We start from the raw sequence: 72,089 nt of genomic DNA on the forward strand, positions 1-72,089 counted from the left end.
GTGGTGTTAACGATAGCGGTGATTTTGGTGGTTGTAATGGTGGTATTGATGGTGGTAATGGTGGTTGACTATTACCCCTCTCGTGTCCTTACTTCCACAACCAGGTTTAAGAATCTGCTGGTGTCTGTGCTGGAGGTGGACGTCGGATATCTGTGCGGTCTGGAGCGGTGGACAATAGACTCCTGCAGCTCAACCAGGTGGACGCACTGGACAGGGGGCAAGATGGTTGTGGCCTTAGAGACCCACTTACTCCCACAGAGAGCCATAGACTCACTCACAGAGTACACTCACACAGAGAGCCAAAGTCTCACTGACACAGAGCCATAGGCTCACTCACATGGAGACACATAGACTCACTCACACAGAGAACCATTGATTAACTCATTGGTTTTTTCGGTAAAGTCACGTATGTAGAAATACCATAAAATTATATTAAAATAAATCAATCACGACGTTTTGACCGCAACACAAGCGATCTTCATCAGGTGTAAAAACAAATAGCACATAGGGTGACATCAGCGCAACACATAGAGAGCGTTAAACTGCACGGAGGTAAATACAACAAGAAGATGAGAGACGAGAATTCAAAAAACCTAAGAAAAATTTACGTGATGCAAAACCAGTCGGCCAACGACACAGTTAGACACCTGCCTGGCAGACCACGAATTTCAGAAGAGTGCTAAATTTCGTGTTCATCCTCTGGGTTGAACATACCAGCATAGACAGAGTGAACAAATACGAGGTATAAGATAGCAGAAATACATATACAGGGACACAAGAGGTAAGAAGAGGAAAGACGGACAGAGAAGCAAGAAAAAAGGGGCCGGAGGGATGAACAGACAGAGGCTTAAAATAAGTAGTAGAGGTGGGGGGAGGGGCGGAAGAAAGCAAGGGGCACCCCACCCACCCCACCCACCCCACCCACCCATCCCCACCCCACCCACCCATCCCCACCCATCCCCACCCATCCCCACCCATCCCCACCTCACCCACCCACCCCACCCCACCCACCCCACCCCACCCACCCCACCCCTCCCACCGATCCTCCCCCCAACCCTCCCCTCAACGCTCCTTTCACTCCTCCCGTCACCCCTCCACCCCTCTCCTTTCTGCTGCGTCAGGGCCAGAGGCTGAGAGCACGGGAGAGGAGGCTACACGGGGAACTGGGCCGCGTCAGGGGCGAGAGACGCGGGGCGACTCGACACTTCACAGCGTGGGTGAGTGTGGGGAGTTCGTGGTGCATGGGGGACGGTGGGTGGTGTGGTCCAGAATATAAATCACCTGTGTAGGATACACGGGGGATTTTTGATTGGTGCTTAAATGTGTGTGTGTGGAAAACGGTGTAGTGTGTGAGTGTGTGTGCGGTGGGGGGTAGGGAGGTAAATGTGTGTGTAACGCAAATTAGTATCTGGGGCGGTGTGTAAACATCACACATTGGGGAGACAAAGGCGGTCCGGCGTGGTTCTGACCACTTACCATTTCGTGTACTATGCCAGCCTTCATAGGAGCTCAATAACAGCACTTGCCCCACTAGTCTGTGGAGCTCCATGGGGGATGTTTGTGTTGGAGCTCGTGCTGTAGGTGTAGACGACGCACGACCGTGGATCCTCTGTAGGGAGCGCGCGTCTGCTGTGGGTCGCATGGAGCTGCACAAGCGGACACCGCCGCAGCGATTCCCATACCGAGTCACGAGATAGGCGCTGGGAAACACCACCATGGTGTGCTTGCCTTGTATGGTCAGTCGTGTGACTGATTATTATAATATATTAATTCACACCTGTGCACCGTGTCATGGCAGTTTCTCTGTTTTCCTTCATTGCATTTTTATTTCAGAAATATTTCACCTGCAAAATAGATTGAGTTTGAATATCTCATGCGAAAGGGTGCCCAGGGCATGTGGGGTCGTCCAATTGCACAGTGTTTAGCGCACATCACTACACACCCATGGACTAAATCCAGAGGCGAGTGACAAATGAATCAGTTCTGCCCCCCTCGCTTCACCAACCCGCACTAGTCAGCATGGTGAAATATGGTAAAAAATCAACACGACCGACAGGGCATAGGGTGCCCATTATCCAGAAGTGCTTTACTTTATGATCACATCCACATCTAATGTGGATTTGGTTATTTTTCTTTAGTTTTCTTTGTTGCATAAATACAACTTGACAAGATGTGTACTGCTTCATTCTGGTACATTTACTGTTTTTCAGTGCATTTCAGCACTGGGTGTGTTTGTTGGATTTATTGTTTGTCACGTGAGGTTAAACACTAACAAAATATTTTATGAACCAGGCAAAGTTCACTAAGCTATTAGATTTTTCATTGAACTGACAGATGCTGTAACCTGGTCCCTTGGGTACCCAGGCCTTCCTATAGTATAACTCCAGGAATCGGCAGATTTTTATTTTATTGTACCAAGTAAGGTCCACTGAGCTATATAGCTGTTTTTCAAAAGCAACCTGGCCACAAATCGTAGCTCAACGAAGTGGCTTATCACGTGGAAATTTGTAGCAGCCAAATACTGTAAACGCATATTTCTAAATGTGGAGGGAAAAAAACTCGAGGATCCAGAGAAAAACCCACGCCACCACGGGGAGAATATGCAAACTCCAAATATCCAGGCGTCGGGGTTGGAATCGAACCCACGACCTCCTGCATTCCAGGCGAAGGGGATAACTTGTTGCCACCACTGAGCCCCTTGTTAATCTGATGTGGTATACTGGTACAGCCCCTGGTGGCCTCGGTCACTTTACTGACCTTTGCACCATTGTGTAGTCGGTTCAATTGAGTCGCAGACATACTCTTTGGAGGCAACAAATTTATTTATACCAACACGAAGGGGTAACTTCCCTTTTACCAGATAACAACCTATGGTGGTGGACCACCAGGCTATCTGCGCTAACACTCTGGGATAGCTACAATGAGCAGGACTCCAGCTTGAGTCCTGCCCATGTGTTGGTGACTCTTCACGGACGTTGAATGTAGATCTTTCAGAAGACAACAGCAAAGCTGAACCCCGGTCCCTCTGGGGACCCGGTTTATATGCTCACCAGTCGTGGCCGGCTCTGCTCTTGGCCACGACTACCTTCTCGATTCCTATTGCAAGATCTCGCCCTGATACGTGACTACCCACTAGCCCCAACTTGGGGCCCCTGTGTAGACTTTACCCGTCATGTACCTTCCAGGGTCAACCAGAGTGCAATGGCCCACATTAACCTCATTCATGGTTGACACTTTCACACCCCTCCTATAGAGAACAGCACTGCACGCCACACGTGGTGCCACTCAGCGCCATGACTCAGCGCTCACCAAGCCCCACTAGGGCTGGTACTACACCCACATATATGGGGTGTCGGTGATGTAATTACATCGCACGCCGTGCCTCTTCAGGCCGGCACTACACAGTGGCATTCCCGATGTCACTACATTACACCCCCCCCATTCGTAGCATTCAGCCGTCCTGGCTGTCAACTCCCCCTTAAAACTAACCAAGTGAATAAGTTCTAGATTTGAAGCTTTCGTGACTGCAAGGATCCATACTCTTTGGTTCTATTCGGTAAAGTCACGTAGGTAAAAAATAAAACAACAAAAATCATGACGTTTCTTCCACAACACAAGTGGCCTTCATCAGGTGAAGGGGACCGTACTGTCATGAGGACAGCGTTGGAGTGAAGACAGTCCATCCCAGGTCGCGTCCTTTTAAGCTGTGTGGGAGGAAACAAAATGCTTTGACAAAGGAATTAGCATAAAATGACCGTAACGCACAAGAGGACCGGCACGGAGGGGGGGAGGGGGTGTGAATTGGAACGTAGAGGACCGGCACGGGGCGGGGGGGGAGTTTACAAATGTAGGTGTGAAGTGAAATAAGCTTCTATGAAAGTTTGGTATATCACTATTTGGATAAATACCATTGAAAATTAGTTTAATGTTTGGTATGATTTAGAACATCTTTCCAATGGTTGCTTAAGTGAATAAGGTGAAAAAAGCGAGTAAAAGTGACTAAACGCTATGTGTGCCTCAATAACAATAACAAATAGCATATAAATAACCAAGCCCACCTATACAATATATACACTAGCTGCAAATGTACAGAACAACACGAGAAAATATAAAACGCGAATGCACGGAATCCCTTCCATCACCAACAACTCCCATCCTCACCGTGTAACAATACCCATAAGCACAACAAAGGCTAGGTTCAGCCAATAACCGATATGGCCTACTGAGTGTGACAAGCAACTGATGGTGTGGGAGTGTGTGTGCATGGGTGTCACAAAATCCGAAGAGTTTTTGAGCGAGTCCTCGTGGCTGGGCCTCCAGTGGAGGTGGGCTCACTCTCCCTGGAGGTCCCAGGGGGAATATGCAACTGTCCAGTCGAATCCGGCTCCTCACGAAGAGCAGTAGGCCGGGTCGACGGGTTCTCCTCTCTCGAATCAAGTGAAGACAGCGCAGGCGGCGGCTCGGGGGACATCAGGCGCGCGGCACCTGAGGGAGGAAGCACACGACTCCGCTGAGGACCAACCTCAACGTGCACACATGCCAGCTCGCCGGACACATCTGTCCCTCGGCGCCCACAGTGTGGAGATGGAACAAACTCACAGGGAGCAATAAAGGGCTTAGGGCAAGAGGAGTGTACAAATCAACTCCGCCGCCCCAAGCGGATCTGGACACACTGCGGTCGAATGACCCGAATCACATCAACCAGCCCTCTCCAGGGTTTGAGCAATTTGGGCGATGTACCCACCGGTACCTGTGGACAGTGCAACCAAGCTCTGTCCCCAGGTGCCCATTCATGTTTTTGAAGTACGGAAGCCCCTCAGCCATTCATTGGCCAATCGGCACGAATCAGAATTTACCCTGGAAGTCTCCCGCACTTCTGAAAGCTTTTGAAGGGTACAGCACACGGAGTCAGAGATTTAAGATTTAGCCTTGTTGGGTGCGGCTTGTAACTGAACATGAATCAGGGGGTCGTGTTCTCGCTGACCTGATGACTCAACATGGAGGTCAGAGTTCTGTGCAGCCACCTCAACCATACCATCCATCTGCGGATTGTGCGGTGACATGCGTACTTTCTTGGGTCACAACTAACGCACACCTCTTGCAATAATTTTGAAGAAAATGTTTTGCCCTGATTGTTCAGAAGACGTTCGGGAGCACTCTTGTCCATTATGTAGTGGGTAATAAACTGGAGGAAGCTTACTCTGAGGCAACACATTTATTATAACATTAACAGGTTATTACACAATGGGGTAATGGCCCCTTTCACCCGATACTCTATGGAGGTAGTCCCTCCAGACTAGCTTGCCTCTCACTGGCTATCACGACATCTATACTGCTGGGGCTTGAGTCTTCGCTTGAGTCTTCACTGGTTATCAGCTGGAGCTTTCACTGGTACAAGCTCGAGCCGACCCTAGCCAGGGGTTCGGCTCTGCCCATTGGGCTCTACTCTTCAGGGCTCCAGGATGCTCTTCAGTCTTTGGCCGGAGAACAACTGCTGGGACCGCTCAGGGACCTGACTTATATATAGGCTCCTGGCTCACTCCGCCCCTGGCCACGCCTTCCTTCTAGGACCGTCTCCGAGGGTCTGGAGAATGACATCATCTCCCCAGCCCCCTTCCCGGGATCTGGGGTCCCGACCGTTGGTCACGATGCTCCCCCAGGGATTGCCTTGGCCAACGGCCCGTCATCATTAATCCAGCAGGTTCAGCCTCCCCTCTGCTCCCTACTGACACAAGCTAGTACTGCCGGCTATGATTAGTAGCGATCATGTTCAACCATGCCACTACAATTACATAGCCATTGAGGAATGCCTCAGTGATCTTTGCCGCCAACTGTTTGGGAAGCGGCCAGGCCACAGGCCATCATGAGAAATACTCGACTCCCACCAGAAAATATTTATTCCCACGAGCGGCTTCTACCGCGTGTACTGCACACACCCCTTCAACAAATTAGCAGCATCCTCAGCCATGCCAGGCCAGAAGAAATCCGACTTACGTGTGGCCAATGCTAGTTTATGCACACCCAAGTGCAACAGACGCTCGTGCACCGCCCAAATGACCTTACCCCGCAGGGCGGTGGGCACAACAATGTTGGAACATCGCATCTCTCCGTCCCAATGCATGAGCAATCCACCTCTGAGAATGAAAGAGGCGACACCCCATCGATCCTCGCCCCCATCAGTCTCTCTGACTCCGCATCGCAATTTAAGCAGGGAAGCGTCCTCAACCTGGAGGCGCCCCCATTCTTCGTGGTCCAATCCAATGACAGCATCACGCGCCACTGGATCCCCAGCTCCCTCAGATGTTACAACCTCGGCCGATGCCGTAAGGGTAGGGGGCGAGTGTTCGTTGCGCGGCTTACAGCGACCGGAGCCCGAAAAACTTGCGCAACTCTCGTTCGTGGGTAATCGCGAGAGGGCGTCCGCGTTCGTGTGATGGGAGCCTTTGCGATAGGTAACCTGAAAAGAGTAGTCACGGAGGACCTCCAACCAGCGTGAAAGTTCGCCAGATGGCTGGTCAACCTGCAGCGCGTACTGCAGCGCCGCGTGGTCCGAGCGCACCTCAAAGTCTCTCCCATACAAATATGGAAGATACTGTTGCAAGAAAAACACGATAGCTAACAGTTATCAGCGTGTGACACAGTACCGCTGTTCAGCCGGAGACAGCACTCTGCTTCCTTATGCGATAACACTCTCGATGCCATTGACAACTAGAGACAGAACAGCTCCAATGCCAGTGTTACTAGCATCTGTATCAAGGACAAACGGCAAGGAAAAGTCGGGGTAGTGGAGGGGAGGGGCGTTCACCAAGCCATCTTGGAGTGCAACAAATGCGGCCTCCTCATGGGTGGTGCCGATGTCACAAGTCGAGGAGACTGAAGTGCTGTGACAAAAGGGCCATTGCCTGAATCGTCTCTTACTATAAACATTTCATTTCAAAGCGGTGTTATCGAAGAAGTTTTTTTGGAAGATAAATAACATCGCGATGGGGGGAGGGGGAGATAGCGGGATTGAGGGGGAGCGATTAGGGGGGTTATAGAGGTGGGTGTTGAGTAAAATAGTATCAGTGTCTTGTGCTTGAGCCTAGGGGCTATGCCAAGGGGCTAGGACATTGAGAACACGGATTCGAATGAACGTCTCATCTTGCCACATGCTTTTTTTACTATCTCCATCAGTAACAAAATCAATCTACAAAGCAACGCTGCTTCTAAAATGGGTATAGTACTCTGAAGCATGTAAAAATGGTAATGTACTGTCAATCGTACTTTAACAGGAGCATTGTCTCTTTAAAGGTCACGGTTTTTGTTGTTGACATGAACTCTATTGGCTTCCACCTCCCTGTTCACAGAGATCGTCAATAGAGGCTGAAGTCTGTTACTCGCGCACAGTCAGCCGAGGGAGTGATAGCCCTCACTGTGCCCTTCAGCCCGTGGCGTTGCCTATGGGACTCATTGTCCCGTAACATCCCGAGTTCACAATGTCGATTAAAGCGACACCTTTGTTTAATAACGATCTATGAAATTAGTGGGACTTTATATAGTGTGACAGTCTTGTCTTTGGTAATACTGTACTCATGTTTGTTTCTGTTGCCTGGTTTTTAATTGGTAAAGCTGTGATCGTGTTTGATCCCTCCACTGGTATTCGATTAATTTCTGCATCAAGCACAATATCCCCTTTGCTGTCTTCAAGTTCCACCATGGACACGCTCCTGCTTGCCTCTCCCATCATCTTATTCCCCTCCCAATGTTCTCCTATATCGTCCCTACCATCTCGCTTTACTCCCCTTCACTCATTCTCCGCCCAGCAACCAAGGCTTCCTGTTGGAACTTCTAATCAACCTTTACTCATTCGGAGGTCACTCATTCCCTTTTCTTTTGATGCAATTATTTGGGCCTGTCACTTACCATCCACAGATTTCTCCTGTGATCATCACTTTATGTTCTCTCTTTAGAAATGTAGGCTGAATGTACACCTCCTTGTTCCCAATGATGATTGTATCTCACTGATGTGCACATCACCTTGACAGAGGCTCTTTTTAAAGGCACTCTAATTGATTATTTCTCATTTCACAGCCTCCATTACACTACTCAGCAGATTATACCCCACTTTGTTCGTCAAGACTTGCTTGAGGCAAATATAAGTATGGTCCAACAACTTCTATGACTGACACGGCACGAGTAAGACTGCCTGCAGTCCAACCAAAAAGGCTGCATCATTGAAAGCTGGTTTCAAGCCTGCCCTCCACGTGTGTTAAAAGATCTTACTCACCCATGTGATGATAGTTGAGCCTCTGGGTGTCAGCATTTCTGCTCTGATATTGCAAGTGTTGGATACTAGTGATTTCTTTCATTTTTCTTAGGGTACCTCTCACTTTATACTCAAATGGCTCAATGCAGAAGGTGTAGGGTCTTTGGTTGCTGTGGCTTGCATGAGCTCTTCAAAGGGATATGACGAAGAGCGATTCTGCATTTGGGAGCATAATTACTTCTAGCATGCTAGTTTCCGCCTTCAACTGCTGAGGAGCTTGCCACTGGCATTTGTAATTGCGCAGGAAATATTAAAGTAGGCTCCCCTGAGCTGACTGAAGTTTGCAAAGTCATCCTTTATTTGACTGAGAGTTATTATTCAACTGCTGCAGTTTTTCCATCAGGCCCCCTCTGTTCATGCCAGATCTGAGTTTTGCATTGCCTTCTTAGGCCCTTGTAGCAGTTTTTACGTTCGTTTTTCAATTAAACACCACGTTTAATCACTAATCCATTCATTTCCAATATTGCAACAGGTTGTTGGGCTGGTCTTGGCGGCGTTGTTTACATAATCTTGAAATTGTCCTAAACTGTTGGTTCCTCATTAGACAGGAGCGTGCATTACCACTGCCCACCTCCACATTACAACCATCCCCACCATAAGAATTATATCCAGTATGAGCTGGAGAAGCTTTTGTTGAACTTCGAGAGTACTACTAAGAAATGGGGTTTACGTTCATCCCCACATAAAACAAAGCACCTGCCTGGGTATTCTGTCATCGTATTCTCCCATCCCTCCACTCCCCATGAGCAGTGGGGCAGTTTTGGACAGAGCAGAACAATTTTCCATACCTGGAAAGGGTGCATGTGACTAGCTCCAGTTTGGCAGCAGAGGTCATGCTCCGAATCGGTTGAACATAATTATCTCAGCTGCGTAACACACTGTGAATGCTACATTGCCTGTCGCTCCATGTAAAGCTCTGGGTCTTCTCAGCCAGATATCCCCTCCCTTCTCTACATTTGAGAAATTTGGATCCCTTTTAAAGGAACATCCACACTGGTTTTGCATATTCAAGTTGTCTACGATCCACCGTGGGCTTAACAAACTAGATTATGTGAGCAGCTTAGATCCTTGAATGATCTGGACAAATGCCCATCAGTGAGATACTAAGGCAGGTGAGGCAGCATTGGCTGGGTCATGTAGCCCAAATGCCCAGTCACTGTGTACCCAAACAGCTTCTGTTTGTCCAGATATAAGGGGCTTATCGCTATAGGCAAGAGTTTGACTGCAGTGTAACAGAAGGATGGTGGAGCTGTTTGGGCTTGCCAACAGCTCGACCAGTGGTTTCAAGATCAGCGTCTCTGGAGGAGTTTTGTGAAGGATGTCCGCCTCCAGCAATAACGGAGGGCGGAGGAGTGATGCTCACAACAACGAGCGGAGTGCAGAATGAGTAAAATGCAGCAAGGTGGAACAGTAGGGAGCACAGGTGGTAGATCTGCCAGTCATCCCTGTCACTCAACCCATGACACCTTTATCTATCCTGTAACCTACTGCCCATGAGCCTTCGACAGTCCACATGACCTCAATGTGCACTTAGCCTGGCACAAACACTTTTTTGACGTCACCAATTTTGAGTGGCGAATGGCTTTTATTGTTATTGTGTTTATGTATCCACCCCTTCATGTGTCGTACTGGCCTTCTTAGGTGCTCGCTAGCAGAACTAATCCCAATAATGTAAAAAACGATATGGGAGATTTTTCTCATTTGTATCTTGTATGTTTGTGTACATCGCCTATGTGTGTTTGTGGCGAGCCATGCTGCACAACAAACTCAGCCACAGTTATCAATAGCACGTGATATCTACACTGGTTTTGGGTCCTCTAGGTTGTGTCTGCATTAAATGAGTGCCTGGTACAATGGGTAATCAGTATAACCTATGAGACAAACGTGGCCAGGTGTGGTGCTGGCCATTTCTACCCCACTTTGCGTGCAGGTCTTCAAAGGGGCTCACTAACAGCACTTGACCCACCAGTCTGTGGAGCTATATGGGGGATGTTTGTGTTGAAGCTCGTTCTGTCGGCGTAGAAGACGCTCGACAGTTTATCCTCTGTAGGGAGCACGCGTCTGCTGTGTGTAGCGTGGAGCTGCACGATAGTGAAACCAATAGAGTTGTTGCGCCTTGGGCGTAAACATCAATGTATGTCCATTTGCCAGGTGTTATTTTTTTCATTTCCTGTGGAGATGTGTGCTGTATGAGAGAAAAAGCGACTAAGCCCACGCCCTCACCCCCTTCTCCCTATTGCATTATCTCCTCGTACTATTTGACTACTCATAAAATCATACGTATATAGTGACACCCCAGGGATAAATTAATATTGCTTGTTATAGCACCTTCTTGTAGAAAGAACGCTGGTTAAGTCAGACCGGCCTGTATATGTACAGTATAGATATTTAGTTTGCAGCAATGCAATACACACAGCTCAATACACAAAGAGTTAAATGTATAAATATCTCATACTAAAGAATGGATTACTTGGGTTTACAAACATGATGTACAAAACTCGTTATAGTCTCATGCTCTGCATGCTGTTGTAAATGCACGTGGTGCATACTCACTGACCAGATGCTTCGTTATTATTGATACTAATAAAAAATGTTAAATTAAGAATTTTCTTCATCAATTTCTCACGTTAAACAAATATAGGGAGGCGTTCATCCAGCGGTAGAGAGACAATGGCTGCTGATGATGATGTAACGTGCCGCTAATTTTGAAGAATTCCTAAGAGACAGTGCAAGTGGAGATTCAAAGGCATAGGAAGGTGGTTGCACAGACACCTGGACCACTGCTGTCCTGTATAAGTGATTTATTTAACATAATGAACATTACAGTAACATTGACGTTGCCTCATGTGTGTACTTTAAGTTTTGGCTTCCCCACACAAACACACTACCTCCACAAAAGGTCATGTTTACTCATTTCTGTGAAGCGTATTCAAGTTTAATTTATTAGGTATAGCCCTGTGAGCCATGCGGCTCTTAAGTCGGGTGCAAACGCAACAAACAAAATATGAATCTACATTGCAGAAAAGTATTGAACCACAACCAGACCAAAATAAAGCTACAAAAACAATGTAACAGCAGTAATCATAGGAACTGTGATTTTAAAATAAAAAAAACGATAAACATAACATGTACGACAAAACCTGCAGCCATAGCTGGCAGCACGACACTCCCAGTGTATGATGTGTGAGTGAGTCAGCAGCAGCGTGAGTGAGTGTATGATGTGCGAGTCAACGTATGATGTGCGAGTCAGCGTATGATGATCGAGTCAGTATTAGGTTGAGTGAGTACATGATGTGTGAGCCAGCGCATGATGAGTGAGTCAGTGTATGATGTGTGAGCGAGTCAGCGGCAGAGTGAGTGTATGATGTGCGAGTGAGCCAGCACACGATGAGTGAACCTGTGTATGATGAGTGAATGGGTCAGTGGTTGTTCGAGTGTATGATGTGTGAGTGAGTAAGCGCATGATGAGCGAGTCAGTGCATGATGTGTGAGCGAGTCAGTGCATGATGTGTGAGTGAGTCAGTGCATGATGTGTGAGTGAGTCAGTGCATGGTGTGAATGAGTCAGTGTATGATGTATGAGAAAGTCAGTGTCGGCTCCCTCTGCCCGCGCTGTCGCCCCCCCCTCCCCCCGGCTCCGTCGCCCCCCCCCCCCCGGCTCCCCCACCCCGTCGGCCTCCTGGCTCCATCAGCTCCCTCCGTCGGCTCCCCCGGCCCCCTCACAAATGGCCCCGCCAGCCGCTGCTGGGAGCGCGGTATGTGACGTCATACCACTGCTAGACAACCTCAGAGCACCCTCTACCCATACATTGAGAGCATGGGAGTGCCCACTACATAGGGACTACCCAAGATCAAACCTGGCTCCCACCCTCTAATCGTCACTCAACTAGAGGTGACGCTATCCCGATCATTGCACATTACAACGCAATTTGCCGTCTGCGTGGCATCACGATGGTCGAGGCAGTGAGCACGTGGTGTCACGCAGCTGCTTAATCTGCTAAACCTGTGTGGTGTTTTGAATTAGGTTTACATTTTACTTTTCTTTATCGTAGTGTTGTGTTCATGTGAATGTTCAAATGCTTGCACTGAAGAGTGTTTTGAGATGCCTAAAGTGTTTCGATGCAATTGTATGTATTTCTATATATTCCAATGACAATTTTTAAGCTTTCATTACAATTTAAATAACTCAATGTATTCACAATCAAATACCTAAAGTCACAATTGTACCTAACCGAGACCTCTCAGATTTTAGTAGCAACATTTTATTTTTATAATTATTATTCTTTCCCGTACCTGTCTAAAATTACACGACTATGCTTACAGGTGACACATGGTTTGTTTTCATTTTCTTCAGGTGACTCGATGCATTTGTCGTGATGGCATCAAAAGTTTCTGCATGTGAGAGCATTAAAACCAACAAAGTGAATCTGCAGAAATACCTCCAGGCGAAGTCTTCAGAAGTGCTTGACTATTCCTATCAAACAGGGATAGTCCTGGACAGTGTATATGCGTCCCTCAAAAGCGAGAATAACCCCATGGCACGAACACGGGACCTGGTTGACCTGGTGCTCAACAATGGAGAAGAAGTGTGCATGAGATTCCTTAAAGATGTGCTGGTGCCACTGAGATCCGAGATCCCTCTCTTGGGTCAGTGGATATCACAGCATGAGCAGCAGCTCAACGTGATGGGTGTCGATCTGAGCACGACTGCGGGTAAAGCCATCCCTGGAGCAGCTTCTCGTGAGTGATGCTAAACTTCACGTAACCATTCGCATGTCTCTGGCAAGTTTAAGCGAAGGAATTGCTTTGAACTGATATGAACTGTCATTTGATATTCGCAAACTGCACCACTCTTGCATAACAACATCCCTCTCAGGAGGAGGACATTCATATTCCATTCCATAGCAGGGTATGTACAAGGGATCAGAAATTTGGAGGAAAGGATGGATGGATAATGGAAATGTGTGTCAGTATCAAAACATTGCATCCACACTGTACCCCAACATTCCTGAATTTCTGTCCTATCCTACACCTCCCTTTCCTTGCAAATGACTTAAACATGGTGATTTTCTCTCACCTCTTCAGACACAGGCATTTTATTTGAGCTGGAAGAATATAATGAGCTATGAAGCTCTCTTTCAAGTGTCATGCCCAATATGTTTGGCCATGGCAGCAAACCCATCAGCTGCCTTGGTCTCCATGACTTGGTACAATCTGGATTCCACCAAGGCCATTTCGTTGAAACTGTTTCCCTATTGAGGGTGAATGACCACCTCTCTTAAATTATGGAAGCTGCTTCTAGTTCTTGACTTTTGGGCTGCTTTGGATACCACACACCACTCCATCCTATTGAATCGGCATGGCTACGCAGGCATCTCTCACACTTCCCCATTGCTTCTGCTTCCCCTCTAAAAGTGAGCCCTATTTTTGCAAGCAAGGACTGCCTTCTGTTCAGAAGTCCCAATTATATGGTGTTCCACGTGGCTCGGTCCTTGGCTATCTGCTCTTCTCAGTATAATGTCTCCTCCTTTGTGGACATTTTTTACTCCTAATTTTTTTATATTGACTAGCTATGACTGCTATTCTCTTTGGTTCTATTCAGTAAAGTCACGTAGGTAAAAAATAAAACAACAAAAATCACGACGTTTCGGCCACAACACAAGTGGCCTTCATCAGGTGAAGGGACCAGGCTGTCTCGAGGACAGCGCTGGAGTGAAACACAGCCACGCTCAGACCGCGACCTTTAAGCTGTGTGCGAGGAAACAAGGTGCCTTGACAAAGGAATTAGCATAAAAATTTGCATTTGATTGGCCGACTTAGCATGATGAACGGCGTAGAGGTGGTGTACATGCGGGTGCACATGCCGGTTGGCGCGGAGGGGGAGTTTACCTATTGATGGTGTGAAAAGGGAATTTTTAAGAGCTCATTGCATTTCGGACCAACACCACCTGACCCGTGAATTAAAACATGTACACCTGGCCCTCAAAAGGAATGGATACTCTGACCGTACCATCCGCCAAGCTGTTTCTCCCTCGATACAGAAACAACCACTTGATACTCCGGTGAAAACCATCACACTACCATATATAGCAGGCGTTACTAAAAAGATTTCCAAAATTCTAAACAAACACAAGATCCAGGTCCGGTTCAATACAGTACACAAAATTCGTGATCTGATCCCATCCGTGAAGGATGTCATTCCTGACTTACAGTACCCCGGGGTTTACAAATTGAGTTTTACCTGCGGTGCTTGCTATATCGGGGAGACAAAGCGACATGTCTCTGACCGAATTCGCGAGCACAAATCAGATTTGAAACACGGCAGAACGAATTATTCTGCCGTAGCTGAGCACTGTTACAACGCTGTGGGTGATCACGATATAATTTTCTCCGATACCAAGGTTCTTTGCAAACCCACGGGTTTTTATCAGAAATTTGTTTACGAGGCAATTCAGATCTACAAACACAGACACAATTTCAACCGAGAAGATGGTTTCAAATTAAGCAACCATTGGAAAGATGTTGTAAATCGAACCAAACATTAAACTAATTTTCAATGGTACAGTATATTTTTCAAGTAGTGGTACCCCAAACTTTCGCAGCTCTTAAAAATTCCTTTTTCACACCATCAATAGGTAAACTCCCCCTCCCCCCCCACGCCAACCGGAATGTGCACCCACATGTAAACCACCTCTACACCGTTCATCATGCTAAGTCGGCCAATCAAATGCTAATTTTTATGCTAATTCCTTTGTCAAGGCACCTTGTTCCCTTGCACACAGCTTAAAGGTCGCGGTCTGAGCGTGGCTGTGTTTCACTCCAGCGCTGTCCTCGAGACAGCCTGGTCCCTTCACCTGATGAAGGCCGCTTGTGTTGTGGCCGAAACGTCGTGATTTTTGTTGTTTTATTTTTTACTAACGTGACTTTACCGAATAGAACCAGAATATGGATCCTTGCAGTCACGAAAGCTTTAAATCTAGAAATGACTGCTATTTCTAATGACACCCCGCCTTTTAATGCCATTGACTCATGAAACGGAACCTACTCTCTCCTCTTAACTCTTGAAAAATGTTGATACTCCTACTGATACTCCTGCTGTTATGGAGTGACTCATGCAGCAAGCTATGGCTGCAAAGTTTGGTAGTACATGTTATGTGTATCTTTTATTGTAAAATTTAAATTAGTTCCTATGATCACTGTTACATTGCTTTTATAGCTTTATTTTAGTGATTTCTAAAACGTTTTGGTTTAGCCATATTTATTTGTTGTAGTACAGAGTTAGACTGATAACTTTAATCTAAATTGTCTTATGGTTGTAATTGTTTGGCTTGCATCCCACTGGGATGTTTGCACACAGCATTGATATACGGTGCTTTTTCCGGAAGACTTTGCTGTTTTTTCCTGGATTTTTCTGTTTGCGCGTAGTCACTTTAAGATGTTTCTTGTTCCTGGTTTTGTTTGTTGCAGTTGCACCCGATTCAAGAGCCGAATGGCTCACAGGGCTATACAAAATAAATGAAACTGAAACTGGATTGGTTATACTTCACTCCAGATTCAACGTCAAATTTGTAGACCTCGTCATTTGTAAAAAAAGTCCACGGGAGATAATGACTCCGAATATATGATTCCCGAGAAATTAAAATAAGATCAGATACAGAGGGATCAGGCTACTCATGGTCACCATTGCCCAAGTGGTGAGAGACTGGGTTCAATGTTTCCTTGGAAAGCTGATGGAAGTTGTTGAGCAAATTTGTCATTGGAAATCGACACTCTCCACAATGTAGTGGCTGCCACAGTGTTTGCTGATGATGCAGTAGCCAGATTAGTTGAAGTTCAAGTGAACCTACGATGTATCACGTGGGATGCTACGAGTGTTGTGATTCATGTGTCTGTTCTTGTGGAAGTGACAGCACTTCATCTTCTCTGCTGCTAGGACCGTGGCTGGTGTACTGCACTCCACCAGTGTAGCCCCCGTGCTACGTGATGTAGGCCAGCTTGAGATGGGAGAGGAAACACAGCCCCAATACCAGTGAAATATAAAAAAAAAAATCAACATCCTAGACAAAAAAAAAATCGATAATTGTAGGATAAGGCAAGCAGTGCATTTTACACACAGATTGATAGAATTAGGTTGTGATGATGCTGATGTACACGGTAATGCTAAATGTGGTACTATCTTTTTCACAGGCAAAACAAACAAGACACATGGTGGTAGCATTTTTGTTATGATAAAACATATTTTTTTACAAAAGGTACAGTGTTTATAAAAATTGCATTTGGAGAATACACATCGTGAAAACTTCCACACAATAATTCATGATGTACATGATGTTGCTGCATTATCCATGGTGAATGAATTCGCTACGCTTTTTTTACATAGTTTATTTTAAACATATTTGTCTGCTATAGGAATATGTTTTTTATTGTAAGTGAAACTGATCTGCTCGTTAAATTATTTGTGTCATTTAGATAAGCCTGGTGATGATTTCAGAGAATTATTGCTGAAGCTGACATCATTAACACGAAACTACGACGCACGACCTGGAGAACCTGCAGTGTTTTTGCTGGAGAGGATGGTGAAGCCAATTCTGGTTCCCTACTACCGCCATCAAGAAACCAAGGAGCACGAGTTACTAGCGAGAGGCAAGCAGCACGAGGAGCTGATGAAGAGAGCACAGAGAGAAGGGATTACTTACAAGAAGCTCTTTGATCACATTGGAAAAAAAACACACCCCCGACTGGTTATTGTAGTGGGGACTCCAGGCAGCGGTAAAACCATGTTGAGCAAATTCATTGTGCACAGCTTGCTGTCAGGTGAGAAAGTATTTGCACGACGCTTTGAGCACATCGTGCTCATAAGGTTCAGGGAGATAAATGATATTGGAGAGGTGTCACTGGCAGAGCTGTTTTCTAAGCTGCACTCATGTTTGGGAAACAAAGCGGATGAGGTTTTCGCAAACCAAGAGAGAACCCATTTTGTTATGGACGGGTTGGACGAGTTTGGAAAGCGCCTTGACTATGCCAATGCGTGCACCGATCCACATAAGACGGCAACAGTAGAAGCCATCATTGCTGCCCTAGTGAATGGAAATCTCTTGCCCAAGGCCTCGGTCTTGATAACGACCAGACCCATTGCCATGGAACAACTGAGTCAAGTGAATGTTGATCGAGCTGTTGAAATCACTGGGTTTTCCAACAAAGATAAAATAGCATTTTTTAACAAATTTTACCAAGATAGGAGTCTAGCAGAAAGGGCACTCAAGCTCCTGCAGGAAAATGAAACAGTGAATACATTGTCCCAGAACCCTTCATTCTGCCATATAGCAGCCATTACACTGAAGGAACATTTACAAAAGTCTGAACATTCTGAGATTATCCTCAAATCAATGACCGACCTCTTCACACAATACGTGTTTGGGCTCATAGTACACCATGGACGTGGCAGCTGCTGTGCCAAGGAAATTGTATCGTCTCTTGGCAATATGGCTCTGAAGGGGGTTCAGCAAAACATCCAGATGTTCAGCCAAAAAGATCTAGAAGAGTTTGTTGTTAGTTCTTCTGAACTAGGAAGTACATTCATCAACAAAGTGTTCACATGTGAGGGCATTAAACAAGGGAGTTGTTATTCATTTTCACACTTGACAATGCAGGAATTATTTGCAGCGATAGCTCTGCATCTGTCACATTCAACATGGCCAGTGAATGACGTCATCAAGGCTATTAAGGACAGCAAAGATGGGAGGTTTGATGTGTTTCAGAGGTTTTTTTGTGGACTGGCATCAAGCACTCCATGGAAGTTCTTTGAGGGTATCTTGGATCCTCCATCTGCAGATTATCAAAAGGAAATAATCGAGTGGCTCAATCGCAGCATGAAGAATCGGATGGTTGACAAACACAGGCTCAACAGTCTCCTGCACTGCGTGCACGAGCTGCACGACCGCAAGTCCCTGAGTGATGTCACTCGGTCCATGACTGAGATAGACCTGTCATTCACAAGGCTGTCCCTGCCAGACTGCGCTGCCATCTCCTGGATCCTGCTGCAGCGAGAAGAACCTGTGGAGACACTCAACCTGTTCGGCTGTGGCATCGGCACCGAGGAAATGAAGAGGCTTCAGCGTGGACTGCACAGATGTAAACATCTAGTGTAAGACTGGCACACCTTGCATTCACTACTTCACAAATTGTGTGTGCATAATTGTGCGTGATATCAACTCAGTTTCAATTGAGCACCAGGTGCAGTGTGTAAAACATCGCTACTCGGGAGACAAAAGCAGCCGGGCGTGATACTGGCCACCCACTCCATCATATGCCATGCCGGCTTTCATAGGTGCTCCCTAACGGCACTTTCCCCAGCAGTCTGTTAAGGCTATACGGCAGATCTTTGTCTATAAGAATCCTCACTTATTAACTGTGCATACAGTACAATGTAACTCCATTCTCACGTAAACACTCGGTCTTGCGTAGCCCAAGCATGAACACAAATTTTGACAAATTCTTCCCCTTGCCACTGCCATCATTGTCCTCACTCACTTCACTCCTCTCCCCGCACGCCACGCTCACCCCTCCCTTGATACCTCCCATTAACCCCCAATCTGCACCTGCCTTCACTTTTTCCATAACCCATCCCCCACCCTTGCCCATACCTTCACTCTCCAGCCGCATACCCACTCCCACTCATCCACTGAGGGATGAGGTTCGGTGAGTGAGTGCGTGCCTGCTTGAGTTGGTGGGTGACTTGGTGGGTGGATCGATGAGTGAATATGTGGAGTTAAGTGAGGATGTGAGTGGCGTGTAAGTGGGTTGGTGAATGAGTGAATTAGTGTGTGAGTGGGTTGGTGAATGAGTGAATTAGTGTGAGTGGGTAAGTAAATGTACAGTGAGTAGGTGGGTCCACAGTGAATGCTGCACTCACTGTACGTTAAAGTACAAAAGGAAAAAAAAGTTACGCATATTCATGGATGCTGTAAAGTTTTCCATCATCTTCAGCAACATTTAATTAGCGATAATGATAGCCCTCACACTATATGCAGGGAGTGAGGTGACCTTAGGCCATACTGAGAAAATGTAGCCCTGATTGCGACTGCGGTGGAGAGTGAGGGTAACGGTTTGATCCACGTGTCCGATTCAAGCCCCTGGTTCACAGTGGATCATGGTCAGTGATTGTGCTCACCACTACAGAGACAGCTAATTGGTAATGGGTGTTAATCTTAGTTGTAAAGCATTAAAGAGACAATGATCCCCCAAGTAGCCCATATAAACTGGTGGGGAAAGTGAAGCCAGTGACAGGGAACAAGCACACACTATTACACTGCACTTTAGAGCACAAAGACAATCTCCCCGTGGAGCCTGCATACACTTTTGAGGCAAGTGCTGATCGCACTTCCCTGACCAGCACCGTCCTTGGCTGTCTTTCTCTCCCCATTGCTGATGTTGACACACCACCAGGTACTCATTTAAGGCAGAGTCACCCTACGGGAGTTCCAGGACCAGAATTTTTTTCATCACTCACCACTGATGCTGTTTACGGATATTGAACCCAGGTCACTTCGTTTGTAATGTAATGTGCCAACGACTTTCCCACCATTCCCCTAAACGCATATAAATACACAATCAAAGACACTCGTATATACACACAGACATGTACACACACAAACGTACACATAGTGTACATATAAACTCACACACTCCTACACATGTACAAGTACAGCCTTTGGTCAGTCTACTGCTGGATAAGGCACTCCCACACCATGCAGGTCTTGGGGGTTATTTGACCAGACATCACCAATCTTGTCAGTGTGGGTTGGTGTAGAGCATAGAGATGAATGTTGTTCCATTGCCATAACGCAGCTCCGCAGGCTACAACAACTGTTGTTATACATGTTAGTCTTGGGTAGAAGCACCATCCAGCCTCGAGCCTATTTAGATTTTCAGATTTATTAGACCTTACATGTGTAGTGTTCGATTTCACTCGGACAACTTTTGTCTTTCTTTGAACACCGTTTTATTTACAACTCTCAGCATGTCCTCAATATTTTACAGTATCCATGTCGCCACGGCTCGCTCGTTGTGCTTCACTCGACTCGCTCGCCACCTTTGTCTCTCCACTCCCCCACGATTACTTCGCTTACTCAGCCGCTAACTTCTTCATCTCTGCTCTCCTATATCACGGTCACTATGCTCTCTCCACTGCTAACTGCTTCGTCTCTGTTCAGCTTCGCTATCGCTACGCTCTCTCCACTGCTGGCTGCTTCTCTTCTTCAGCTCCGCTATCGCTACGCTCTCTCCACTGCTGGCTGCTTCTCTTCTTCAGCTCCGCTATCGCTACGCTGTTTCCAAGCTCTGTCTCCAACTCTGTCTCCCAAACTCTGTCTCTCCAACTCTCTGTCTCCAAGCTCTCCACACTTCAATTCCCCGCTGTTCACTCCAAGCTCTCCAACTTCAACAACCTTGCTCCAATTGCCGACCCCCCAATTTATCCCCGCTCTCATTACTCCCCAATTAATTAGTCCGTGTCCCAACGACGCTCCGCATCGTTCGAACCTGTTTCTCCTCCAGACCTTTAGGTGCCACTCTAGCCTTGGCAACAGCTCCAGCCAATCACAGCCGTCCTTGGTTCACCCAGCTTAATTGCCCTAATATAACCTGCACTGTATTTGCCTTCGCTACAGGCTGACCCAACATAACCCGTAGTGTCTGTGTTATCATGTAATCACGCTGAACACATCTTTGAATTCAAAGGGAAACCCATGGAGACGCGACCGCTGCACAGGCGTTAGTTCAGGGTTTTGCATATATAGATCTCGCAACCAGTCCGGATCATCTCCATCACCCGGCAACATCTCACTCTGTCCCGTTGCCAAACACGCCTCCCCTTCCGGACCCGGCGCTGCCGTTGCATGCGCCAACGTTGTACCCTCCAGAATGACGACCGATTCGTGTCCCACGTTTACAATTTGTATTAAAGGGTCGCAATTTGCCGGTACAATAGTCAAAGCCCCTACCAAAGTGGGCATCCGTGATACAGCATTTGAGGGCGTCAGCAATATACCCTCCTGTTGCTCGCCGAAAGGCAACTGTTTTTTAAAGCGCAGCGGCACAAGCATCTGCGTGCCAGGCGGAACGCGAACGGTGCGGCTCACCACGGCCTGCACCACGGCATTCGCAACCGCAAGCTTAAAAGACGTTCCCAAAAATTTTAGACATTTTCCCGATGGCAATTCCAAACACCGCTTTCTCTATAGAAATTCTAAGTGGCATCCTTTGCAAATAATCCGTTCCCAACAAACACGGTACCGCCAAGGCCTTGGAAACCAAAATATTCCCCGTAACGCTCACTTCGCCAATTTGATTCGTCGCGACCATACAACCCATAATACCGAGACTGCCACCATTTGCTACTATGCACGGCCCATCAACCGGTTCTAGGGCCTGGGGCAAAGTTGGCAATAAGCAAAAAGTTTGTAACGAGATAAGGGTCGCAGAAGCCCCCGTGTCAACAATAACTCTGACCATCACCCCTTGAATAAGTGCCATCACATCCGACGACCCCGGCGCAGCTCCCAAAACACGATGCACCAACGCGCCCCACACGTCCTGACCGTGCGCAACATACGAATGAGATGTGAATGGGTGAGATGACGCAGATTGGTGATGTGGAAAGAGCGGCCGTGTATTGAATGTATCGCGACTCACCCGGAATCCTCGGTCCTGGGAGAATCCTCGGTTGTAGCTGGTCGGCGCCCTTGGAAGGCCGCCCCTGCGCCACCAGCAGTCGCGGGCAACATGTCCTCTCCGTCCGCACTCGTAGTACATCCATACACCGCGGGGCGACGCAGCATGCCCGCGGGTGGCACCCCGGCCGCCGCTGCAATCGGCGGTGCCTCGCCCACCGCCACCGCGCTCTCGGACGCGGCAGCGCTCAGCAACAGCAGCTGCGCACCCACCACCGCTGGCTCATCGCGGAGGTCCAGGTTGACTTTGATGTTCCTGGCGATCTGTAGAGACATGTCATCGTCGTTGTTGCTGTCAGGAAGCGAAAGGACGACTCGTAGCTCCTTGGCCAACTGCAAAAGCTTCTCCTGCAGCAAGGAATCCAGGGCCTCCTGGTCCATCGCCAGGTATGCTACTTGAGCGAGGGCCAACAGCGCGCTGCGGAATGCAAGAGGGGATTCCGTGTCCTCCCGCTTCCTTTGCTGGAATCTACGTTTGGCGACCGACCGCGGCTCGTACACCTTGCTCATTGCCGCGAATGCCCCATCCAGTGTTGACCTGATGGTGGCAGGGAATCCATTAAATGTCGCCAAGGTATCATCATCGAGGGCCGTCGGCAGTGCCCGCAGAGCGGCACCCTCAGTCCACTCCAGAGATTGATAAGCTGCTCGGAACCGTCTTGTAAATGCCGTCCAATCCCCAACTTTGGCCTCGAACCGCTGCACATGAAGTCGCCGTGCTGTTCCCGATGGTGGTGCTTCATCGTCGTCGGATTTCTCCAATCGCTCCGACCCCGCGGCAACATCTGCTGGTCGACTTGACACCGTCGGTTGCATCTGGTCCGATGTCACAAAGCGGTTAAACGCCTCCGTCAATGTCGCCATCCTGGCCTCCCACTGGGCCATGAGGACTCTCCAATCACTCGACGGTGCGGGGGTCTCGGCCTCGCTCGAACCGCTGTCTCATTCTCTAGACTCTCGTTCAACCAGGCCCTCCGGAGGAGTATCGGCCACTTGGCAGGACACGGGCAAGCACGTCCTCGTCGTTGCTGTCGTCGGATGAGTCCACCGGCACGTTCTTCTTCTTGGCCGCCTTCCTTGACATCTCGGCATGGTTCGTAGTCACTCTGACACGAAATGTAGTGTTCGATTTCACTCGGACAACTTTTGTCTTTCTTCGAACACCGCTTTATTTACAACTTTCAGCATGTCCTCAATATTTTACAGTATCCATGTCGTCACGGCTCGCTCACCGTGCTTCACTCGACTCGCTCGCCACCTTTGTCTCTCCACTCCCCATGATTACTTCGCTTACTCCGTCGCTAACTTCTTTGTCTCCGCTCTCCGCTATCACCGTCGCTATGCTCACTCCACTGCTAATTGCTTTGTCTCTGTTCACCGCTATCACCATCACTATGCTCTCTCCACTGCTAACTGCTTCGTCTCTGTTCAGCTTCGCTATCGCTATGCTCTCTCCACTGCTGGCTGCTTCTCTTCTTCAGCTCCGCCATCGCTACGCTCTCTCCACTGCTGGCTGCTTCTCTTCTTCAGCTCTGCTATCGCTATGCTGTTTCCATGCTCCATCTCCAACTCTGTCTCTCAAACTCTGTCTCTCCACTCTCTGTCTCCAAGCTCTCCACACTTCAATTCCCTGCTGTTGACTCCAACTTCAATTCCCCGCTGTTCACTCCAAGCTCTCCAACTTCAACAACCTCGCTCCAATTGCCGACCCCCCAATTTATCCCCGCTCTCATTACTCCCCAATTAATTAGTCCGCGTCCCAACCACGCTCCTCGTCGTTCGCACCTGCTTCTCCTCCAGACCTTTAGGCGCGACTCTAGACTTGGCAACAGCTCCAGCCAATCACAGCCGTCCTTGGCTCACCCAGCTTAATTGCCCTAATATAACCTGCACTGTATTTGCCTTCGCTACAGGCTGACCCAACATAACCCGTACTGTCTGTGTTATGTAATCACGCTGTTTCCACTATGCACCTTCCTACTCCACTACACATGTACACTAATATACACACTCTCATATATGAATATACAACAACAACAACAACCGCCATTCGCCACTAAGTGGCGGTGACGTCACCACGACGCTTGTGCCAGGCTATGTGCACCCTGAGGCCACGTGAAGTGTCGAACGCCCGCTGGCAGGTGGTCACGGGGCAGACCCAGGTGCCACGGGTCGACTGACTGAGATAACTGGCTGATGCACCACCTGTGCCCCCTACTGTGCCAACCTGCTGTGCTTTAGCCACCCGGCGCTCCGCTCGCTGTTGTGAGCGTCGCTCCTCCGCCCTCCGTTGTTGTTGGAGGGCGACTGCCTCCAACTGCCCAGTAGCATCCTTCACGAGCCTCCTCCACAGAGGCCGATCTTGACACCGCTGGTACCAGTCATCGGCAAGTCCACTCAGCTCCACGTCCTCCTGTACCACATCACTCCATCTCTTCTCTAGCCCGTGCCGCGCCCGCTTAGCCCCCTCAATCCGGCCAAACAAAAGCTGTTTCGGCATGCGTTGGCTGGGCATGCGGGCTACATGACCCAGCCATCGCAGCCTTGCCTGCCGGAGGAGCTCACCGATGGGACCCTGCCCAGATCTTTCAAGGATTTGTGAGCTCCTCACACAATCCAGTCTGGTTAAACCCAGGATGGATCGTAGGCAGGCCAGCCTAAATGTTTCTAACCGGCGAAGATGTTCCATTAGGGGGGTCCACGTTTCGCAAGCGTAGAGAAGGGAGGGAATGACCGTGGCCGAGAAGACCTGAAGCTTAGTGCGGAGCGACAGACCAGGTAGCTTCCACACAGCGTTACGCAACCGATGAAAAGATATTGCCGCTCGACTGATTCGGAGTGAGACCTCTGCTGTACACACTTTACACACCCCTGTTTGAGTCTGCAGTTTTAATGTGACAGTATTTTTTTACATGAAAATGAATGCAAGGAATCTTCATATAATAAGGATTCACATTCATGAGGCGCAATTCATCCAGTGATATGAGTGCGCCATGGACAAATTAGTGAATATACGCATGTATGTGCGTTATTTACTTTCGTTACTGTGTGTGTATGTAGGTGTGTAGACGAGGAGTAGTAGTGTCGTGATTAGCGCTACGCTACGCTATGAACCCGGCGTCCCGGGTTCGATTCCCGCTCACGACCAACACCGGTGACGATTATCTGAACCGGACCTGGGCCTCCCTCTAGGTCGACTCAGCCTCAAATGAGGACCTGGTGCAGTGTGTAAACATTGCCACTAAGGATACAAAGGCGGTCGGGGTGGTGTAGGTCACTGTTGTATATGTTGGTTGTGAAAATTTTGATGAAAATAATAAAAATTAAATGAAATTTGGAATTTGCGTAATTATCCGCAATTATGTTAGGTGATGCAATTATGCGCATAAATTATGCTAATTCGAGATATAATCATATTCATTAATGCTCGTGTGTGTGATTATGCTATTGCAATCCGTTATTATGATTAGGCCCCGCCTCGCTGACGAGGGTCGGATTATCAATCGGAATAATACAATTCTTCGTATGAAGTTATACAGGTGCTGTGAGCATGCCAGAGTCAGCTCAGCTTCCTTGTTTAACTTCGTATTATCGATCGGTATAATACAATTATTCTCGTTTTAACATTTACTGAGTGTATTAGTGTGTTTATGTCAGGTCTCCAAATTGAGATCTCAACGCAGAATACAGTTCTTATAAATAAGATTATTACGCACGAAATCAGGAAGGACACACGCAACCACTTCTGCGTTAATCAATTTTATTCTAAACAAAACTTTAACATAAGGATATGCGAACTCTCAAGCTCGGAATTTTCAACACAGCATCAACACAGTAAACATCAACGATTGCGTTGTTTCACTTTGACAACTGCACATATTATTAATTCCACTGCGTAACGCGAGCTTAATTGGTGATAGGGAGAGTCGTTAAAACATGCAGGCACGCTATTCTACACAAAAACCTTAACACTCTAATATGGAAATTTTTGTACTTGAAATTGTCAGCATAGTACTACAGGCAATGTTCATTTCATTGATCCATCTCTTCAACCCTCAATAATCACGTTGTTAATTGGGTAACGGAACAATTGATTGCTTCCTCTGGGTACCACGAGCATATGGAAAATACGAATAAAAAGTCCTTAGTAGTTCATCCGACGATATTCATGCGAAAAGGCAGTCAAAACAATTATTATTCTCAAAGGCAAAAGTATACGTCAATGGATTCATCGGCAAGATTATGCCATTAAAAGAAAACGAACGACTGAGATACTTCTAAATGACCGTATCCACGTAACTCAATAGGCAGCAATGTTCTTCACGATCAGCACCTTGGAATGTCACTCTTCTTGATTGTCCCGATATGCGTGTTGTGTGTCTTCGTGAAACAGACGCAGGGTGATGCGTCGTGAGGGTGAGAGTGTGGGGGGAGGGTTATACGAACTGCTTTGTTCTCTTGCTCGGGGCGTCGGCTTGGCTGCTCGTGCTGGCAGATACGGTCTCTTTCCACTGATGTAGTAGCTGATCCGCACGTGCTCTCTGTGGAGATGCTCGAACGCGCTCTTTGCTGGTTCGCTGACTCTTTTGCTCATGGGCGGCTGGTCAGGCTCTTTCCATTGCTGGATGAGCCAAGTCAGCACACGCTTGGCTGCTGGCAGCTGGCACTCAATGTAGAATAAAAGTCTTTTAGCGATATTTCTTTCAGCTCTGAACTCACACTCGGTGGCACATCGCTACTCTGCCAGCCTCGCATCCTCGGTTGATCGCGGGGCCCCCTTGGAGCCTGCCGCTCGCCACCCTCTTCTGGCGCTTGCTGAGCTGTTGTCTTGTTGAACTGTCGAGTGTGCTATTGTCGCTCACTCTCAAAACTTGAAAATTGTATTTGCACACCTCTTACACAACTCTGATAGCTTAGTATGATACAGCTTATCGCAATCCTCGATTCTGCAAGCGACTCAAAACATCAGGATGAATGTATAATAACTTTCAGCGATACTCTGTCTGCCCATGCCGAACTCAGCACCTAACGTCCCCTCGCCCCTCTTCTCTGCGGGACACAGCACCCATTGCTAATGTCTCGAGGCCATGCCTCGGAGCTGGCTTGATGTCTTCTTCCGAACGCTGTCTCGCTGTCCTTTGCGGAGCTTAAATGTGAAATTCCCTCTCCTCTCTCCGCGTCTCTTGCGAGAGAGAGAAAAAACAGATGCCCTCCCCGTCCGCTGTCTCACCGCGGTCGCGCGCGTGATTGCCCCCCTCCCCTCTTGGTGACCCCGGGCGGCTGTGTTACATCAAACAGGTTTGTTTGTGAATTGTCCTTTGGCAATCTGGAGATTTTGCAGATAGTCGCTAACCTCTCTTTGCCCCGGAGGGTATTATTTATTTATTTAAACGACCTTTTTTCGATCTCCCGTTGCTGTTTGCTGGTCCTTGTCGTAGCGGTGTTTATTTATTTATTTCAGTTACTATTTTAAAAATATCGGCAAATATTATTATTGATTTTAATTGTGGAAAAAGGGCCATATACAACACCACCCACCCCCTCGTGTGCCGTTCCGGCCTTCATAGGTGCTCGCTAACAGCACTTGCCCCTACAGTCTGTTAAGGCTACACGGGGGATCTTTGTCTTTTTTGTAAGATGAGGTCTTGCAAAACAACACCCTTATGAACACAAACACGTTTCAGATTATAAAGGTACAGTGCAGTATAAATGAATGGATGATTGTGAGTAAACTCCTTTTTGTGAATGCCACCTATGATATATAAAATGTCTAACACAGAAGCATTGAACAATGAGCAGCTTTGCTCATGAACGTGTGTGCTCTGGTCACGTGCACCGCCATTGTGAGTGTCCCTCACTCACCGCGTGTTTGACTCCGCGGTTCCCGTGGGCTCAGTGAGTCAGCGCTGTCCCTTCCCCTGTCCACCCGGGTTTAGGCTGAGTGAGAACGAGATCAGAGACAGGGGACTCCAACTTTTAGCCGACGGGATGTTGGAGAGAGAAGGGAGTTTGGAGACGTTAGTGTTGAGTAATTTCCTGATGCACACACACTAATATAGGTACACCTAAACAAATATATACACATATATGGACACAAAACACAAATATACTCACTATACCATAATAATGTATTTAAACGTCGATTATAACTTAATTTATATGCACTCATCAATTAAGTTATTAGCCACACTTATTACAGCACTGTTAACCACTTAAATAACAATACAATTACATATTGACTTAAAGCTTTCGTGACTGCAGGAATTCATACTCTTTAGGTCTTTCGGTAAAGTCATGTAGATAGAAAATAATATTTGATTATTTTTCTATCTACGTGACTTTACCGAAAGACCCAAAGAATAACAATGCAATTACCATTGTCACATTACCTACTATAACCAATGATATTGTTTCAACTATATTGTGTTAATACAGTAGATCATCGATTATCCAGCAGCATCGGAGGGGAGGGGTACTGGATTTTCAAAAAACACCAGATGATCACATCATTATTTAAAATAGCTTGTTTTTGCACATTCTTGAATAAGATTATGTTTTTAGGTGTTCTGCATATATATTGACTGTTTCAAATAGTTTACGATATAAAAATCGCTTAACTAAATATACAAAGACAAAATAAATATCTTGCTGTAAATAGTGACTATTTACTGTACCGCACTCAGCACTCCAATATCGAAGACTCTGCATGGGGTGATGTGCGTACAACGCTCTTGTTCAACAACTTGTGTTAGACATCGACTTGTGTTTGACAACTTGTGTTTGACAACTTGTGTTTGACAACAACAACAACAACAACATGTGTTTGACAACAACATGTTTTTGACAACAACAACTTGTGGTTGACAACAACAACTTGTGTTTGACAATCGCCGGACTGATGCAGCCTTCAGACCGGTGCTCTGGCGAACGCCGAACTGCACGCAATTTTCGCCGGATCAAGCTGTATATTTACTCTTTCTATTACTGTAGTTGTTAGTCATGAAAATGTATATAAGTGCAGTATTTTCATTGTTTAAGTTGTATGTAGTGTATAATGTACTGTATATATTTTTTGATGCGGAAATGGGAGGATGTTCTGAGGAAATTAGGAATGAGAGGCTACTGGAAGAGTTGTTGTGGAAATGCTGATATGCAGGCCAGGTGCTAAGTTACCTTGTGCCAGACAGTTGTCACTGGGGGTTTCCTTTAATTACATTGTGATGAGATGTTACATGAAACGCTTTCAGATGTGACCGCTTACAGAATGATGCAATATCGAAGATAAATCATGATTATTTGATCTATATATACATACACAGAGATTCTACAGATAACTTTTAGCAGACTTTTGGGTCATGTACTGTTCGGGAACACCTAATGAAGACCAGAACGGCACATGAGGGGTTGGGAGGCCAGCACCACACTCAGCCAACTGATGTTTACTTACTACACCAGGTAGTAATTTAAGGCTGAGTCGACCTAGGTGAGGTCCATGGCCGTTTTAGATATTCATCAATGAAGTTCGCCGTGAGCGGCAATCGAACCAGGTTTGTGGCTCACTGTGCTAACCACTGCACCACTACTTCCCACGTGCATGCACACAAATATGCATGCACTAAGATACACATGTACCAAACACGTATAGAGATGGACTTACACAAATGCACACATAGTAGACATTCACACACACATCACATTCAACCCAAAAATCTAAACAGCAGTTGCTATTTGCAAGCTCCTATTAAAGTTGACACGAGGTTCATTTGTGCACAGTAGCCACAAACACGACCCTCAACCACTGTCCCATCAACCACCACCACCCCTCACCATCCCCCACTCTGTGCCCAGACCCTCCACCCATCCCCTCTGCCCCGACTAACCACCTCTTCTCTTCCTGCAGTCTGTATCTTTGTTCACTGACGGACAAGTCGGGTTCCTCTCTCAGTGTCATCCTCAAGGCCAACACAGGTTTGAAGATTCTCAGGTAAGCTCTGCTGTTCGTTTCTCACTTGTGCTCTGTGCACTAACTGCTAATTATTGGTGCAACGCGTTGTCAAGTAAACATTTGAATGTGAACACATTTAATCTTGCTGTCCTGCTTAATCGAGTCCACTTTAAAAATGTTTTACTGTAATCTTAACACATTTGTTTAGTTTAACACATAGGTTAAAGCAATATTCACAACATTGTTAGCAGATACATTAATTGAAAACATCTCCCTGTGTTCTCGATGAAAATGTACTTCACTTGTGTGTGATCCTCTCTTGTAACTTTGTGTTTATATAAACACAAACACTTCATATTATAAAGGTACAGTGCAGTATAATTGAATGGATGATCGTGAGTAAACTGATATTTGTGAATGCCACCTATTATATATAAAATGTCTAACAGAAGCATTAAACAATGAGCAGCTTTGCTCATGACGGTGTGTGCTGTGATCACGTGCACCGCCATTGTGAGTGTCCCTCACTCACCGCGTGTTTCACTCTGCGGTTCCCGTGGGCTCAGTGAGTCAGCGCTGTCTCTTCTCCCGTCCACCCGGGTTTAGGCTGCGTCGCAACGAGATCGGAGACAGCGGCCTCCGACTTTTAGCAGACGGGATGTTGGAGAGAGAAGGGAGGTTGGAGACGTTAGTGTGAGTAATGTCCTGATGCACACACACTTATATAAGTACGCCTAAACAAATATATACACATATACAGACACAAAACACAAAGATATTCAGTAGCATAATAATGTTGTATTTTAACGTCGATTTTAACATAATTTTTATGCACTTATCAATTAAGTTATTTGCCACACTTATTACAGCACTGTTAACCACTATTAAATAACAATACAATTACAATTGTCACATAACCAACTCTAACCAATGATATTGTTTTAAATTATATTATGTTAATATATTAGATCATCGATTATCCGGCAGCCAGATTTTCAAACAACCAGATAATCGCATAATTATTTAAAATATCTTATTTTTGCATATTCTTAAATACGATTACATTTTGATTTAAAGCTTTCGTGACTGCAGTAATTCATATTTTTAGCTCTTTCAGTAAAGTCACGTTGAAGGGAAACAATAAAATAATAAAATATATAATGTATTTTTTATTGTTTATATATTTTATTATTTATTGTTTCCCTTCAACGTGACTTTACCGAAAGAGCTAAAAATACGATTATATTTTTAGGTGTTCTGTATATATATTTAGTGTTATTAAATAGTTTGCGATCTAAAAATCGCTAAAAGTAAATATACAAAGACAAAATGAATATTCTGCTGTAAAAAGTGACTATTTACTCTTATTGGTTCTTTCGGTAAAGTCACGTAGGATGGAAATAATAAAATAATAAAAATAAAACATTATAAAATTATCACGACGTTTCGGCCACAACATTTACTAACCGCACTCACCACTCCAATATCAAAGACTCTGCATGGGGTGATTTGTGTACTATGCTCTTGTTAAACAACTTGTGCTTGACAACAACAACTTGTGTTTGTCAATAGTTGGACTGATGCAGCCTTCAGACCGGTGCTCTGGTGAATGCCGAATTCCACTCAATTTTCGCCAGATCGCACTTTATATTTTCTGTTTCTATGACTAGTTATTAGTCATGAAACATGTATATACGTGGAGTATTTTCATTGTTTAAGTTGTTGTATGTAGTGTGTAATGAACTGTATATATTATTTGACACTGAAATAAAGCATAGCTGCTTGTTTTGTCACGCACTTTGTGCCGATCGCCGGACTGGTTCAGCCTTTGGAGCGGTTTTACCGGTTTCATCGGATGTTGGAAGCCAGATAGGCACGCTCTGGATATAATCAATGATCATCTGTATTTAATGTCATAGATTACAATTAAGAATTTTATATAATGAACGGCTGCAATCTTGACATTAATTGCCCACCCATACGTTTACATTAATAACACCACAACCTGACTCTTATTAAAGCCATAAATCACCAATGGCTCTTATTCGCCAACCCGATACATTTGAACATTATTTGATCCTTACCCAATATACAGTTTAAACTAGCCTTTGCCTCGTGATGGGTTACGTGGACATCTGTGAAAAAGAGCTTTTTAGCTTTTTAGATTCTCTAATATAAATAAATATTCAGATTTATATTCTGGCTCCTCTGCCTGTATCTAGTGGCCTTGCATGGACAAACGCGATTTTTAATACAAAATATTGCAGACCTCGCCAAATGCGGTGGGTTACGTTCCTGTAAAATGCCGTGTTGGACAAAGCCACATTAAACAATTAATAGACAAATAGGATTGCGTTCCTGGGTCCGAAATGATTACTCCCTCTGTTTAGCTGATTCTACGAGATTTCCACCCTTATTGTACTAAAAGGTGTTGAGTTGCTCTCCATTTCTTGTGAGTGTGTACACTTTTATTTTCCAGTTTCACCCCACTCAGTGCCTTTTCTCTCCCTGTAGTCTGATAGAGTGCTCACTGACGGACAAATCGATCCCAGCTCTCCATGACATCATGATCACCAACAAAGCATTGAGGAAGCTCGGGTAAGTTATGCAGCTTGTGTCTCATACGCGCTCTGATTGTTGCTACAAACAAAACAACTGAGATTCGTCAGTAACACTGTGGCCTTAGCAGGAGAAAATATGGAAAAGGCAACGTTTTGGAAATTGACCTTCACACCATGTTTGTGTGCTAAGAGAGCCATTGCCAGAAGTGGAGTGAGTAGTGGAGTGTATTCCAGTGCATTTAATATTCTCTTTGGTTCTTTCGGTAAAGTCACATAGAAAATCAAATCAAATAATAATAATAGAATAGACGTTCCGATTGCAACACAAGCAACCATCATCAGGTAAGAATGAAAAAAATGGCAAACTTAGAAACACAATGCAACACAACACAGAACCGAACAGCACAACAGCCAACACCCCACCTGGTTGACCCCGCTCCTCCAAATAATGACAATATTCATTATCAGACCAATGAACATGACCAAACGACTGGAAATGCGCCTGATCTTAAATCTGCAAGATAAGCAGGCTTTAGCCTGGAGTGCTGAGACGGGTGACCACCGCACATAACCACAGGAGTTATAGGCAGCAGAGCTAAGTTGCAGACAACAGACTGCAGTGTGCAGCACAATCCACCGTTGTACTTCACTACGATCCTAGATCTGCAGTCCTTGCCATCACAGGCCTGCACTGACCCGCGTGGTGAAGTATGGTGAAACAGCTCTCATGGCATGGGGAGACCTTCATCCAGCATGGTTGTTGTGGGGGCTGCGTGGGTCTTTGTGTGAACCCGCGTCAGCGTGAACCTCTCTCTTGCTGCAGGGTGGATGGCACTCGCTTCAGTGAGGAAGGGAAGCAGGAGTTGAGGAGCAGATGGACTCACCGAGGAGGCCTGGATATTTAGATATAAGCTGAGAGGCCGTGCTGGCCCTGCAGCAGATGGAGCTGGTCCACGCACGACTTGAACAGCAGCCCGGCTCATTTTACCTCCACCGCTCCGATCGTCGACCCTGACTCTGAGACGACAATGAGCTGGGAGCTTTCTCTGTGAGCTCCACATGGAGCCAAGGGTGAACGCGACTCCAAGATGCTGATGAGTGTGGTGATTCCAATAATGTGTAATAATGTGTAAGTGTATTTATGAATATGTGGTATAGGGAAGCGATGTTGGTGGCATGTGGAAGGGGTGTCGGTGGCTTTTAAATGGTCTGGCAGCTCACCATTGTTTCACTGAGTAGGAATGTTTGTCATGAATGTGCGTACATAGGGGTGTGTATCACACTCATGCAGATATCCTCGTCTATTTATGTATGACTTCAATATTCACCCTCTATCTTTTTTATATTCATGCATTTTAACTTTCAGTTGCGCTATGATCGGTCTAAAAATAATCTTCCAAGCCAACTTCAGATATAAGAAATGTACTAACGATTGTTATAAAGTTGTTTTACTCTGAATTCTCTTTCATTGCTCTAATTGATTAGTTTTCGATTTTGGTGCCTCGGATCACACTTGCAATTGAAACTATCCAGGTTAAAAACCTGGCTAAACAAATACACTTGATATTTCTTATCTTTGATTATACACATCTGTATACCAAATAACAGCACTTCAGCCTCGAAATGCTTAACAACGTATCAATAATTCAATTTTAATGTATACATTTATTGGCAGACTGTCATTGTCTGGATGTGGTCTGGGAATGTTTATTGCTGTTGTTTTACTGCCTTTCCCAAGCTTGGGAACTGATGCAATTTGAACTTGCATACTTTTAGGTATTTGTTTAAGTAACGCCATGGTGGTGTGATGTCATCTTCCTCGCCTGGTATGCAAGAGTTCAGGGGTTGGATTTCGACCCTGACACCTGCTGTATAGTTGGAGTCTGCATGTTCTCTCCGTGGTCACTTGTTTTTTTTTTCCTCTGGGTTCTCCAGTTTTTCTCTCCATATTTAGAAACATCCGTTTACATGTATTTGCTGCTATAAATTTTCACGTGATAATCCACTTCCTCGAGCTATTATTAGTGGCTTGCTTCTGAAAAATTAGATAATAGCTCTGGGCCTTTCCTGGTAAGATAAAAAAAAGAGTTTAGTTTCATTTGTATATTTTAAGTGATTTGTTCACCTTTACTTTACTGTGCACTCTTATCGTGTTGTATTGTATTGGTTGTTGTAACTTTTGTCCTGTCTCTACTGCACTCATTGCATTACTCCAGTATAAATGTTCAGATTCTGCTATTAAGTGTAGATTTATATTTATATACTCAGCCTTAACTGAGTATCCATCGCAGTGTGTAAACATCAGCACTGGGGAGACAAAGGTGGCCGAGCGTGGCACTGGCCACACCACACCCTCGTGTGCCATGTCAGCCTGAATAGGTGCTAACTAACTGGACTTTCCGATACAGCTTGTGGAGGCTACATGGGGAATCTGTGTATGTTTCCTCGTGTGTGTGTGTGTACTGTATATGGGGGATCTGTGTTGTACTTGTGTGTGGGGGTAGCCGTGGTTTAGATGGTGATGATGAAACACGGGAACAGAGAAGAGACTCCCAGCGACTCCACTCCTCCGCTCCCAGTGTCAGCGCGTTGAGCTTTTGATGCAGGAGGTTTAGGAAATGTCCATTTGTCTGACTCCACTTGCTTCTCTTGCTTGTCAAGCATTCTAACTTCTCGCATGGACTACGTGCTGGAGAATACAAACTCGGTGTAACTCACAAGAGGACTCTCCTGGTTACTCATGCGGCGTTGCCATTTAAAGTAAGTCTCTAGCTCACACTGAGCTAGAGACTTACAGGGATGCATAGACTCACACAAGGCACACAGTCTCGCTTCGACAAACACACTCACAAAGAGACTCATATCAACTCAAAGCTACAGACTCACGAAAACGTCCAGAGAATCATACAGAGAGCCCCCCCCCCCCCCCCAACTAGCACCGCCCACTCTACCACTAGGGATGCCCATTCCATCATGAGACCCGCACACTCCCCAACGAGGCCCGCCTACTCCCTCACTTAGCCCAACCCACTTCATCACTAACCCAGCCCACTACCATTAAGATCTGCCAATTTCACAGTTTGCCACGCCCACTATACCACTAATCCCTCCCACTATTATCCCACTCCTAGTTAATTTTCTGATCTTTAACCGTCTGGACCACTGTTATTCTCGTCGTCTTGGTCTCCCTGAATCAACCCTCACTCTCCTCCACAAATACAAAATTCTTCCACACAAGTTATTTTCAATCTACCATTTATTTTTTACATTTTACCTCTCCTACTTCAACTTCACTGGCTTCCCGTTCACTACCGCTGCCTTTTAAAATGCCTGATGCTCATCTTCAAATCTTTCTAGGGCCTTGCCCTACCTCATCTTGCCCCTCATCTCCTTCCATGTGCCCTCTCGTCGTCTCCGTTCCCAATCTTCCCTGTCCCTCCATCTCCCTACGCCCAATCCTTCTCTCTGGACACCTCCACTGGAATAACTTTCCCCAGCACATTAAGCAGTCCCCCTCCTTAACCTCATTCTGTTCCTCTCTTAAAGCCTCACCGCTTCTCCATTTCCCATTCTCTACCCCTCCCTCCCCTATCATTTTGTCTTCTGTTTTCAGATGGCTGATGTAGATGCAGAGTAACAACTAAAATTTCACATTCAGGTGGTCAAGCCAGATAACCACGTCAAGAGTAGCGCAGTGTGTCATTGTCATGTGGATCGGACATTGCTTCATTGTATGTTGATTGGTCTGTTCTGGATGACCACAGTTGAACACTGGAGAGTTTTTAATTTTCCATTTGTGCATCAGCTATCTGCATCTGCCATGGTTTGTGCAGTGGATGCGGTTTAGGGTGGACCATGAGCTTCTTGGAAGATCAAACCCAGGGATCTGCCTTGGGCCTTTCACAAGGTGTTCGTTAACATCTCGCCACCAGATGAAGTGAACACCACTACGGTGTGCTCGGGATGGGTGTTCAGTCGTGATCATTTTAATCCATTCTATCTCACACCTGCCCACCGTGTCGTGGCAGTTTTTCTGTTTTTCCTGCATTGCATTTTTTATTTTAGAAAATATTTAATCTGGAAAATCCATTGCGATAGAATATCTTACGTGCAACGGTGCAAAGGAATATCAGGTGGAGCAGTTGCAGTGCTTAGATGCACCACACGACAAACCCATGGCCTGAAAGCAGTCGAGTGAAGAAGAATCAGTCCTGCCCCCCCTCGCTTCACCAACCCATACAGGGCGTAATGGTGAAATATAGAAAAAAAGCATTTACTCGTTGGTTCTATTCGGTAAAGTCACGTAGGTAAAAAATAAAATAACAAAAATCACGACGTTTCGGCCACAACACAAGTGGCCTTTCAGGTGAAGGGACCGTGCTGTCATGAGGACAGCGTTGGAGTGAAGACAGCCAAGCCCAGGTCGCGTCCTTTAAGCTATGTGGGAGGAAGCAAAACGCTTGACAAAGGAATTCGCATAAAAATGAGCATGATGTACGTAGGAGGTGCATGGGCCATGATGGACCAGCAGCGACCGAATTCGCGAGCACAAATCAGATTTGAAACACGGCAGAACGAATTCTGCCGTAGCTGACCACTGTTACAACGCTGTGGGTGATCACGATATAGTTTTCTCCGATACCAAGGTTCTCTGCAAACCCACGGGTTTTTATCAGAGATTTGTCCACGAGGCAATTCAGATTTACAAACAGACACAATTTCAACCGAGAGGATGATTTCAAATTAAGCAATCATTGGAAAGATGTTCTAAATCAAACCACACATTAAACAAATTTTCAATGGTACAGTAATTTTTTCTTCAAGTAGTGGTATTCCAAACTTTCACAGCTGCATATTTCACTCCACACACTCACTCCACTCACTCACTCACTCCGCTCACTCACTCCACTCACTCACTCCACTCACTCCACTCACTCACTCCACTCACTCCACTCACTCACTCCACTCACTCCACTCACTCCACTCACTCACTCCACTCACTCACTCCACTCACTCACTCACTCCACTCACTAACTCCACTCACTCACTCTACTCCCCCCCCCCCCCCCCCCGCTGCTGGTCTGTCATGGTCCCCACCCGCTCCTGGTCCATCATGGCCCATGCACCTCCTACGTACATCATGCTAATTTTTATGCTAATTCCTTTGTCAAGCGTTTTGCTTCCTCCCACATAGCTTAAAGGACACGACCTGGGCTTGGCTGTTTTCACTCCAACGCTGTCCTCATGACAGCACGGTCCCTTCACCTGATGAAGGCCACTTGTGTTGTGGCCGAAACGTCGCGATTTTTGTTATTTTCTTTTTTACCTACGTGACTTTACCGAATAGAACCAAAGAGTATGGATCCTTGCAGTCACGAAAGCTTCAAATCTAGAATTGATAACCTCTACGGGGAGGGCTTTCACCTATCTGTTAGCGCTTTCAACAGACAACGGGACAATAAGTCAAAGCTCATCGAGACGCTGACCTTCCTCAAAAGATGCCGCGACAACAAGGTAATACCCATCGCTTTCACACTAACATCTGCTGCTGTATCCTCACCGAATTCTAAACAGATTCTGTTTAAGGCCAGCCTATCTTTTATCTCAGAGAGGATAAGACTACTCCGTTTTGACTCGATACTTTAGACAAGACTCTCCTACAAGCTCATTTAACGCTAACACAAAAATGTCACCTGCTGATTGGAACCACGTAGACAACATGACTGCTTCTTCTGCCGATTCACTTTCAGTCAAATACAAAGCTAACTTGATTTCTAAATTCAACCACCTATCGAAGAAGAACCCAGTCCCACATATAACAAAACTAGACGTTAACAAAATCGTCATTAATCAGAGTAGCACCCCGATTTCGGACAATCTGAAAACAGTACTGGCTAGAGGGCTAAATTTTACTGTCACCCCGAAACATTCCTGTAGATATCTTTCAGGTCGATGCGGCCCTTAAAGGCATAGGACACATCCAAGCAGACGTTGCGAGAGCTGAAATATCCACTATTCCTAAGAATTCTAAGAAATGTTGATTTAAAGCTTTTGTGACTGCAGTAATTCATATTCTTAGCTCTTTCGGTAAAGTCACATTGAAGGGAAACAATAAAATAATAAAATATATATAAAACAAGAAAAAAATTCTCACGACGTTTCGACCATAACACAAACCATCGTCATCAGGTGTGTCGGTTTGCATGCATTTATTTATTTTTAAACGGTGTATTTTAAACGGTGTTCTTTGTAAGCCATCTGGCTACCATGAGAGATTCGTTCATGAGGCTATCCACATATACAAGCACAGAGACAATTTCAACCGAGAAAATGGATTCTGGCTTAGCAATCATTGGAAAGATTTGATAAACCATTTCAGGTCTTAATTGATTGTTCACGCTTACAGTGGCTTTCAGACAGCATACATTAATTTTTCGTCTCCCCCCTCCTCTTTTCAGAACATAGATGGACTAGTCCTTCTAAATAAACTGCCAAATCGCTGCACGTGGCGCTGACGTTTTTTATAAATATATAAATGCACCGTTTAAAAATAAATAAATTTATGCAAACCGACACACCCTGATGACGACCGTTTGTGTTATGGTCGAAACGTGAGAATTTTTTTTATTGTTTTATATATATTTTATTACTTTATTGTTTCCCTTCAACGTGACTTTACCGAAAGAGCTAAGAATAATGCTAAGAAACCCATTAGCAACACAAGCAAAAATGAACGCTCTGAACTCGCGAATTTAAAAACCAGAAGTGATATAGTCATCCTCTCAGCCGACAAAGGCAACGCTACTGTAATTATGGATAAAGATTCGTACAACAACAAAATCCAGAACCTACTCAACGATGGAAGTTACTCAAACATTAAAAATGACCCTACTAATAGCCTAACTATAAAAACCAACAAGATCATCACAAGTTCGACCTCCCTAATCGAACCAACTAAACGTCCCTCCTTAAAACCTTCTGCTGCAAGACCCCCTAGATTCTATGGTCTCCCCAAGATTCATAAAGAAGGCACTCCACTACAACCCATCGTATCCATGATCAACTCCCCTACCTATAAGCTAGCATGTTTTCTGTCAGATACCTTGCTACCTTTCACTGGCAAGACCTCAGCAGTACTTAACTCAGCTCATTTGGTCTCTATGGTCAAAGACGTACTGTCCCCTGACGATATCCTTGTCAAGCTTCGATGTGGTCTCCCTGTTCACCAAGGTCCCGGTACCTGATACCATTGAAATAATTGAAAATTTGGTCCAACATGGACTAGACCCCGATACACCTGCGCTGATTAGACACTGCCTCACCAATACCTACCTACTTTACTTGGAATGGCAGCTTCTACAAACAAAATGAGGGTATCCCCATGGGTTCTCCATTATCACCAGTGATAGCCAATGTTTTCATGGAGAAATTTGAATCAGACGCCATCCAGACTTCCACCCTCAGACCTTCCCTGTGGAAGAGATATGTGGATGACACTTTCGTCATTTGGCCACATGGCCTCCCAGCTTTGAACCTTTTCCTACACCACATCAATTCTAGACATCCCGCCATCAAATTCACCATGGAAGTGGAGAAAGATGGCAAGCTACCATTCTTGGATGTTCTGTTTGAGAGGAGACCTGATGGCTCACTGGGGCATTCGGTCTACAGGAAACCCACCCACACAGATTCCTACTTGAAACCTGATTCCCACCACCACCCAGCTCAAAATAATTATCTCATCAAAACGTTATACCACAGGGCACATTGCATTTCGGACCAACACCACCTGACCAGTGAATTAAAACATGTACACCTGGCCCTCAAGAGAAACGGATACTCTGACCATACCATCCGCCAAGCTGTTTCTCCCTCCATACAGAAACAACCACTTGATACTCCAGTCAAAACCATCACTCTACCATATATAGCAGGCGTTACTAAAAAGATCTCCAAAATTCCAAACAAACACAAGATCCTGGTCCGGTTCAATACAGTGCACAAAATCCGTGACCTGATCCCATCCGTGAAGGATGTCATTCCTGACTTACAGTACCCCGCGGTTTACAAATTGAGCTGCACTTGTGGTGATTGCTATATCGGGGAGACGAAGCGACATGTCTGACAGAATTCGCGAGCACAAATCAGATTTGAAACACGGCAGAACGAATTATTCTGCCGTAGCTGACCACTGTTACAATGCTGTGGGTGATCACGATGTAGTTTTCTCCGATACCAAGGTTCTCTGCAAACCCACGGGTTTTTATCAGAGATTTGTCCACGAGGCAATTCAGATTTACAAACACAGACACAATTTCAACCAAGAGGATGGTTTCAAATTAAGCAATCATTGGAAAGATGTTCTAAAACACTCACTCCACTCACTCACTCCACTCACTCACTCCACTCACTCACTCCACTCACTCACTCCATCCACTCACTCACTCCATCCACTCACTCCACTCACTCACTCCACTCACTCACTCCACTCCACTCACTCACTCCACTCACTCACTCTACTCCCCCCCCCCCCCCCCCGCTGCTGGCCCATCATGGCCCATGCACCTCCTACGTACATCATGCTCATTTTTATGCTAATTCCTTGGCCAAGCGTTTTGCTTCCACACAGCTTAAATGACGCGACCTGGGCTTGGCTGTTTTCACTCCAACGCTGTCCTAATGACAGCTCGGTCCCTTCACCTGAAGGCAACTTGTGTTGTGGTCGAAACGTCGTGATTTTTGTTATTTTCTTTTTTACCTACGTGACTTTACCGAATTGAACCAAAGAGTATGGATCCTTGCAGTCACAAAAGCTTCAAATCTAGAAAAAAAGCATTACTACAGATAATACATAGGAAGGCCTTTATCTAGCAGTACAGCAAGTGGGTCTGTGAATTCCATCTGGTTGCAGAACTGTGAGTGTTATTCTCTCATGTGCAAGGTGGAGTTTCTCCCGGTACTCCGGTTCCCTCCCACACAAAGCCAAACACCTGTTTCATGGAAATAGTCAGCCGTCCCAGGGCAGGCTTAAAAAAATTAGTCTTGGGATGCCAGTGATGTTATCGCAGATAGATGGACAACATTGTTATTATCATATTTGAAATTCTCTCTCTCTGCTAAGAGCACTCTTTCCCTCTCCTCCACACAAAAAGCTGAGACAAAGAACCCCTAATAGCCATACAGGCTCTAGAGTCAAGTGCTCTTTGGGAAAATGGCTCAGCCTATTTCTTATCTCGTAACACCCATGTCCCCAAAATGCAGCTCTCCCTTGAGCGCCGTCTTTAGCAAATACACTCGGCTCGACATTCTCCTTTACTGCATCAATCCATCTCTTTTCCAGCCTGTGTGATGTCCGTTTATAACCCTCTATCTGCCCCAACATAAGCTACTTGAGCATGTGGAGGCTGGGTATGTTGGCTAGATGACCCAGTCAACTCAAGTATTGCCCGTTGGAAGAGCTCACGTGATGTGAGCTCACAATCCAGCCTGGTTAAACCCAGGATGGATGGGCATAAGTAGGAGAGGGGGACGATGCCAACCCCAACTGCAAGCGATGATGAAATTATTTATTACAACTTTCATCAGCTGGCTGAAACCAGGCCACTGTCGGTTTTAATGGGGTCCGAGATGGACACCCACCACCAGAGTGGAAGACTCTCAAGCGCATCTTCCTGTGACCAAGCCACCATTACCTGACTCCCGATAATGGGAGGTGAGCCCACCGTTACTTGAGATTCGCAGCTTCCCACACCGCATTCATTGTTTTATTCAAAAGAAGAGCCACTCCCTGTTTTGCAGTTTCCAATCCCATGTGTTAGGACTGTCCATGCCTCAGTGGTTGGTACTATGCAACCTACGACTAAAATGGACATCCAGAACGCAATGAGAAGAGGCACTCGAGAACAAGGAGACGAGGAAGTATGAAGAGGAAATCTTCAGCAGAATCAGGGGGGAAAAATTTAAAAACCTTAGTATAGCAGGGAGAGAGATCGCGGAGACACGGACTTTGGAGACAACTCGGTGTTTATTTACCAGCTTCACATTCCCTATTGCCATACTAAAACTGAAGGGCCTTTGCTATTGATGCCCGTAGGGTCTGGAATGCTATTGCCAATAAACTGCAACTTGAATCACTACCTATGAGATCTTCACTCAAAACTGCTCTAGAGGAGTTGTACAACCCTAGCTGCCACTGCTATTCAGTGGCCTAAAATATGGCTCTAGATTTTGGTGTTATAATTAATTTATGTAGTTTATTGTAAAAAATTCGGTCACAGTCCCTATGATCACTGTTACATTGGATTTATGGGTTTTATTTTGGTGATTTCGAAAAGGTTTTTTTTTGTTTTGGCCATGTTTTTGTTTATTGTAGTACGGAGTTGACTGATGGCCTTAATCTTAGTTGTCTTGTGGTTGTTGTTATTTTGACTTGCATCCCACTGGGATTTTTGCGCACAGCGTTGGTGTACGGTGCTATTTCAGGAATATTTTGATATTTTTTTCCTGTATTTTTTGTTTGCACAGTCACATAATCACTTTAAGACGTTTTCTTGTTCATGTTTTTTGTTTGTTGCGGTTGCACCCGATTCAAGAGCCGAATGGCTCACAGGGCTATACCAAATAAATGAACTATGAACTTATTATTGGTACTTACAACACACACGGCGTCGCTAGGCAACCGAGCGCGAGGAAAGGGGGGGGGTAGAGATGGTGTTTCTTCATTTGAGTTTAGAAAAAAGTTGATTTGCAACTTGCAGCAACAAAAACATCATCGTCAACATAATGACTCATTCCTATTGGATTCCAGTTATGGTGGTTGCTTTGGTGACGGTGGTTACTACGATGATTGCTGTGGTGATGGTGGTTTGCTGCTAGAGTGAATGTGGTTTCTATGCTGTGATTGCAACTATGTTGATGGTGATTGCTGTATTGTAGTTGCCATATTGGTGGCTGTGGTGATGGTGGTTGTTGCTAGACTGATTGTGGTTGCTACGCTATGGTTGCTGACAGTGATGGTGGTAACTACGGTGATTACTGTGGTGATGGTGGTTGCTGCTATGGCGATGGAAGTTGCTATAATCATGGCGGTCTCTATGGTGACCATCGCGGTGATGTTGGTTGCCGCGATTGCTACGGCAGTTGCCGTGGAGATGCACGCAGTGGTCCTGGCAGTGGGGCAGATCCAGGAGCTCTTGGGCGAAAGACTCCTGGGTGCGAGTCCAGGACAAGACGCGAGACTCTCCGCTGGAGAACTCCACCTTGAGAGATTCACAGTTACGCGATCAGAGCTGCCTCAACGCATCCAGGGGGTCCTGAGAGAGACACGGAGACTCGGGGACTCGCACAGAGACGCACGCAAAGACTCGCAAATAAACTCACCTCATGATTCACAGACTCGCACAGAGACACGGAGACACACGGAGGCTTACACAGAGACTCACAGAGACTCAGCTTCACGAGCAGCGCTGCCATTTGCTCACAACTCGCCCACCCGCTCACCCACTCACCCTCACACTCACCCACCAGCCAGTTACCCATTCACCACCCAGCCATTCACCTACCCCTTCACCACCCACCCACTCAACCGCCCGCTCACCCACTCGCTCACCCAGCCGCTCATCCACTCGCTCACCCAGCCACTCACTACCTAACCGCTCACCCCCTAACCCACCCACCACTCATCCACCTACCCGCTCACCCACTCACCACTGGCTCACCAACTCGCTCGCCGATTTGCTCACCACTCACTCGTCCACCCATTCACTCGCTCACCCACGCTCTCAACCACTCACCCACTCACCATCCACCCATTCCTTCATTCAGTCACACACTCACCACCCACCCACTCACCAACCCATCCGCTCACCTACCCAACTGCTCACCCACCCACCCGCTCACCCACCCACCCGCTCACTCGCCCACTCACCCGCTCACTCACCCACCCTCTCACACACCTGCCATCTGCTTATCCACCCACCTGCTCACCCACCCGCTCACTCGCTCACTCACCCACCTACTCACACACTCACCATCTGCTTACCCACCCGCTCACCCACTCACTCACACTCTCACCCACCCGCCTGCCCACCCGCCCACCAACCATACCCGCTTACCAACCCAAGTGCTCAACCACCCACCTGCTCACTCACCCACCCACTCACACACCTGCCACCCGCTCAACCACCCATTCGCTCACCCACTCACTCACACACCCACCCAACCACTCACCACCCACCCACTCACCACCCACCTGCTCACCCACCCATCCATACACATTCACCCGCTCACTCACCCGCTCTTGGGAGGATAGACTTTTAGTTAGTAAAACATCTGTAAACAAATCAGGATTACTTGTTTTACAGATGATAAAATAGATCAGTAGACAGGGGCTGTATGCGTTTCTACGTTGTAATTTATATTCTGCACAAAGGCGACTCCACAGCAGCTGTGGCGAGGCAAGGCCGGCGATCACGAGAGCCAGATGACAGCAGATAACTCGAGAGAAGCACGCGTTATCGTCTAGCTGTGGGTGTGCTCAACTGCGCGTGTTTGTGGCTAAATGCGAGAATGTGGATCAGTGTGTTATTAAATTACGAGGCTGCAATAAGATCCTTGTATGTATGTCGACCTTCTGTTGCACCGTGCTTAGCCAACCGTGATAATCGGACATTACTCAATTGTATTTTACATCGATCAATCAGCACCCCTACGTGCAGAGCAAAGCCGCTTGCAGGTGAAATGCTGAGTCGCCTTCTTATTGTGCAAAAAAAAAAGTTGCCACTGGGGGTGCCCTTTAGAAGTGCAAAGGGGATTGCATTCCTCGCAAACCACGTGGCCCAGCTTTGCCCTTGAGAGGCAGTCGCGCCATGCAGGCGTCCCAGTGTCAGCGCTGTCACCACCGTCACCACCATCACCATCGTCACCACCGTCACTATCATCACCACCCACACCATTGTTACCACCGTCACCACTTTCAGCATCGTTACCACCGTCACCAACGTCACCACCCACACCATCGTTACCACCATCACCCTCCAGGTGTAGGATTCACGGCATTTAAAGGGACAGGGAGTCATCTTAGATGAAAAACCATACATAGGTGTGCAGCATGCATGCACCCACCCTCTCCAACTTATCTAGACCAACAGCTCAGAAAAACTGAATTTGTGACCAAGTTGTCGTTTAGACCGGCGGTCCCCAACCTTTTTGGCACCAGGGACCAGTTTCGTGGAAGAAATTTTTTTCACGGACTGGGGGGGGGGGGGGGGTCATCATTGGGCCTTTCCCCCTTTTCAAAGAAGCTCTCCAACGACGTTTCTTTTTTGCTCATTTTGGCGAGGGTTAGCTTGTGGGCTTTACACCAAAACTGTGACTGAGACAAGTGCACAGTGCGGGAGAGAGGCGCGGACGGAAGTGGTAAATACAATAATAGGCAGGCCACGCGCAGACTATAATAAGTTACGGATTCCGACTTCTCATAAGGAGCGTGCAACCTAGATCCCTGGCATGCGCAGTTGACAGTAGGGTTCGCGCTCCTATGAGAATCTAATGCCGCCGCTGATCTGACAGGAGGCGGATCTCAGACGGTAATGCAAGCGATGGGGAGCGGCTGTAAATACAGATGAAGCTTCGCTCGCTCGCCCACCGCTCGCCTCCTGCTGTGCGGCCCGGTTCCTAACAGGCCACGGACCGGTACCGGTCCGCGGCCCGGGGGTTGGGGACCCCTGGTTTAGACCACAGACTCAAAGCGTTGAGAACACGTGGCCGTCCCAGCAACAGGCAGCAGTGAGACAAAGACAACTGTGGACCGGTTTCATCTAATTAGGACTCATTAGTGCAGGACGGTAATCGATAATTTCTCTTGTCATATGCCTCTGGCAGCCCCATATATGGAGATGACCTTTACACTATGGTGACCCCATACACAGTTGTCTAAAGGTAACAGTAATCAAATCTGTAAATGATGATAAAACCAATCACAACAAATATAAATTATGCAGGCTGGAAACAATAGATTTCACAATTGTATCAGTGAAAATAGTATACTTGTTTTTTTTACGGTAAAGTCACGTTTACACGTTCAGATACAAAAACACTCCGCATGTACCCTCCCCGAGCGAATCTAAGTAATTAAAATAAAACAAAAACAGCACCATGCATTACTTCTCTACTTTGTAGTCGCGAAAGTCTAGTGTGACAAGTCTTGATCAAATCGTGTTTATGCATATACACGTGCCTGAGTAAACATTTTAACGATGATAATCCTCTACAATTGAAAAAAACATCGCATTAAGAAGATCTGTGTGTGGGAATATTTACAAGGCCTAAAAGTTGCACAGCGCATACGACTTAGGGGTCTACAGCTGTACGCACTGCCGTGCAGTTGAAATCCTTTAAATTGTGAGAAAAAATCACACGCGGACCGAGTTATTTATGGTTGGCGCACTGCTTTATGAACCACATATGTATTAGACAGTCACCCACAGAAGTGGATATAACAGAGCTACCTCTAATTACAAATGTAATTTTCTTCTTGATTTCCCTGCATCTGCCCTCATTCCCCTCCACCAAATAAAAAATTATTCTGCACGAGTTATTTTCAATCTCCCCTTTAATTCTCACACTTTGCCTCTCCTCCAACTCCAATGGCTTCTCGTTCACTACCGCTGTCTTTTAAAATACCTGTCGCTGGTCTTTAAACCTCTCCATGGACTTGCCCTACATAATTTTGCCTCTTTCATCTCCTTCCATGTCCTCTCTCGTCCTCTTTGTTCCCAATCTTCTGTCTCTGTCCCTCCTCTTTGTGCCAAACCTCATTTATGGTCCATCTACTTAACCTTCTTCCATTCCTCCCATAAATCCCCACCTCTTCTCCATTGCCCATTCTCTACCTCTTCTCTCCCCTTAAGCCTCCACTCCTTCTCGTCCCTACTCTTCTCCGATCCCATTACTGTCTATCGCTGTCACTTATTCCTCAAACTTTGTACACCCCTGCCATCTAAATCATTCCATTCTGTCACCGTCTTGTGCTTGTTATGTCAAGAGAGAAGGCACTCTATAAATATACACCAAAGCCACCACCGCCACCACCGTCACCACCGCCACCAAGAAAAGGAACAGATTTATTTGTTGGGTCTGGAAGTGGCCAAAGTGCAAGTCGGCCATGAAAAAAATTTACATTTAAAATTACACCGCCACTAATTAAAACATTAAACACAAACACAAAGGTTGTCTGTATAATCTCAACGGACTCTTGAGGCAAGTGCTTTTATCGAGCAACTATGAAAGCTAGCATGGTACACAATGGGGAAGGTGGCCAGCACCATGCCTGGCCGCCTTTATCTCCCGAGTAGTGATGTTTACACACCGCACCAGGTACTCATTGGAGGCTGAGTCGATCTCGGGTTAGCCCAAAACCACTTTAGTTCATCGGTACTGGTGTTGCCAAGTTCATCGCGCAATACGCGAAACACTATACAATTACCGGATAATACGCATACCCACACAGGCGTATGCATGTGTGGGTGGGTTATTTATACAGCAGTATGCAGCATGGCAGTCAGTCGGCACCTTCCGCAATGCACGTTTGTTATTCATGAGGGTGCACATCCTGATGTATTCATTGGCTGATCACCCGAAGCCACCGTGTGAGCTGAGAGTTTCTCGATCTTACCGGGTACTCGATAGAGCTGAGAAATGCACTGCGGTCAATACTCAGTCATCATTTAGACGTAGAGACCCAGAGATGAAGAGAATCCCTAGCAGCCCGTACATATTAATGGATAGCAGTGATGGTCCCAGCTGCTGACTTGTACACCAGGGGTGAAGAATTGAGACAAGGCTGTGGTCCCAAGATAATTTCACTCCTTCCATTTGTTTTGTATTGAGTGGCATCCTGACGGGCACGACACGGTTCAGACGCGGCCACCAGCTCAAAAAACACGTACAGAACAAACCCTGCGCAGAGAAGCATGCAGAGACGCGTGCTCGAAATCACACCAAGACAGAGGAACGCGCAGATGAGAGAACATACACAGAGGTAAGATCCCTCCTCATGTTGACCATGATGAGAAGGAAAGAGCAACACGCAGATGAAAACGTTTCTGGAAGTGACGATGGCTGATGATCAAGAGTAACTTGGAGGGGAGGAGGTGGGAAGCTCATGCACAGGAGGCGCTGGGGCCGATTGTCACAGCGCAGGCGTCACGAGAAGTGACGTTGGTTTGGGGAGGCCTTCATCAAACAGTGGATTTACCACTGGCGATGATGCCCATAATGATGATGAATGCATGGGCAGTCCACTCACATTCGTGCATAATCAGGTGCACGTCCACTTCCCTAGTCACCCCTCCACTAATCTCACTCCCCGAGTCACCCCTCCACTCACCTCACCCCCATTCTCCGAGTCACTCTCACCTCGACTTCTCCACTCTATCGCCAGTCGCCCTGAAGAGGCCCAACTCCGGAGCCTCCCCCAGTGCCACGTTCACTCTCAGCACGAACATCGTGTGGTGCCACCCCCTCCTCTGCTGCATCCCTCCAACTCTTCCTCCGCCATTGCGAGAATCGGCTCCACGAAGGGTCCCACGCTGTCCCCGTCCCTCAATGGACTCGTGTCCTTTGTTGATGAAGGCCATTTAATAAAATAATGACAATTAATTATGCACACACACAGGTCACCAAAGTAGCCTCAATAGACATGTTAGGGCAAGTTGTGGAGCCTTGTGCTGTGGAACACACGAGGGGGTGGTATGTATTTTGTATGTTGAACTTCTTTTGCACGGTACGTAGCCAACCGTGCTAATCGGAGGTGCAGGGGAAGGGCAACAAAGAAAGCACAAAAAGTAGTTCTAAAGAAATTAGTTTTCAATCTAGATGTAAAAGTGCACAGCTCCAGTGGCTTCTAATATCAGAAGGAAGAGCGTTCGAGACGGCCGCAGAAGCGCTTCTGAAAGTGCGATGCAGCGACCGTCTTTGTTCGATGGTTCGCCAAAATCTGCTGTGGGGATGTGATGTGGCCAACACCATGCACGCGGCCACCTTTGTCTCTCCCAATTGCTGATGTTTATTATAGACACTGCACCAGGTACTCTTTAGAGGGTGAGTCGACCGAGGGAAGGTCGAGGACTGGGTCACACAGACACACACACAGAAAAAGATGCCCTATGTCAAATCCAGAGGCTTCTAAGAAAATGGAGGTGTAAGACGGACACAGCTATTACATGGATGAAGGTGTAATACAGATATTTGTGTTAAGGTGGTGCTGCTCACCTGAGAACAATAACAAAAATCCCAACACTCATTCATCTGTTTAATCTTTGATTGGAAAACGCTGGGCGAGACCTGCGACATTCGAGTGAGCTCACCTACTCGCTCACAAACACACAACACTCAACCCAGTCAATCAACATGTTACACACCCTAAATATGACCCGCCTTGTCCTGGGGAAGACCTGCAACATGCTACTGAGCTCACCTCTTCACTCACCTACTCACCCACTATTGCTATGTCATCCACACACACTCGCTTATCTTAACAGACCTCAATAATTGACATTTAGCTCCTGAAGATATTGCTACATGCAATAAAACGCGAGTGTGTGAGTGATTGAGTGATTGATTGAATGTGTAAGTGAGCGTCTGGTTGCGTGAATGAGTGAGCATGTGAGTGCGTGTGAGTGTGTAAGGTGAACGGTAGTGTATCGGCGAATGTGCTGTGCTACAAATCTGGTGATCCGAGTTCAAATCTCGCTCACCAGTCTTTGGGTCTCTGTGTAAGTTTTTACCTCTCTGTAAGTCTATGGGTCTCTGTGTAAGTCTATACCTCTCTGTAAGTCTATGCGTCTCTGTGAGTCTACGGTTCTGGTAAGTTTACTGGTCTCTGTGTGAGTCCATGGGTCTCAATGTGAGTTCATGGGTATCTGTTATCATCATCTGTGTTTGAATGAGTCGATGGCTCTGTGTGATTGACTCCAAGTCTCTCTGTTCGAGTGAGTTTATGGCTTTCTGTGCGAGTCTATGTCTGCGTGACTTTACCGAAATGACCAAAGAGTAATTCCTGCAGTCACGAAAGTGCCAAATCAAGTTTGAGTCTATATCTCTCTGTGTAAGTGAGTACAACATATCCTTGCTTAACGTGGGGGTTGCGTTGTCGAAAATTGCTGCTTAAAGCTATTTTACGTCAAGCAGAAAACTTTTCTAAAAGGAAAAACGGTAAAGGGGGAGGCTCCGTTTTAGCACAATGTAACTTTTATTATTATTTTTAATTGAGAGTACAGTACACTGTTTTCTATGTTTATTTTAAATGTGTTGTGTACATGTAGAAGATCTATCTTATAATCTTTATTTATACTGGAGGAATCTAAAAAGCCCTTTTTCACAGATTTCCAGTTGGGGTGATACAGAAAGTTACAAGAACAAACGATGCAAAAACACAATCGAAGTGAAAAGTATAGGAAAGGTTAGCAAATCACAAAAAATAAAAATAAACTATTTTTATCTTACCTAGTAAAGCCCTCTAAGCTATTAGCTTCTATTTCAGAAGCGAACTGGCCACAAATGATAGATGAATGAAGTAGCTTATGACGTGGAAATTTATAGCAGCCAAATAATAATAAAAAAATGTGTTACATTCATCAATATACATACAAAGGACATGAAAGAGAGATATGATGAGTGAAAACTATAAGGGAGTGAGTGAGATGACACTACACACAGATGCTGGAACAAAGGCTGAGGAAGAGGATGACACGCCACGTAACACAGTGCGCACCGGTACAGCATCAGCTCCCAGCAATACAGAACAACGCTGCCAACACCCACACCACTCATAAGAGCAGTCCGTCATGTGCTACTCGAGTTATAGTGGGTGTGGTGTGCGCTAAGCGAAACACATTACATAAAAGACGAGGATGTACTGCATATAGTCCTCTACGTGAGTGAGTCTATGTCTCTCTGTGTGAGTCTGTGCGAGTGACTCTGTGGTTCTCTGTGTGGGTTAATCAATGGTTCTCTGTTTGAGTGAGTCTATGTGTCTCCATGTGAGTGAGTCTATGGCTCTGTGTCAGTGAGACGTTGGCTCTCTGTGTGAGTGCTCTCTCTGAGTGAGTCTATGGCTCTCTGTGGGAGTAAGTGGGTCTCTAAGGCCACCACCATCTTGCTCCCTGCCCAGTGCGTCCACCTGGTTGAGCTGCAGGAGTCTATTGTCCACCGCTCCAGACTGCACAGATATCCGACGTCCACCTCCAGCACAGACACCGGCAGATTCTTAAACCTGGTAGTGGAAGTAAGAACACGAGAGGGGTAATAGTCAACCACCATTACCACCATCAATACCACCATTACAACCACCAAAATCACCGCTATCGTTAACACCACCATCAATATCACCACCTCCACCACAACGATCACTATCAAAATTACAATCACAATACTCTTTGGTTCTTTTGGTAAAGTCACGTAGGTAGAAAAAATTAATAGATCACGACGTTTCGATCGCAACACAAGCAACCATCATCAGGTGAAAAAATATAGCGAGAAAGCTGCTGAAACACGAAGTTATATTGGCTTGAGATAAGCTCAGCCCAAGGGTAAGTGGGCGGGGCTAGACGTAGAATTTGCATGTAAATACAACACCACATCGTGAAAAGGAAAGAGAGACACAGACACCGAGAGACATCCACACACAGAGAGAGGCACACACAAAGAGACACACGAGAGACACATATAGAGAAAAACACACCGGCAGAGAGAGACACCCACACAGACAGATGCAGAGAGAGATAGACACAGAGATAATTACATAATTGCCCATGAATTACTATGGTGTGACAATGCCAATTACCAATGTCAAAGGGAACATCAATTAATGGTAAATGTGGGGTAATATCCCCAGAAGAGCATGTAGACTACATTAAAAATTAAAATAATCAGGCAATATAATATCACATATGGGTTCAGTTTAAAGTTTACTTACGACAAATAATACTGAAATAATTGTGCTCCATAGATTATCTTAATGGTCAAGTTACATAACCATCACGGAATCACTTAAGCTGACCATTTAAAAAGACGTTAATTGCAAGATGTTGAGCAAAGGAAATTGTTTGGAAGTTCATCTCACACTAAGTACATGTTACTATGAATCTAAATCTGCATAGTTCTCGATCAGCAAAGTCGCAAACATGTTTTACCACAAGCAAGGAGTTCGGTGTAAAGCTGTTAAGCAAATTAACCACTGCACACGGTTGTAAAGCTCTCTGCCTCAAAGACAGCACTCTACCAAGTGTCACGACGCAGCTGCGCACGCCGCATGACAATAGGCGGAGTGAGTGAATCTAAGTAGACACTGACCCTGTCTAAGTATTTGTGGCTGGTGCTACACATTTCTAACGTGATTAGCCATATAGCTGATCTATCATTTGTGGAAAGGTCGCTTCTGGAAAACAGCCACATAGCTCAGTGGGTCTCACCTGGTAAAATAAAAAGTTTATAGAGTTCGTTCTGCCTCAATGCGTGTTTTCATAACGCCATTTGGATATGGCACGATGGATGTATTAGGGAACACGTTTTATAACGCGGATGCTAAGTGGTTGAGTCAACAGAACCACGTCGCGCGAGTAGGAATGTGCGGTTGTACGGCTGCCTGGGCACAGCGTCACACGAGGCATTGGGATGCTGCTGGATGCTTCCTGATGCTCCCCACGCGCCTCAGTCTTTGTTCAGCCGACACACGCATCTCATGCTGTTATCACGGACTGTGCTTTACCCTGTATTAGTCATTGTAACGAGGGAGTTTACACAAAGCGGTGTTATTCAGCAACGCAACTACCGCGTTATAGAACACTGCAGTAAATATTGTCGCGGTGTGGAAGGAGCAATGAACGTCATCTTGTGGCATGGAAAGGCATCGCAGCCCTAGCGAGCAGCCAGAGACAAAGCCTGCACGCACGGCAAAGTTGTGATTGACCCGGGGACTATTAGCAAGTGACACGTATGGACTAATGGTTACTCTAAATGACGATGTTGACGTTGGTTATAACGTGCTACAAATATGCTGAACGCACATCGCAATAGCTCTGACTAATAGAGTAGGTTTTTTAAAAGTTATCGTTTACAATGGTTAATTTGTATATCATGCCAAGTGAGTAATTTGCGTGTGGACCCTGACAGCGGCACTCAATGTCCAACTCTTGCGAATGCTCTCAGGGGATCTTTACCGTGCGCTTCGTTCACTCACTCAGCCCCAATCTCCCTGTCGTGAACTCACCACTCACCCACTCACTCACCTCACCCTTCAACTCACTCACCCTCCTCACCTATTAATTCTCCTCATTAACTCACTCACCCTGCAATCCACTCCCTCACCCCCCCTCCATCACCCGGCACTCACCGCCTGTCCGTGACCACCTCTCCCGTGCCTACAACCACAAACACCACCACCACCTCTCCCGTGCCTACAACCACAAACACCACCACCACCTCTCCCGTGCCTACAACCACAAACACCACCACCACCTCTCCCGTGCCTACAACCACAAACACCACCACCACCTCTCCCGTGCCTACAAACACAAACACCACCACCACCTCTCCCGTGCCTACAAACACAAACACCACCTCTCCCGTGCCTACAACCACAAACACCACCACCACCTCTCCCGTGCCTACAACCACAAACACCACCACCACCTCCTGCTGCTGCTGTCGCGGTCTCCGCGTGGCGCCGCGGGCCCAGGGGGAGGCCTCGCGGCCCAAGAGCGGCGCCACGGCTCCCCCCCTCCCGATCCTGGCCCCTCCCCCTCGTCCCTCCTGGCCCCTCCCCCTCGTCCCTCCTGGCCCCTCCCCCTCGTCTCTCCTGGCCCCTCCCCCTCGTTCCTCCTGGCCCCTCGTCCCTCCTGGCCCCTACCCCTCGTTCCACCTGGCCCCTCCCCCTCGTTCCTCCTGGCCCCTCCCCCTCGTCCCTGCTGGCCCCTCCCCCTAGTCCCTCCTCCTCCCGCTCGCGACGTGGAGTGATCTCGCCCCCCCACCGCCCATTGCAAGAATGGCGGGAAGCGGTCGCGGGGCCGACCGCGCGCCGCCTCTCGCGTGATTGGCTCGCTTCGCGTCACGTGGGGAAGGCGGAAGAGGAGTATGGGGGAGGAGCTGCGCGGTTAGGGGCGGGGCCGTGGAGTCACGTGGTTGGCAATGATTGACAATAAGTGGGCAGGGATGGCTGTTACGTCAAAGCGTACGTCACATCCGGTAATGAAGTTATATAAATAACGCCCCTTCGTGATGTGCCTCACACTTGCTTCTGTCCCGCGTGCCGTCAACAAGAGCTGAGCATGGCGCTGCTGATCGTTGGCGTTCTGCTCTTGGCCCTGCTTGGGATGGAGATCTTCATTTATCTTCGTTTTACGCTTTCCATCTCAGACTTTCACCGCGAGACCACGACGCTGCAAACGGAGAGGATGGGCCAGCAGAATGTGGAGCTCTATCAGAGGAACAAGACGCCCCATCTGAAGCTACAGTATCAGCAGGAGGAGTTGATGGATAACCGAGAGACTCTCCAGAGAGAGAACAGGGGCCTGGTTCAACAGCTTAAAGAGCGCCAGTTAGAGCTGGAGTCCACGAGAGTGCCTGGCTGCGAGCGTGCGTCTCTCCGTGCGGATTTTCTCCGAGACTGCAATGCAGCACAGCGGCAAATGTCGCTGCGCTGTAAAAAGGAAGGTCTCCGTAGGTCGCTGCGCATCCACCTGAGGGAGTTGAACTTCCTGAATCCACAGAGAGGGCAGGAGCAGTTTAGGCTGCGCGGGAAGCTGGCGCGTCACGAGGAAAAGTGGCACGGCGAAGTGCAGATACGCAAAGAGTGCCGGCATCTCAGTAGACAGCTGAAAGAGCTGAAATGCGCCATTTCTCAAATTTACAAAGATGCCACCACCACCAACGCCACTGCCACCGCCGCTGCCACAGCTGCCACCACCGCCACCAAGCCCAAGAAATGAAGAGATGTATTAATTGGGTCCGAAAATGGCTGAAACGCAAGTCGACCATTTAAAAACATTGGGGCGATTTAGAAAATGACACCGCCCCAATTAAAACATTATTCACAAAGACAAACGTTCCCCGTATAGATTCAAGAGACTATTGGGGCAAGTGCTATTAGCAAGGAGCAGCACCTAAGAAGGCCTCCACAATACAATCACAAGCACAAACACAAAGGTCCCCCATGTAGCCTCAACACACTGTTGGGGAAAGTGTTGTACAATATATATTTATCTATGTTTAACTTATTTTGCATCACATGTAGTCAACCATACCAATGGGAGATGTTGTTAATGAATAGTACAACTTTTGGATTCCATTACAGAGAATCGTTAGTGAGTCGAACAGTTCATAAGTCTGAATAAAATAGTGTACTGTATTTAAATTCACATACTGGAAGTGTTGTAAAATGTATTACGGTTTAACAAAAATTTTGAAGCATTGTTAAAGTCATAACACGGAATATTATACATTTGCAAATAATACTGTAATAAATACTGTATGGTAAACAAAAAATAAAGTTACGTAAATAGGACAAAAAATATGTTTTTTATGTCACTTACCTTGAGTCTGGATGTGGGACCGTTTGTCGGGAGGGGGCATAATGAGTCCCCATAACTGCACACGGGAGGGTTGGGGGTGAACGCCCGCAAGCACACACACACAACAGCGACAGTCATCCCCCGAATAGCCTAACCACAATGTTGGGGCAAGTGCTTGTTAGCCAGCAACGCCTATGAAGGCTGGAATGTCGCACGAGGGGGTGCGTGGACAGCACCACGCCCGGCTGCCTTTGTCTCGCCAGTGGTGATATTTACACACCACACCAGGCACTTATTTGAGGCTGAGTCGATCGACGGAAAGCCCAGCAACCATTAATATAATCGTTAAAGGTGTTGGTCGTGAGTGGGAATCGAACTGGGATCGGTGGGATGGTAGACAGTTTTCACCATTGCACTATCTCTCCCCACACACACACTCACAGGGGTATATCCGTCCGTGCACACACGCACAACAAGAAGACAATAATCGCCGTTTGCCCCTAAGTGGCAGTGACATCACCACAGCGCTTTTGTGCGGTGCTTGGTGCATTTTGAGGTCACTTGAAGTGTCGAAGGATGGCTGGCAGGAAGTCATGAAAAGACACAGGTACCATGGGTTGACTTAAGGTGATGACGGGCAGATGCAAAAGCCGTGCTCCCCACTGTGCCAAATTTCAGTGTTTCAGTCGTATAGCGCTCTGCTCATTGTTATGAGTGTCGCTCCGCTGCCCTACGCTATTGCTGGAGGGCAACTGCCTCCACCTCACCAGTAGAGTCTTTCATGAACCTCCTCCACATAGGCCTATCGCGACACTGCTGCTACCAATCATCAGCAAGTTCAATCAGCTCCACATCCTTCTGTACCACATCAGTCCATCTCTTCTGTAGCCCATGCCGCGCCTGTTTAGCATGATCTATCCGCCCAAATTGAAGCTGCTTGGGGATGCGGTGACAGTGCATATAGACTTCATGACCCAGCCAATGGAGCCTGACTTGCCGGAAGAGCCCACTGATGAGCCTTTGTCCAGATATTTCAGGAAATTTTGGCCTCCTCACAAAGTCCAGTCTGGTTAAACCCTGGATAGATCGTAGGCAGGCTAGACCAAATGTTTCAAACCATTGCAGATAATCCTATAGAGAGAAATAAGGGAAGGCATAACTGTGGTCCAGAAGACATGAAGGTTTGTATGGAGTAACAGATCAGGTAGCTTCCATACAATGTTACGCAGCTGATGAAAATATAATGCCACTCGAATGAATCGAAGTGAGACCTCGGCTCCCAAAACAGAGTTGGTCATGAGCACACTGCCCAAGTACGGAAATATCAACACTCTCTCCACAACTGCCTCAAAATACATGGGGAATTGAGGGAGGGGAGCATTTTGATGATGTAAAATACCCAGGGAGGTGATTTGATTTTGTGGGGCTGATGGTAACGGCCCATATTTTAGTAGCATGTTCCGTGTTTAGATGGAGTGTCTCCAACTCCTTAGAGTGGGCAGTAATCACCAGATCATCCGCATTCATAATATGGTTTAACTATAGAGAGCCATACCATGACCGGACTCGTGCATCGATCAGCCTCCCATTATATCTATACCAGATATAAATTCTACTGGTACATCCATGGAAATCGTCTCATTACTAAGAAAATGTTAAGTCGTGTAGGGGCCAGAGGACATCCATGTCGCACATTACTCACATATTCTATCATCCCTTAACTCCATTATATCGATTTCCCATGAGACACAGCAGTTGTTTTTCTATTGTTTATATATGGTTTTCATTACTGTAACTCTGTGTTTTTATTTAGCTTTTGTTATTTTGGTGATCCTGGTCTCTCTTGCAAATGAGAATCATCATAGTCTCTTTAGTTCTCGCCTGTTTTAACTAAATAAATTACTACTTACTCCATTATGAACTCACCCACTTCCCTTACTTCATGACTCACATAAATACGTCCTCTCCTTCCTCATGAGTCATATATTGACCTGATAACCCAGGCAACCACCTGATCATTCACTGTGCCAACATCACTCACGCACTATTTCACAATCTCACCAATGACCTACTCATCCCATCACTCACTACCTTACTCACCATCCGCTTCCCTCATTGACCCACTGGTAAAATGGAAATACGCAGTCTAACACTCACGTGTTTAAAGAAGCTCCTTCGCAGGTTAGATTGTCTAGATGATTTATTTCACGATAACGTATTTACAACGCAAAAGTACGACTCACATGAACCTTCCCTCGTACAGTACCCTGCATCTGTTTCCACCCATCAACACTGACATCACTATATCCTTTGCCATCTAAGAGAAAGGAAGTAGAAGACGGTTGAGTCTGCTGGAAGAATGTACCAAGGAAACTGCTGGAAGCTGCCAGGGCGAGGCTGAGTGGGTAGAAAAGGGAGAGCGAGGCCCGCAATTGGGGCGCTAGCTCGGAGACTGAAGGACGACTGCAGGTGGATGACATCGGGGCCGACTGTTGTACATGGTGGAAACCATTATGAAAGATTGTTCGAGATGAATGTAGTGGAAAACACTGGGGCTGCAGATAGTCATACCCTTGTGAAGCGTGTGAGTTGCACTCTCTTCTCAAAAATGGAACCTGCAAAGAAGCTTCTGGTGGCAGTGGTGGGATACAGTCTACAAGTTCAAGAAGGAAGACCCGCCGAAGAGCTCCTGCAGAGAACGAGTTATCAACCCTAAGCGCTCCAGGTTTTTCAGACTCGGCAAATGGCAGGAGTGAGAGCCGGACCCCGTTGGCAGCCAAGTTCCCGATGGAAGTGGATGCTCCGCCAAAGACCCAAGAACCAGCATCGCCGAACAAAGAAAATTGGCGGCAGCTGTTGGACAGGTTGGACCACCTTACCTCAGTGGTGGATCGACTGATAATTTCGATGGTGAAGAAAAGAGAAGAGGAAGGAACAGGTAGTGCGCGGCTGAAGCCAGATCCATCTCCACCATGGACTGCAATGGCGAGGAGAAAGCGCCATAGGGCAGCAGCCATCGCTTCCCCCCGTCGAGCAGCAGGCGGGAACCAATCAAATGACTCAACCACAACTAGAAGCTGTTCAAACAGACCTTGACCACCATGCATAAAAATACGGGAGGCGATTGTATTCCATTCATCAAAATATTTGAAGCAGCTGTCAGAGTCAGCCGATTGATTGACGATGAAGTGCTATGACTGCTGCCTACGGTGTTGGATGACAGAGCACTATTGGCCTTCTTTATGATCCCGGAAAATCAACCTGCCACAACCCAACAAGGTTGTCAAGGGATGGCCGATGTTTCCTGTCCTGCGTCCAGCGCAAGGCAGCAATTTTCATCCTGGAGAAGAGGAGATAGCGAGCCACTGATGGCTTATAGAAGTACCTTGCATGCGGTTGCAGATGTGGCATTTCCAAGGATGGACATGACAACCTGAGACGTGCTAGTGGCGGAGCGGCTACAAACTCTCCTCTATCAAAGTGGCATTACATTGCCGATTTTGCCAGAGAGTGAGCAAACTTCAATGTAGTTTGCTAAATGCCTCTGGGCACACACAGATCCCAGGGCACCATGTGAAGTAGCAGCCCATGTGACAAGGGTGATGGAGAATGGAGGAGCAGGAGGACCAATGGAGCCAACAGGGACAGCAACAACAGGGACCGCCGCAATGCCCAGCATGGAGGGTGATCTGCAGGCGACCTTGGAAGAGATGGCTGTGGCCATCCAGGGGTTCAACGATTCAAGGTGTCAACTACAGCATCAGCGACCATGGCACAACCACGGAGGAATTCAGGACCATGCGGTGATGTACTGCTACCACTGCGGGAGGTCGGGCCACATCGCGAGAGGTTGCCGAGGGGAAGTCATCCCGAGACAACCAAGAAACACCCAGGCGTGTCGCCTGTACACCCAGCCAGATCACACGTGCACCTCATTTCCAAAACCCTCATCACCAACATCACTAGCACACCACTCGATCACATCGACCTGGAGTGAAACAACAGGGAAAATTCGGCCAACATCTCGGGCTAAGTGGAAAAAGTTAGTGAGATCGGTCGTAGCAGCAGCGACAGGAGCAGCATGGTGTAAACCGACCCTCCCTGACTCGCCGAGACAGGTGATGTCAATAAACACAGCAACGATAGAAAATGATGTACCACCCACAGATCATGATCTTGGGCTGATAAGGACCGAATGAATCCGATGCAAAAACAGGATGAAATTATACAGTCATTGGCTGCACTGGCAGCTGAATGTGCTCAAACTGGTCAAAATGGGGAGCCATTCATCCCATGGCGAGGACTCCTGATGAGGTGGGACATGAAGATGCAGCGTTGTTGCCTAGTGGTGCAAAAACCCTTGCAAAAACAGTTGCTACTAGAAGTGCACGCCAAACAACAAATCCACTTGGGCCACCGAAACACATTGCTCACACTGCAGGCTCGATATTTTTGGCCAGTGATGTCAAAAGATGTACGCGAGCGGGTAATCATTGTCAGGAGTGTGCAAAAAGGAAACCTGCTCCCCATCCTATACAGCCTCCACTGCACTCGATCGCAGTGGTGAGGGTAAACGAACTAGTAGCGTTGGATATCCTGGGTGCATTTCCTAAAACAGCAAGGATAAAATAAATATTTGCTCGAGGGGATGGAGTATTGCACACACTGGCTCGTTGCATGGCCGATACATGACCAAACGGCTGCAATAATAGCAGAAGCCTTTCTCCATGGCTATGTATTGGACAAGGGCCCCACTGAGAAACGTCTAACAGGCCAGGATCAGAAGTTTTCTACTAACCTGTTGAGAGAGGTTTGTAATATCGTGGGCACTAAGAAAATTCGAACGCCACCGTACCACCTGCAGTGTGATGGACAAGTAAATAGACTTAACCGCACGCTGTCCGCAATGTTGTGCCATGTTGTAAATGGTGATCAGATGGACTGGGACTTGAACATCCCAGGGGTCCTAGGGGCATATTGTAGAGTGCCACATGCATCGGCCGGGCTCTTCCCCTTCTTATTGATGTATGGGAGAGACCCTGAGCCACCTATTGAGGACCAATTGGTGGCTTTCCCTGCTAAAGTTGTGTCGTCGCCAGCCTCCCTCAGACTGCCACTACAAAAGCTCTGTGAAGCTCGTGAATCCTCGATAGCGGAGTCAGGCATATCGCAAATAGCAAACAAACGGTTGAGGAAAAGAACGGAGACGCCTGTACCCTTTGAACAGGGTGATCGGGCCTGGTTACACTGTCCTGAGGTCCGGGTTAGCACATCCGCCAAACTACACCATCCTTGGCAAAGCCCAGTGGAATTGTTAAAATCCTCTGCCCGCAAAGTGTTCGCATCCAAATGGGACGCCAGAGATGGGTGGTTAATCCGAGTCGCCCTAAACCATATAGAGAACTGACGTCACAAGGGATCGTTCAGGCTCACAAAGCCGTGTCCAGGGGCGTCATGACAAATGCCAGGGAGGGGAGCATCCTCCTCACAAAAATTCTGCCCTCGCACTCTCCTCTCAGGATCGACCGGAATGAAGATGGCCATGATGAGGGAGGCCGACGGACTAATTTAGAGAGGTGCCGAGGAGTGTCACCGGGTCGAATGTGCTGCTCGACCACACCTACAGTACATATTGATGTCTTGGTGTAAATGTAGGGCTAATGATGTTGCGTATTGTTTGCCTAAGAATGTACACCTTCAATAGGGCAGCCCACGTAAGAGGTTGGTGATGATACTGAATGGTCAAGTTGGGTTGTAATGCCTTCCCCCCCTTGATTCAAGCGCCTATGTTAAGCATTAACCCAGAGGTTAAATGTTTTGTACTCCATGCCCACATCACTGAATCCCGTGTGCGATCCCATTGATTCCCACATAGTTCCCTATTACTGGTAGGAACGAAGTTGTAAACTGATTGTACCAGCCTGCAATAGATGAGTGTACCAGCTTGCAATAGATTAATGCGTCCGTCCGTCCCCTTTCAATACTTTAACGAAGTGAAATCTCGTGCTATTGGGGTGTAAAAATAAAATTGCGCAAAATTCCAATGTTCCTACCAGCCCACCCTGCAGGGACCTGTTAAATTAGAGTTTTAGCCGGGACAGATATTTTTATGGGCAGAAGAGGGTGATGTAGGGTACTGTACATGGCAAAAGTTATAGTGGTGTCAGTGGAGATGGGTGGAAACAGGTGCATGGTACCGTACGAGGGAAGGTTCGAGGTAGAAGACGGTAAAATCTGCTGGAATAATCTTAAATTAAAGCTTTCATGAATGCAGGGATTCATACTCTTTGGTGGAGACGATAGCACAGAGTGGTGTACCTTCTTTATGACTCTGATATTTCCATCCTACCTGCCTATGTCAGCTGTTATTTCCGACTCTTTGTGTCTCTCTCTATGCCTCTCTCTTAGATCTCTCATGCTTACATGTCCTTTGGATTGCACTCTCATGCCTTTGGATTCCACCACTCTTCGATATTACTTTAACATGCTAATCTCTCACATTAACATGGCCACTTTGATGCCCTCTACGAGGAGGCCGCTCTCCGTTCTTACATTTACATGCTAATTTCTCACATTAACATCACTGGCCCGTCCACTTATTTATGGCCCTTGGGCTACACCCATTTCAAACTCTTTTAAACATTCTGCCTCAACAGCAGATCATGCTTTGCCATCTCGACGGACGCTTGTGTTGCACCCAAAACGTCGTGATTTATTTTATTTTATACCTACGTGACTTTACCGAAAGAACCAAAGAGTATGGAAGATACCAAGTCAGCTTCATCCCAATGGTGGTGTTTAGGCGAAAGTTTATCTATGAGTATATATAGGCTGGCTAACAGGTATGAAGTTACTCCTTTGGTGGTAATATACAACAAAAACAATAATAAATGTATAACCATTGTCATGGGTGAAGTCTTCCCATACTGGATCAGTCATGGAGATTGTTTCACCATATGCCATCATGCTTCTCAACGTGGGTTGATAACGAAAAGGCTCATGGCCAGTTTGTTTGATGTTAACTATAACCGAGAATCAAACTCAAGTGGCCTGATTCATAGTGCAATGCACAAACAATTGTGACACCGTTCCACTCGTATGTACAAGTTAACAGGGAAATTAAAAAACTATGCCATGTTTTTTGTTTACTGTCAATAAAATGAGAAAATAACATTGCCACGTTGGTCAAGTTTTAGGTATAATGCAGACAAGGGTTTTGGTAGTTGGACGATTTCAGAATGGGTTGAAGGTGACAATCCCAATCAAATGCCATTTTCAAGATCGTGTGCATAGGTCTGTTGTAGACAAAAACAACGGCCTGCTGATAAAGCATGTCCTGCATTCTTACATGTGTAAAGAAGCTCCTTCGCAGGTTTCATTTTCTAGATGATTTATTCCCGACGATAACATATTTACAAGGTGAGAGTACGACTCACACGTTGCACAAGGCTATGACTATCTGCAGTCCCGGTGGTTTCTAATAGAGTAGATTAATCTCGAACAGTCTTTCTTGATGGTTTCCACCATGTTGATTCCCAACAGTCGGCCCCGATGTCGTCCACCTGCAGTTGTTCTTCAGTCCCCAAGGCATCACCCCATTTGCGGGCCACGCTCCCCCTTATATACCCGCACGGCCACGCCCTGGTAACTTCCAGCAGTTTTCCCCGGTAGATTCTCTCAGCAGACTCTATTGTCTTCTACTTCACTTCTCTTGGATGGCAAAGTTTATAGTGGGGGCAGTGGAGATGGGTTGAAACAGGTACAGGTTACTGTACGGGAGAAGGTTCGTGTGAGTCGTACTCTTGCGTTGTAAATACGTCATAGTGAAATAAGACATCTATCAAATGGAACCTGCAAAGGAGCTTCTTTACACATGTGAGTGTAAGCCTGAGTACAATCTCACGTGTTGTTGCTGTCGAGTATTTTAATTTTACCAGTGGGTCAATGAGGGAAGGGGATGATGATTAATGTAGTGATAGAATGGGTGGGTCATTCTTGAGAGCATTAAAAAGTGCGTGAGTGAGGTTGACACAGTGAATGATCGGGTGATTGTGTGATCAGGTAAATATATGACTCATGAGGAGAGAGAGGGAGTATTTACGTGAGTCATAGATTTAAGGAAGTGGGTGAGTTCATAATGGAGTGAGTACCAGTTTATTGAGTTGAACAAGGCGAGAACTAAAGCGACCAGGATGAGTCTCATTTGCAAGAGAGACCTGGATCACCCAAATTACCAAAGCTAAATAAAACACAGAGTTACAGTAATTAAAGCAAAAATACTATTTTCTTCTTTCGATTAAGCATATATAAACAATAGAAAGACAACTGCTGTCTCATGAAAAATCGACGTAATGGAGCTAAGGGATGATAGAATGTGTGAGTAATGTGCGACATGGATGTCCTCTGCCCCCTACACGACTGAACATTTTCTTTGACTACGTAGTTTGAGACGATTTCCATGGATGTACCAGTAGAATGTATCTGGTATAGATATAATGGGAGGCTGATCGATGCCTGAGCCGGTCATGGTATGGCTCTCTATTGTTAAACCATATTATGAATGCGGATGATCTGGTGATTACTGCCCACTCTAAGGAGAAGTTGGAGACACTACAGCTAAACATGAAGCATGCTACTAAAATATGGGCCGTTACCATCAGCCCCATGAAAACAAATCACCTCCCTGGGTATTTTACATCATAAAAATGCTCCCTTCCTCAATTCCTCATGGATTTGGGGCACCTGAGGAGAGAGTGGAGTGGGCAGTGTGCTGATGATCAAGTCCGTTTTGGGAGCCGAGGTCTCATTTAAAATAATTCGAGCAGCATTATATTTTCATCAACTGCTCAACAGTGTGGAAGCTACCTGGCATGTCACTCCATAAAAATCTTCGGCCACAGTTATACCCTTCCTTATCTCTCTCGAAAGGAACATTAAGGTTAGCTTGCCCACGATCTATTCAGGGTTTAACCAGACTGGACTTTGTAAGCTCACAGATTCCTAGAATATCTGGACAAATGCCCATCTGTGGGCTCCTCCAGCAAGCGAGGCTGCGTTGATTGTGTCATGCAGTCCGTATGCAGTCACGGCATCCCCAAGCAGCTTCAATTTGGCTGGATAGATGGTGCTAAATGGGCGTGGTACGGGGTAGAGAAGAGATGGACTGATGTGGTGCAGAAGGATGTGGAGCTGATTGGACTTATTGATGACTGGTATCAGCAGTGTCATGATCGGCTTCTGTGGAGGAGGTTCATGAAAGGTGCTGCTGGGGAAGTGGAGGCAGTTGCCCTCCAGCAACAGCATAGGGCAGAGGAGCGAGGCTCAAAACAACGAGCAGAGCGCCAAACAACTGACACAAATAAAGTTGGCACAGTGGGGAGCACGGCTGTTGCATCTGCCCATCATCTTCCTAAGTCAATCCATGGCACCTGCGTCTATTACATGACCTCCTGCCAGCCAGCCTTCGACACTTCACGTGGCCTCAAAATGCACCGAGCATGGCACAAGTGCTGTGGTGATGTCACCGCCACTTAGGGGTGAACGACGGTTGTTGCGTTGTTGTTGTGCGTGTGTGCACGGACGCATGTATGCCTGTGAGTCTCGTGTATGGAGAGATAAAGAGAGGCAGCCGGGCAGGGTGCTGGCCATTCACCCCGTGTGCCATTCAGAGCTTCATAGGCGCTTGCCCCAACATTCTGGTAAGGCTATACAGCGGATGATTGTCGCTGTTGTGTGTGTGTATGGACGTTCACCCCCTTCCCACCGCCCCCGTGTGTGTAGGGACTCATTACGCCCCCTCCCGACAAGCCATCCGGACTAAAGGTAAGTGACAATAACAGATTTTTTTTCCATTTAAGTAACTTTATGTTTTGCTCACAATACAGTATTTATTAGAGTGTTGCATGCAAATGTACGATATTTTGTCTTATATATGACTTTGTTGATGTTCTATGGGGTATGTTTGTCTTTCTGAGTAATGTTTTAATTAGGGTGGTGTCATTTTCACAATTTCCCCAATATTTTTAAATGGCCGACTTGCGCTTCAGCAATTTTCGGAACCAATGGCTAAATCTCTTCATCTTCTTGGGCTTGGTGGTGGTGGCAGATGTGGTGGTGGAAACGGTTGCTGTGGTGGAAGCTGTGGCAGCGGCGGTGGAAGTGGCGTCGGTGGTGGTGGTATCATTGTACATTTGAGACACGGTCCATATTAGCTCTTTCAGCTGGCTACGGAGATGCAGGTTCTCTTCTTGCAGCCTCTTTTCCCCATGCCACATGTCCTCGTGACGCACCAGCTTCCCGCGCAGCCTAAACTGTTCCTGCCCTCTCTGCGGATTCAGGAAGTTCAACTTCCTCAGGTGGGCGTGCAGCGACCTCCGGAGATCTTCGTTTTCACAGCGCAGCGACATTTGCCGCTGTGCTGCATTGCAGTCTCGGAGAAAATCCGCATGGAGAGACTTGCTCTCCCTGCAAGGCACTCTCGTGGGCTCCAGCTCCAACTGGCGCTCTTTAAGCTGTTGAAACAGGCTCCTGATCTCTCTCTGGAGAGTCTCTCGGTTCTCCATGAACTCCTCCAGCTGATGCTGTAGCTCCAGACGGAGCATCTTGCTCTTCTGACAGAGCTCCACATTCTGCAGGCCCATCCTCTCCGTAGACAGCGTCGTGGTCTCATGGTCAAAGTCTGAAATGGAAAGCGTAAAAAGAAGATATATGAAGATCTCCATCCCAAGCATGGCCAAGACCAGAACGCCAACGATCAGCAGCACCATGCTCAGTTCGAGTTGACGGCACGCGGGACAGAAGCAAGTGTGAGACACGTCACGAAGGGGCGTGTTATTTATCGTGACGTCATTACCGGATGTGACGTACACTATGACGTACCAGCCATCTCTGCCCACTTATTGTCAATCATTGCACACCACGTGACTCCACGGCCCTGCCCCTAACCACACAGCTCCTCCCCCATACTCTTCTTCCGCCTTCCCCACGTGACGCGAAGCGAGCCAATCACGCGAGAGGCGGCGCGCGGTCGGCCCCGCGTCCGCTTCCCGCCATTCTTGCAATGGGCGGCGGGGCCGCTCAGGGTGGGGCGCGGGGCGCGGGGGCGAGTTCACTCCACGTCGCGAGTCGGGAGGAGGGACGAGGGGGAGGGGCCAGGAGGGACGAGGGGGAGGGGCCAGGAGGGACGAGGGGGAGGGGCCAGGAGCGGGAGGGGGGGGAGCTGAGAGCTGCGAAAGTTTGGGGTACCACTACTTGAAAAATATACTGTACCACAGAAATTAGTTTATGTTTAGTTCGATTTAGAACATCTTTCCAATGGTTGCTTAATTTGAAACCAACTTCTCGGTTGAAATTGTGTCTGTGTTTGTAGATCTGAATTGCCTCGTGAACAAATCTCTGATAAAAACCCGTGGGTTTGCAAAGAACCTTGGTATCGGAAAAAATTATATCGTGATCACCCACAGCGTTGTAACAGTGATCAGCAAAGAATTCGTTTTGCTGTGATTCAAATCTGATTTGTGCTCGCGAATTCGGTCAGAGACATGTCGCTTTGTCTCCCCGATATAGCAATCACCGCAGGTACAACTCAATTTGTAAACCCCGGGGTACTGTAAGTCAGGAATGCCATCCTTCACGGATGGGATCAGATCACGAATTTTGTGTACTGTATTGAACCGGACCTGGATCTTGTGTTTGTTTAGAATTTTGGAAAGCTTTTTAGTAACGCCTGCTATATATGGTAGTGTGATGGTTTTGGCCGGAGTATCAAGTGGTTGTTTCTGTATGCAGGGAGAAACAGCTTGGCGGATGGTACGGTCAGAGTAACCATTCCTTTTGAGGGCCAGGTGTACATGTTTTAATTCACTGGTCAGGTGGTGTTGGTCCGAAATGCAATGAGCCCTATGGTATGAAGTTTTGATGAGAGAATTCTTTTGGGCTGGGTGGTGGTGGGAATCAGGTTTCAAGTAGGAATCTGTGTGGGTGGGTTTCCTGTAGACAGAATGCCCCAATGAGCCATCAGGTCTCCTCTCAAACAGAACATCTAAGAATGGTAGCTTAAATTTCGATTTAAAGTTTTCGTGACTGCAAGGATTCATCTTCTTTGGTTCTTTCGGTAAAGTCACGTAGAATGATAATAAAATAATAAATTGATAAAATAAAATAACACAATAATATTCTCACGACGTTTCGGCCACAACACAAGCGGCCTTCATCAGGTGAAGGGGACGAGACTGTCTGGAGGACAGCGCTGGAGTGAGAAAGCCACGCTGAAATCACGACCTTTAAGCTGTGTGAGAAGAAACAAAGCGCCTGACAAAGGAATTAGCATTTAATTTAGCATTGAAATGGCTGAGTGATTAGCTTGTGACTGGTCACAGAAAAGGCTATATTAAAGTTAAAGCATACACATCCGCAAAGGCACCCCTTGACAAAGGAATTAGCATAGAATTTAGCATTGAAATAGCTAAGTTAAAGTATACACATCCGCAGAGGCACTCCTTGACAAAGGAATTAGCATAGAATTTAGCATTGAAATAGATGAATGATTAGCTTGTAACTGGTCACAGAAATATCTATGTTAAAGTCACAGCATATACATTCACCGAGGCACCTAGTACAAATCAAACAGGAGAATTTAGCATTGAAATAACTAGGCGAATTTAGCATTGAAATAACTGAGTGATTAGCTTGTGACTGGTCACAGAAATGGCTGTTGAAGTTAAGGCCTACACATCTGAGCTATTCACTGTAACTGGGTATACAATACAATATATAATGAATACTATATCATGAACCAAAAAAAATACTAAAATATAAATTACCTCAATGTTATCAATAAACTCTATATTCTCCAATCAGCTAAGCTACCAACAATAAGTCGTTATATATCACAATGCTATATGGCGAAAAATGGGTGGATTCTTACCCTCAACTTTAGCAACACGGATAGCTTAACCGTGGTTAATGGTATGGTTTACAACATGGAGTATAACAGCGCCTCACAGCTGTCTCTCTCCCCCTCCTCTGTTCCGACCATCGATGAACTCGTCCGTCTGAACGGGACCCGTAGCTATCCGTGGTGCTAAAGTTGAGGGTAAGAATCCACCCATTTTTCGCCATATAGCATTGTGATATAACGACTTATTGTTGGTAGCTTAGCTGATTGGAGAATATAGAGATTATTGATAACATTGAGGTAATTAAATTTTTGTATTTTTTATTGGTTCAGTATATAGTATTCATTATATATTGTATTGTATACCCAGTTACTGTGAATAGCTCAGATGTGTAGGCCTTAACTTCAACATAGCCATTTCTGTGACCAGTCACAAGCTAATCACTCAGTTATATCAATGCTAAATTCGCCTAGTTATTTCAATGCTAAATTCTCCTGTTTGATTTGTACTAGGTGCCTCGGTGAATGTATATGCTCTGACTTTAACATAGCTATTTCTGTGACCAGTAACAAGCTAATCACTCAGCTATTTCAATGCTAAATTCTATGCTAATTCCTTTGTCAAGGGGTGCCTTTGCGGATGTGTATGCTTTAACTTTAACATAGCCTTTTCTGTGACCAGTCACAAGCTAATCACTCAGCCATTTCAATGCTAAATTATATGTTAATTCCTTTGTCAAGGCGCTTTGTTTCTTCTCACACAGCTTAAAGATCGCGATCTCAGCGTGGCTTTCTCACTCCAGCGCTGTCCTCCAGACAGTCTCGTCCCCTTCACCTGATGAAGGCCGCTTGTATTGTGGCCGAAACGTCGTGAGAATATTATTGTGTTATTTTATTTTATCAATTTATTATTTTATTCTCATTCTACGGACTTTACCGAAAGAACCAAAGAAAATGGTAGCTTACCATCTTTCTCCACTTCCATGGTCTTGTTCTTCTGACAGAGCTCCACATTCTGCAGGCCCATTCTCTCCGTTTGCAGCGTCGTGGTCTCGCGGTAAAAGTCTGAGATGGAAAGCTTAAAACGACGATAAATGAAGATCTCCATCCCAAGCATGGCCAAGAGCAGAACGCCAACGATCAGCAGCACCATGCTGAGCTCGTGTTGACGGCACGCGGGACGGAAGTAAGTGTGAGGCACGTCACGAAGGGGCGTGTCCTATATCACCGGATGTGACGTACAGCCATCCCTGCCCACTTATTGGCAATCATTGCCCACCACGTGACTCCACGGCCCCGCCCCTAACCGCGCAGCTCCTCCCCCATACTCTTCTTCCGCCTTCCACACGTGACGCGAAGCGGGCCAATCACGCGAGAGGCGGCGCGCGGTAGGCCCCGCGACCGCTTCCCGCCATTCTTGCAATGGGCAGGGGTGCCGCGCAGGGGGGGGGGGCGGTGGGGGTGGTGGGGGCGGTGGGGGCGGTGGGGGCGGTGGGGGCGGGGCTGAGTTCACTACACGTCGCGAGCGGGAGGAGGATTGACAAGGGGGAGGGGCCAGGAGGGACGAGGGGCCAGGAAGGACGAGGGGCCAGGAGGGACGAGGGGGAGGAGCCAGGAGGGATGAGGGGGAGGAGCCAGGAGGGTCGAGGGGGAGGGGCCATGAGCGGGAGGGGTGGAGCCGTGGCGCCGCTCTTGGGCCGCGAGGCCTCCCCCTGGGCCCGCGGCGCCACGCGGAGACCGCGACAGCAGCAGCAGGAGGAGGTGGTGGTGGTGTTTGTGGTTGTAGGCACGGGAGAGGTGGTGGTGGTGTTTGTGGTTGTAGGCACGGGAGAGGTGGTGGTGGTGGTGTTTGTAGGCACGGGAGAGGTGGTGGTGGTGTTTGTGGTTGTAGGCACGGGAGAGGTGGTGGTGGTGGTGTTTGTGGTTGTAGGCACAGGAGAGGTGGTGGTGGTGTTTGTGGTTGTAGGCACGGGAGAGGTGGTCACGGACAGGCGGTGAGTGCCGGGTGATGGAGAGGGGGGGGTGAGGGAGTGGATTGCAGGGTGAGTGAGTTAATGAGGAGAATTAATAGGTGAGGAGGGTGAGTGAGTTGAACGGTGAGGTGAGTGAGTGGGTGAGTGGTGAGTTAACGACAGGGAGATTGGGGCTGAGTGAGTGAACGCAGCGCACGGTAAAGATCCCCTGAGAGCATTCGCAAGAGTTGGACATTGAGTGCCGCTGTCAGGGTCCACACGCAAATTACTCACTTGGCATGATATACAAATTAACCATTGTAAACGATAACTTTAAAAAGTCCGCTATTTGTCAGAGCTAATGCGATGTGCGTTTAGCATATTTGTAGCACGTTATAACCATCGTCAACATCGTCATTTAGAGTAACCATTAGTCCATACGTGTCACTTGCTAATAGTCCCCGGGTCAATCACAACTTTGCCGTGCGTGCAGGCTTTGTCTCTGGCTGCTCGCTAGGGCTGCGATGCCTTTCCATGCGACAAGATGACGTTCATTGCTCCTTCCACACCGCGACAATATTTACTGCAGTGTTCTGTAACGCGGTAGTTGCGTTGCTGAATAACACCGCGTTGTGTAAACTCCCTCGTTACAATGACTAATACAGGGTAAAGCACAGTCCGTGATAACAGCGTGAGATGCGTGTGTCGGCTGAACAAAGACTGAGGTGCGTGGGGAGCATCAGGAAGCATCCAGCAGCATCCCAATGCCTCGTGTGACGCTGTGCCCAGGCAGCCGAACAACCGCACATTCCTACTCGCGCGACGTGGTTCTGTTGACTCAACCACTTAGCATCCGTGTTATAAAACGTGTTCCCTAATACATCCATCGTGCTATATCCAAATGGCGTTAGGAAAACACGCGTTAAGGTAGAACGAACTCTATAAACTATTTTTATTTTACCAGGTGAGACCCACTGAGCTATGTGGCTGTTTTACAGAAGCGACCTGTCCACAAATGATAGATCAGCTAAATGGCTAATCACGTTAGAAATGTGTAGCACCAGCCACAAATACTCTAGACATGGGATCCCCTTTGACAGGGTCAGTGTCTACTTAGATTCACTCACTCCGCCTA

The 72,089-nt window shown here is 46.8% G+C and overlaps 2 protein-coding genes across 6 annotated transcripts; one reads left to right on the forward strand and one right to left on the reverse strand.

Annotated features, from left to right (window-relative positions):
* The first annotated feature begins 1,105 nt into the window (after nt 1-1,105).
* LOC142907497 (NACHT, LRR and PYD domains-containing protein 3-like) lies at nt 1,106-35,260 on the forward strand. Of its 5 annotated transcripts, XM_076057080.1 has the most exons (8): nt 1,107-1,217; nt 12,659-13,044; nt 16,492-16,556; nt 16,774-18,448; nt 29,935-30,018; nt 30,586-30,672; nt 32,494-32,577; nt 33,364-35,260. In XM_076057080.1, the coding sequence occupies exons 4-8, from the start codon at nt 16,878-16,880 to the stop codon at nt 33,443-33,445; spliced, it is 1,908 nt and encodes a 635-aa protein (XP_075913195.1). In that variant the 5' UTR covers nt 1,107-1,217; nt 12,659-13,044; nt 16,492-16,556; nt 16,774-16,877; the 3' UTR covers nt 33,446-35,260. The 5 variants fall into 5 exon arrangements, 3 of the variants coding, with proteins under 3 accessions (XP_075913195.1, XP_075913193.1, XP_075913194.1); XM_076057078.1 differs by lacking the exon at nt 16,492-16,556; XR_012931051.1 differs by lacking the exons at nt 12,659-13,044; nt 16,492-16,556; nt 16,774-18,448 and having other exon boundaries at nt 1,106-1,217.
* Nucleotides 35,261-63,480: 28,220 nt separating this feature from the next.
* On the reverse strand, nt 63,481-70,248 carry LOC142907498 (uncharacterized). The gene is made up of 2 exons (XM_076057081.1): nt 69,969-70,248; nt 63,481-66,785 (listed from the first exon to the last, which is right to left on the reverse strand). The coding sequence occupies exons 1-2, from the start codon at nt 70,153-70,155 to the stop codon at nt 66,130-66,132; spliced, it is 843 nt and encodes a 280-aa protein (XP_075913196.1). The 5' UTR covers nt 70,156-70,248; the 3' UTR covers nt 63,481-66,129.
* Between the last annotated feature and the right edge of the window lie 1,841 nt (nt 70,249-72,089).

This window comes from Petromyzon marinus, chromosome 79 (genome assembly GCF_048934315.1).
Source record: "Petromyzon marinus isolate PM22_M1 ecotype Great Lakes invasive population chromosome 79, UKy_Petmar_22M1.pri1.0, whole genome shotgun sequence".
Classification (NCBI taxonomy): domain Eukaryota; kingdom Metazoa; phylum Chordata; class Hyperoartia; order Petromyzontiformes; family Petromyzontidae; genus Petromyzon; species Petromyzon marinus.

Bases quoted from the DNA above. Each gene is read 5' to 3' on its own strand.
- LOC142907497 (XM_076057078.1), top strand. From the start codon at position 12,681: ATGGCATCAAAAGTTTCTGCATGTGAGAGCATTAAAACCAACAAAGTG. The intron at 13,045-16,773 runs GTGAGTGATGCT...TGTGTCATTTAG, and splicing joins CATCCCTGGAGCAGCTTCTC to ATAAGCCTGGTGATGATTTC. The intron at 30,673-32,493 runs GTGAGTAATGTC...CTCTCCCTGTAG, and splicing joins GGGAGGTTGGAGACGTTAGT to TCTGATAGAGTGCTCACTGA.
- LOC142907498 (XM_076057081.1), bottom strand. From the start codon at position 70,155: ATGGTGCTGCTGATCGTTGGCGTTCTGCTCTTGGCCATGCTTGGGATG. The intron at 66,786-69,968 runs GTAAGCTACCAT...TTTCCATTTCAG, and splicing joins CATGGAAGTGGAGAAAGATG to ACTTTGACCATGAGACCACG.